At 45.3% G+C, this 72,089-nt stretch overlaps 2 protein-coding genes and 2 long non-coding RNA genes across 8 annotated transcripts; 3 read left to right on the top strand and 1 right to left on the bottom strand.

The window, feature by feature from the left end:
• The first annotated feature begins 40,172 nt into the window (after window positions 1-40,172).
• LOC123190363 (uncharacterized) lies at window positions 40,173-43,747 on the top strand. 3 transcript variants are annotated; one of them, XR_006496303.1, is made up of 5 exons: window positions 40,173-40,429; window positions 40,529-41,265; window positions 41,767-41,948; window positions 42,074-42,610; window positions 43,245-43,747. It is a non-coding gene; the product is annotated as an uncharacterized lncRNA (long non-coding RNA). The 3 variants fall into 3 exon arrangements; XR_006496304.1 differs by having other exon boundaries at window positions 40,173-41,265; window positions 42,361-42,407; window positions 42,512-42,610; XR_006496302.1 differs by having other exon boundaries at window positions 40,173-41,265.
• A 1,736-nt stretch (window positions 43,748-45,483) lies between these two features.
• LOC123186031 (uncharacterized) lies at window positions 45,484-50,014 on the top strand. The gene is made up of 10 exons (XM_044597827.1): window positions 45,484-45,686; window positions 45,756-46,067; window positions 46,171-46,290; window positions 46,643-46,732; window positions 46,826-46,851; window positions 46,940-46,981; window positions 47,118-47,189; window positions 47,938-48,024; window positions 48,100-48,117; window positions 48,318-50,014. Exons 1-10 carry the CDS (start codon window positions 45,559-45,561, stop codon window positions 48,380-48,382), a joined length of 960 nt encoding a protein of 319 aa, XP_044453762.1. The 5' UTR covers window positions 45,484-45,558; the 3' UTR covers window positions 48,383-50,014.
• A 2,735-nt stretch (window positions 50,015-52,749) lies between these two features.
• On the top strand, window positions 52,750-57,792 carry LOC123186030 (uncharacterized). Of its 3 annotated transcripts, none has more exons than XR_006493547.1 (6): window positions 52,750-52,923; window positions 52,995-53,057; window positions 53,722-53,808; window positions 53,880-55,857; window positions 55,968-56,697; window positions 57,219-57,792. It is a non-coding gene; the product is annotated as an uncharacterized lncRNA (long non-coding RNA). The 3 variants fall into 3 exon arrangements; XR_006493546.1 differs by adding an exon at window positions 53,207-53,269 and having other exon boundaries at window positions 55,968-57,792; XR_006493545.1 differs by having other exon boundaries at window positions 55,968-57,792.
• Window positions 57,793-58,151: 359 nt separating this feature from the next.
• LOC123186029 (uncharacterized) lies at window positions 58,152-60,642 on the bottom strand. The gene is made up of 4 exons (XM_044597825.1): window positions 59,693-60,642; window positions 59,411-59,605; window positions 58,997-59,276; window positions 58,152-58,384 (listed from the first exon to the last, which is right to left on the bottom strand). The coding sequence occupies exons 1-4, from the start codon at window positions 60,422-60,424 to the stop codon at window positions 58,347-58,349; spliced, it is 1,245 nt and encodes a 414-aa protein (XP_044453760.1). The 5' UTR covers window positions 60,425-60,642; the 3' UTR covers window positions 58,152-58,346.
• Window positions 60,643-72,089: the final 11,447 nt, after the last annotated feature.

Below are 72,089 nucleotides of genomic sequence, written 5' to 3'. Positions count from 1 at the left end.
TGTCCTAGTTTGGTGCCAATAGAAGGAAGGAAGACAGTACAATTGGATGGATTTAAGAATACTAGGAAGTTGGAAGTTGAAATAATGATCAGTTGCCCGATGAGAAGTTCAAGGACTACAAGTGATGAGATGGGCCATAACCCACAGGCCTCAGGACCTGCCAAGAAGCAAGCACATTCTTGCTGAAGGAAAAACCCTGGAAGAAGTTCGATTTTATCGATAGACGATCTTATAGGAGTAACGCAAAACCTGAGAGTTGTAAAGGAACGATAGATGTTTGTCTGGCTTGCAGAATCTATGGATATATCCGAACTTGGTTCGTCGACAAGAGAAATTCTGCAATGCTTGTGAGGATGATTGAGTGTTAGAATGCGAGATTCGCTAAACCATATACAGGGTAATGATTTGGGTGCGGGATGGATTGATCACCATACTAACTTACTCTTATTATTCGCCTTGCTATATGGGATGGTAAATCTGAGAGACTTACCTATATTAGAGAGACGACAATCACAACCCTGTTTAAACCTTATAATGGTATAGCAATTTTCCCTTGTACAAGGCAGCTTTTGCCAACCGTAGGTTATACGGTGAGGATCAACCCAGACCCATTCCCTGCAGGAGAAACCAAAATTGGATGACCGCCATGAGATATCGATAGTTGTTTAGTACTGGCGACAGACCCGTCAGCTAAGAAGACCCAATCTCGGAATAACCTTACCAAGAGGAAATGAGAGAAGAATTGAGGAAAAGGTTATGCCACTACCGGAAGAGCCCAGAGAAAGAATCATCCTTACGATCTGAGAAGACCGGCCCTGTCAAGAATAAGGATGGAGTATATGAGTATTGATGACCCCGGTGATGATTGATGGATTTTGAGGAGACCCCAAACCTAACCTATTTCTTGCTAGCCGCTTCGAATCTCGAGGACGAGATTCATTTTAAGGGTGGTAGCTTTGTAACATCCCAAAATTCTAAATTTTGGAATGTTATAATAAATAGATAGACTTTCCCAAATTTTTTGATTATTGTGTGATTGATTGAGTGAAATTCGAAACTTTTTGAAAGTTAAATGAGAGGGAATAAAAGGACTTTCCCAAATTTTCACCTTTTGCATTTTTATCTCCGTGAATTCAAATTCTTTTCAAACACGAAACCCTAGAGAGAAGATAACATGACTTCTACCATTTTTTAAATGAAAAGGGGTGTTGAGAATATTTGAATTTCATTTGAAAATATTTCTAGCTCTGAAACTTTAAGCAACTCAATGATTTTCATGAGAGAAGATAAAATGACTTCTTCGAAACATATGAAATATGAGTTGGGAGTTTCAAAGAAACTCAAATTTAAAATCCATTCGAAATAATTAAGTTTCAATTTGGTTATTTGAGTTTTATTCAAATTATTTTTCTCCAAAAACAAAATACATGGAAAATAGGGTAACATGATTCCCTACAATAGAAAATTGGAGAAAAATTTATTTGAAATCATTTTGGTATTTTTTAAAATGATTTTTATTGGATTTTATTAGACCAGTAGCACTCTTTGAATTATCTGGATTTGTGTGGATTTTATTTGGCATTATAAAAATGTCCATGTTGTAGAAAATCTTTTTCTGCAAATTTTGGTATATTATATGCCTATATGAAATTTTTATTTATTTATTTTATTTATTTTTCTGTTGTCTGGAAAATTCTTAAAAAAAAACCTTTCCGCCGAGTGGGCCGGCCCAGCCAACCGGGCCAGGCCGCAGCCCAGCGCCCCGCCGCCTCCGCCTCCGTCTTCGAGCGGGACTCCGCTCGGAGCACCGCCGCGCCACCGTGGGAGCTCGGGACTCCTCCCGAGGTTCGCCGCCCCCCTATTTAAGCCGCACCCGGGCCCCCCCTGGACCCCGATCCGTCGCCGCCCTCTCTCTCCCGCGCTGCCGCCGCCACAGATCGCCACCGCCGCCGCAGCTCCGCAGCTCCACCTCCCCGCCCCGCGCCCCGCCGCCGCCCTGCCGCTCCTTGCCCCGCGCCACTCGCCGCCTCCCGCAGCCACGAGCCACACGCCAGAGCCGCCGCCCGCCTTGCCCGCGCGCCGCCGCGCCGGAGCGCACTGCCCTCGCCGGAGTTTGCTACCGCCGCCGACCGACGCGAGAAAAGCCGCCGAAAAATGCCCCGTCGTTGAACCGCCAAGAACCGGGGTAAAAACCGCCGCCGACCGGTCCGATCCAAATCGGTTTTTTTAATAAACCGTTTTTATTATTATTTAGCGGACGTTCTCTGTTAAGATCTCTTATCGAGCGATTTTCGTCTTGTATGCCTCTGTAGCGAGCGTTCGCTCGATAGAATTTTTTTCTTCCTTTTCTTTTATTTTAGCCAAGGACCCGTATGTAATTAGTTTCTTCACAGTTTAGCCCCTGACCTTCAATCTATCACAACTTTTTACTTGTTTATCCAAATCCAACGAAACCAACGCCCACGTCTTCATTATGATCTCCTCTATCCAGTAATCCAACTCAAACATGTTTCTGAAAAGTTGAAAATTTTGAATTAGATCAGATTTTAATTCAAACTTCGTTTGATCATAACTTGAGTTTCGTAGCTCCGTTTGAGTTGATTCTTTTTGCAAATCGAAGCTCTTGACCTAAGCTTTCTGATAAGGCCAAATTCACATAATTTTGGTACTGTTAGAAATTGTTTTATGTTACAAGAGTTATTTGCTTGTTTTTGATGTTTTCCGAATCGTCTTCTTCGTTCTTTCTGATCTTTTGAGTGATTGCTTATGTGTGGTTACTATTGCTTGCTTACGATAGATTGACCGGAGTGTGACGAGTAGATCTATCAAGAGTTTTGAGTGCGAATCATCTTCATCAACATTGCAGGCAAGTTCACACATTGATCATATCCCCTTTCATACCCAGTTTTTATGCATTAGTTTCACCCTCAAACATTGCATGAGTAGGATTGATAACATGAGGGTATTGGGAAGTAGTTAATGAGGTAGGAACCTATTGCCCTGCATTCAAACCTTGGGAGTTACTATTACGTTATGCTTATAGTGTCATGCTATGCTCGTAGACGTGGATTGGGTTTTGAGTGAAATCCATGACAGATGTGAGATTGTTAATTAATGGTTTACTTAAGGTGGCAACTTAAATACACATCCGGGTGGATTGAGGCACCTGGGTATTCCAGGATTGCCTGTCTAGGCACCTGGGTAGACCAGGATTGCCTGTTTTTTATGGACCGCCACCCAGGCTCAAAGGGGTCATGAGATTATTCATACTAGAAACTTCCGTGTGCAGCCACAGGCTATTATGGGCTCTAGCATAGTTGATTAAGTCGCGCGAACTCTTACAGGGTAGACTAGCAGATGTAGGGGAAAGTAGGTGTAAAGGTCTATCCATCGTAAGGTGCTAGCGCTTCTGAAAGACTATGTCTCGGTCATCCGTTTCTCAAACACCATGTAGTGCGAGAAATCCAACGGGGGAGATCGAGTCTTGTGGGGAAAAGTGCGCAAACCTCTGCAGAGTGTATAAACTAATCATGATTAGCCGTGTCCCCGGTTATGGACATCTTGAGTATCTAGTACTTGGATTATCATGTGAATCTCATCATGTTACTTTAATTAATATTGTTGGGTTTTAATGATGATACTTAATTCGGATTGTGAATGTTGTCAACCATTCTCAATGTTTAACAACCACCATGATAGTTAAATAAAATTTATTCCTTTGTAGTAGGGAAAAATTGGCTTTATACAAAACTATAACCATAGAGCTTTTCCACCAGCCAAATATGCATGTAGTGATAGCCTTTATTCATCATTCTCTATGGTGTGAGTTTGCCGGTACATTCAATGTACTGACCCTTTGTGGCTGCAACGTCTCATGTTGCAGGATTATCTTACGACGAGTAAGTGATACGTTAGGGTTACAATTTCTACACTCAACTTTGCCGTTGGTGTTGATGGGAATCCACAACCTTGTTACTTCCGCTATTTGGATTGAGGTAATAGTATTTACGTTACTTTATACATGTGATTTACCTCTGTTATAAATCATCGAGTACTGTGTGTGTCAGTATACCGATCCAGGGATGACACTTAAGCACAGAGACTTGATCCATTCGGGTCGGGTCGCTACAACAACACAAAACTCAACAGAAATCTCGTGAGCTCCGTTAGCAAAAGAAAACAAAAGACCACTTCAAGGTACTGTAATGAACTCATTCTTTATTTATATTGGTGTTAAACCTACTGTATTCCAACTTCTCTATGGATTATAAACTATTTTACTATCCATAGATTCATCAAAATAAGCAAACAACACACGAAAAACAGAATCTGTCAAAAGCAGAATAGTCTGTAGTAATCTTTAACTAATGCAAACTTCTGGAACTCCAAAAAATCAGCCAAAATAGGAAGACCTAGGCAATTTGTTTATTGATCATAAGCAATTGGAATCAGTATTTTATCACGTTGTGGTGATTTTCAACAATTGTTTTCGTGAATAGAAAGTTTCTGGAAATTACGGCAAGATCAAATAACTATCATCCAAGAAGATCCTATAGGTTTAACTTGGCACAAACACTAATTAAAAGATAAAACCACATCTAAACAGAAGGTAGATGGATTATTTATTACTAAGCAGCAAGGAAAAATATTGTGTTGTCTCCCAACAAGCGCTTTTCTTTAAAGCCTTTTTTAGCTAGGCATTGAGATTTCAATGATGCTCACAAGAAAGACAAGAATTGAGGCACAAAGAGAGCATCATAAAACATGTGACAAACACACTTAAGTCTAACATACTTCCTATGATAGGCATATTATAGGCAAAGAAATTATTGTAACAAGCAAAAACTAGCATATGCAAGGAAGCGGAAAGGAACAATAGCAATCTCAACATAATGAGAGGTAATTTAGTAACATGAAAATTTCGATAACCATACTTTCCTCTCTCATAATAATTACATGTAGGATCATAAGAAAATTCAACAATATAGCTATCACATAACATATTCTCAACACGATCCACATGCATGCGAAGTTGACACTCTTCCAAAATAGTGGGATTATCATTAACTAAAGTCATGATTTCTCCAAGCCCACTTTTATCAAAAATTTCATAAGATTGAATGTTATCCAAATATGTGGGATCTAAAGTTGACACTCTTCCAAAACCACTTTCAATATTATTGCAAACACTATTATCAATCTTATATTCATCATGGGGCTTAAATAAATTTTCAAGATCATAAGAAGAATCTCCCCAATCATGACTATTGGACATAGCAAAACTAGCATGCCCAAGCTTAAGGTTTTGCATATTATTACAATAATTTACATCAATAGAATTTATAATAAAATCATTGCAATCATGCTTTTTATTCAAAGATCTATCGTGAATCACTTCATAAAGCACTTCATCACAATTTTCAGATTTATGGATTTCAGGCAAAACCTTATAAAGATAATCTAGTGCATCCAAACCACTAGGAATTGGTTCATAATTGGATCTCTTAAAAAGATTGGCAAGCGGATGAGGATCCATAGATATTAGCTTCTCTTTTTAGGAATAAATACTCAACTATTTCAACCAAACGAGCAAACGAGCCAAGTAAGACATCAAGGCAAACGAAAAGACAAACGGAAAAAGGGGGAATAAAACGGCAAGGGTGAAGTGGGGGAGGGGAAAACGAGAGGCAAATGGCAAATAATGTAATGCGAGAGATAAGGGATTGTGATGGGTACTTGGTATGTTGACTTTTGCATAGACTCCCCGACAACGGCGCCAGAAATTCTTCTTGCTACCTCTTGAGCTTGCGTTGGATTTCCCCGAAGAGGACAGGATGATGCACCAAAGTAGCGTAAGTATTTCCCTCAGTTTTTGAGAACCAAGGTATCAATCCAGTAGGAGGCTACGCGCGAGTCCCTCGTACCTACACAAAAACAATAGCTCAATGCAACCAACGCGATTAGGGGTTATCAATCCCTTCACGGTCACTTACGAGAGTGAGATTTGATAGAGATGATAGATAATATTTTTGGTATTTTTGATATAAAGATGCAAAGTAAAATAAAAGGCAAAGTAAAAAGCAAAGCAATAATAAAGTGATGGAAGATTGATATGATGAGAATAGACCCGGGGGCCATAGGTTTCACTAGTGGCTTCTCTCAAGAGCATAAGTATTTCTACGGTGGGTGAACAAATTACTGTTGAGCAATTGACAGAATTGAGCATAGTTATGAGAATATCTAGGTATGATCATGTATATAGGCATCACGTCCGACACAAGTAGACCGACTCCTGCCTGCATCTACTACTATTACTCCACTCATCGACCGCTATCCAGCATGCATCTAGAGTATTAAGTTAATGAAAACAGTGTAACGCCTTAAGCAAGATGACATGATGTAGAGGGATAAATTCATGCAATATGATAAAAACCCCATCTTGTTATCCTCGATGGAAACAATACAATACGTGCCTTGTTGCCCCTTCTGTCACTGGGTAAGGACACCACAAGATTGAACCCAAAGCTAAGCACTTCTCCCATTGCAAGAAAAACCAATCTAGTAGGCCAAACCAAACTAATAATTCGAAGAGACTTGCAAAGATAACCAATCATACATAAAAGAATTCAGAGAAGATTCAAATATTGTTCATAGATAATCTTGATCATAAACCCACAATTCATCGGTCTCAACAAACACACCGCAAAAAGAAGATTACATCGAATAGATCTCCACAAGAGAGGGGGAGAACATTGTATTGAGATCCAAAAAGAGAAAGAAGCCATCTAGCTACTAACTATGGACCCGAAGGTCTGAGGTAAACTACTCACACTTCACCGGAGAGGCTATGGTGATGATGTAGAAGCCCTCCGTGATGGATGCCCCCTCCGGCGGAGCTCCGGAACAGGCCCCAAGATGGGATTGTTAGAATATGTATAGGGTAGTTTCATTCAAATTGTAATCTGTCTCTATCTCATTTCTTTCCTCTCCTCGTTAACCTCCTGTACCGAACCGAACCAACTTGATATTGATCTCTTCATCTCTTCTTGTACTCCAAGGCATTACCAATATATATAAACATGCGGCCCGAGAGAAAGGGTTCAATGCTTCCAACCCAATTTACATGGTATCGGAGCATCTTCCTCTCAGATCGAAGATCGCATCTAGCTACCTTCCCGCGGCCAAGATCATGTCTTCCTCCGCAGACCTATCTTCCACCATGAGCGTGCTTTCCTCCTCCATGGCCTCCACCTTCGCCTCATCATCTAGCAGCAGCTCTATCCCTCTCGGACCGCCCCCACAGGAGAAGCTAACAAGGGGAAACTTCCTCTTATGGAAGAACGTCGTGCTCCCACAAATCCGAGGCACACAGATGGAGCATCACCTTGATGGGAAGAGCTAGGAATCACCGGCTACCATCAACATCACTAGAGATGGAAAAGACGAACAGGTCGTCAACTTCGCCCGAACCCTCTAGTACACGCATCAGTAGCAACTCCAGGGGTATCTGATGGGATCTCTGTCCCGTGAGATCCTTGCTCAAGTTGCCACCCTTTAGACGCCAGCTGTCGGGGATATACCCCGCGGTGTAAACCGGCTGGAAGTTAACTCGGCCAGGACTTGGCGGTTTATCTGAAGACCCCGCTGACACTTGGCGAGTCACCGGCGACCCGCCCTGACCTGGCGGTTTACAAGCAACACACCTGGTCATTATGACTCACTAGTAATCCGGCGTGCGGGACAGACAGATGACAAGGCCCAAGACCCAGAAGGCCGGTTCACGTCTAATGGTGGGCCGGTTTAAGAGGAAGGCAGGAGGAATATTATCTTACAAGGATTTAAGACCTGGACTTGTATCCGGTTTGTATTGGAGATAGACTAGTCCTAATCCTAATAGGACTCTACATATAACCCGCCCCTCCTACATATATAAGGAGGGGCAGGGCTCCCCAAAGGGGGACAAAAGATTCACAAGTTCCACGAGTTGGACAAGCTAGGTTTAGACAATAGCTCTCAAGATAGAGCACTCTTGTAACCGTGATCATTATCATCATCAATATCAATGAAGCAGGACGTAGGCTTTTACCTCCACCGTGAGGGGCCGAACCTGGGTAAAACCTCGCGTCTCTCGTCCCACTCAACCCCTCTCAAGCTACCACATAGATGCGCTGGCCTCGCGACTAAGTCCTGACACTAAGGACATCTGTCGTGACAATTCCACGACAGTTGGCGCCCACCGTGGGGCCTGCGCATGATGGTGGTGAGTTCTTGGAGGGATCCTCCCAGGAGATCGAGAATTTCATAATTTACCGGATGAAAGTCGGTTTCAGAAGGATCTATGTCGTTGACGAGCAGTCAAAACAACATGTTCAGATTCGATCTAGATGAGTCAAGGTTCTGCAAGTTGCCAAACCAAGACAAATCGCCCTGCCAATGGTCACGTTGGACAATGGAAAGTGTGGTCAGCAATTAACAATGGAACCTACTTAGAAGGGTCTATGTCAAAGTCATATTCGTTAATCCGGATTTACAGTCGATGAGATTTGAAGGATACGAGGGTTTGGCGTTTTATCTGCGCATCGCCGGGGCAACGCGATCTGTCGAATCCGAGTTGGAGATCAATACTACCGAACGCTGGGTTAGGTCAGTAAAAACATGCCTGCAGAGACAAGGGTCAAACCTGAGGCGGTTTCATAAATTGAGCTGCTAAAAGTTGCTGCTACTGTTGCACGAAGGAGGACTACTTCTAAATAAACAAGTTATGCTACTGTTGCTTAAAGGCAATGCTACGTGGCTGCTATTCACATCAAGTGATCCATCTAGTACTTGAGTACTGCATATGTTAAAGCTTAGATTTTGAGGAGATATTATTGGTAGAGACCGCTTCACGTGAGCATGCATGTTTGGACAAAGGACTACCGCATCGGCCTTGCCTCCACTCCTGCCGCACGTTGTCACAGTCTTGAGTCGCCCGCCTGGGTGGCTGGCCTTACCCTGCCACTCGCCTGTGGCTACAGTTCCAATAGACGGCCTCTTCTGCTGCTCTGGGCTGCCAGCCCGCTTCGCCGGGTCAATTCTGCAGCAGCTATGAGCCGTCCTCGGGTTAAAGTCAATCTGCCGGCCCGCCGGTTTCGTACCGTTCCTGAAGCGGCCCCGCGGCGGGTTGCTGTCTGTTTCAGCCACCGCTACAGCCTTCACGACCGAGCGTCTCGCCGCTATCGTAATCCGCCTCACTGCTCCACGTCTCCGCCCTGCTGCCACTGTTGTAACCATGGATGCAACCCGGGGTACCCACGATAAGCTGGCCTACCGGCATTGGACAATACTACGAGGTGCTATCCTTCCTGCATATTTTATCAGCACAAATAATGTTTTTTCCAAGAACAATTACTCTGGTCTTTGCTATTTTTGGGCAGGATCATTATTTGTTACAAAAGGTGTCGCAAAGGGACGCACGCCAAGATTATTGCACTAGGGCTGGTCTGTGCCATGCTGCTGGATGGCTGCATGGGTAAGTCGCCGTCCCCCGCTTTATCAACACACGGGACTAACTCGCCCATCCGTACCGGCTTACAACGCCGGGGCCAGCTCATCCGTCTGTATCGGCTTACAACGCTGCAGCCGGTTCATCCGTTTGTTCCTGCGGGTGACTCATCTGTGGTTGATTTTAGCTTCACCGCGGTGGATAAATTCCGGCCTAACATATCAGGTGACATCTATCTAAATCTATTTTTGACATATATTGTTTTTGTAAAAAGAACAATTACGTTGGTTTTGCATATTTTTATATGCAGGACAATTATTCGCCACAACATTGGTGTTACACCATGCATATGGAGCGCACACTGGCGTCATTACATACTGGCTTTTGACCATTCCGCACTGCTCAACGGACGCGCGCAAACCGCCTGTGGTCCGGTTTACATCAACACGCGGCCGGTTCTCCATCTATGCCGGTTTACAATGCCCGCAGGCGACTCCCCGTCCGCGCCGGTTCACAATACCCGCAGGCGACTCTCAGTCCGTGCCGGTTTACAACTCCCGCGGCCGACTCTCCCATCCGCGCCGACTTACTACGCCGCGGCCGACTCATCTGGCTGTGCCGTCCTTGAAGCTGCGGCCGTCTTTGTCATCCGTCTCTCGCGGCCTGGTCTACATCAACATACCGGGCCGCACCTGTCTGCATGAGCTGTTTATTGGGAGCACAAGTCGCCGCCACTACAGTTTTGATTAACTTCAAATCGCCAGTTGGAAGGAACCATTGGCCGAGTTGCTGACACAACTCATATGGGATCATTTACAACCCGCAGTCACCTCAACCTTCTGTGGATTCACATCGCGCCGGGTCACATCGCGCTATCAACATCAATGATATACAAATTATGCCGGTTTATATCACGGTCAAATATGGAGAATCTCAAGCCAACTCCTCGAGTCACCTTGAGACTTGGGGACTACAATGATATGACTTAGCAAAGCGTTGCCGGTTTTCAGTGAAGTCAAGAACCCCAATACGTTGGAGGGAAAGATAACCCGGTCCCGGATTCACATCGTGCTGTCAGAAGATTTCCGGATTAGAAAGTATATGACAGTTACAAAATCCCGGCTCAATAAAGAAGTTTCAGGTCATCAGAAAAGGATTCCGGTTTACAATCCAGTACTAGGGAAATTTGTTCTCCGACAAAGCTCTGAAGCTCTCAAATCCGGTTTAAGAATTTCCGGTTCAAAAAGGAATTAACTTCTCGCAAGTTCGAGTTTAAAGGCCGTTAGAAAATTTCCGGCTGAAAATGAAGATTCCGGTTTAAAATCCGGTTCAAGGGAAAGATGTCTCCCACAAAGCTTTGAAGCTCTCAATATCCGGTTCAAGATCCCGGTTCAAGAAGAATTTATCTCTTGCAAAAAAGTTAAAAAGTGCCAAAGAGGACTTGCTGCCATGAAGCGCGGTTCGAACATGGGTATCCCACCTTACTGGCCTGACATATTATAGATCACTTGGGGGCTTCTGCTTCATAAAGCGGGGTCTCTGTTCTTTTACATCATGTGTGGTTACACGGAGTTGTTCTAAAGCGGCCTCCGGTTTACCCCTTGAGTTTGCTTTTTAAAAGCATTGTGTTATATCACTTGGAGGATTGGTCGTGTCCGAACCAATACCATACCTCTTGATAGGCGAGAGCCACCAGATCACTTGGGGACTTGGTCACGTCTGAACCACTCATGCCTTTTGATCGGCCTAAGGCCACAGAATCACTTGGGGGCTTGGTCGAACCCGAACCATGACCATGCCACTTGATCGGCATAAATGCCACGGTTTCATTTGGGGACCTGGCTGACTAGAACCATAGTTACACCTAACGGGAGCTTGGTCGTGTTCGGCCATGGTAACACCATCTGATCAGCTCAAATAAACCTTTTTTTGCAACGGTTTTGTCGTTGCTTTTGCTTCACACTTTTCTTTGAAGGTTTTTTTTTGCTTTTCATTGTGTTTTTTAAACCGGCAAAGTTTTTTAACCAATCAATTGACGGAACACAGTTCACGTCAATCCGGAGACTATTTGCCCGGTTTGATCCTTGTTGTTAACATCCTCTTATGGAGTAACATGGTGTTTATCACAACCCGACACGGTTTTATTATAAACCGGCACAATATGGAAGGAGTTATCAGTACTCAAGATTTGGGTTATCACCCTTACTACAAAAAGTTGGTAAAACCAACGATGTGATTCAATGTCACAGGTATGATATATTTCATATTTGATTATTCTTAAGTACAACCTTGGTTATAAACCCGGGTTATATGTTGGGTATTATGACCCGTCCGGCGGTAAACCGCTAGGACACTTTAAACTTGTTGTATGCAGAAACAGGTTTGTTAAACCGGCCTGGCTTTGGACAACAAGTCGCCAGTATATATTTGGATTGCGCCATTGGAATCATGCGCTTATAAATCATTAGGTTATATTATTCAAATAGCCAAACTTGGCTGAAATTTCATTATGATGTTGAATTAATAAGGTTTTCATACCGGATTATATTATCTTGAATAGCCAACATGGCTGGATTTTTATTATTAAGGTTTTCAAAAGTCGCTATAGCGCAATATCTACTCTTTTATCAAAGGATATGATTTATTCTACAATGGAAGGAATAGTCCCGAGTCGCTGCAGGCTTACAACCCGGCACTTGGGGGCTACATTATTCAAATTGAGATTACATGCAAGTCTCATGTTGCTGCAAGCATGCACCATGACACTTGGGGGCTAATGCAAAGTCATTTTTACTAGTTTTACTGAAGACCCGACTCATCATATTATAATGAGCCGGCCCTTGGGGGCTACCAATTGCTCCTGTCAAAAATTCAAGGTACACAAGCTTTCGTCCATAATATTGAAGAATCCATTGCTCAGTTGGTAAAGCACAAAGCTCTTAACCTTGTGGACGTGGGTTCAAGCCCTACGATGGAAGCTACATTATAATATGTTATTTTCATTAAAGTATATATATCAAGTCCCGGTTCAGTATTATCTTACTAAGCCGGCCCTTGGGGGCCACACGTTGCTGTTCAAAGTTTACAAGATTATACTTACAAAGTCCCTGCTCATTATTGCATAATGACCCGGCCCTTGGGGGCTACACTGGTTGAAGTTTTTATGAGCATCAAGTAATTACAAGTCCCAGGTTGCTGCAAGCATGACAACCCGGCACTTGGGGGCTACATATATGGAGTATTCAGTTTTGAGATGAACAAACCGGATTTCTTCAAGGTTGAAACACTTATTGGAGCAAGTCTTAAGTTATCACTATGTTCTCCTCATAAGACTTGAGGGCTACAGGTATTATGCATATAAAGGAGGAATATCTTCATTTTATCAGTTTTGAGCAAATCAGGAAGATCAATTACATAACCCGGTGTTGACAACAATTATGACCTGGTGCCATCAATATTTATAAACCGGCCATTTTGGTAATATTAAACCGGCAAGTTTTACATCTTCAAACCGGCTGAATATCAGATAACTATTTTCAGACCTATATTTCTTAAACTGGCAGAGCTAAGTCAAAGGAGTTATTCTTCACAATATTTCTCGGTGACAAGCCAATGTCGGCAAATTGATTATGAAGCTGGTCTGTTGACCCGGATTTCCCAGAAGGAGGAAATAACAAGGACTTAAGGATGATCAGGTACCGGTTTACAAAAATTCTTAACCCGGAGCATAACCTGTCAAATCTGTTCTTGTGTTTATTTTGCAGCATAAGTTTACCATGAATAAATCCAAGCTAAACTTGGGGGCTAATGTCGGGGATATACCCCGCGGTGTAAACCGGCCGGAAGTTAACCCGGCCAGGACTTGGCGGTTTATCTGAAGACCCCGCTGACACTTGGCGAGTCACCGGCGACCCGCCCTGACCTGGCGGTTTACAAGCAACCCACCTGGTCATTATGACTCACTAGTAATCCGGCGTGCGGGACAGACAGATGACAAGGCCCAAGACCCAGAAGGCCGGTTCACGTCTAATGGTGGGCCGGTTTAAGAGGAAGGCAGGAGGAATATTATCTTACAAGGATTTAAGACCTGGACTTGTATCCAGTTTGTATTGGAGATAGACTAGTCCTAATCCTAATAGGACTCTACATATAACCCGCCCCTCCAACATATATAAGGAGGGGCAGGGCTCCCCAAAGGGGGACAAAAGATTCACAAGTTCCACGAGTTGGACAAGCTAGGTTTAGACAATAGCTCTCAAGATAGAGCACTCTTGTAACCGTGATCATTATCATCATCAATATCAATGAAGCAGGATGTAGGCTTTTACCTCCACTGTGAGGGGCCGAACCTGGGTAAAACCTCGCGTCTCTCGTCCCACTCAACCCCTCTCAAGCTACCACATAGATGCGCTGGCCTCGCGACTAAGTCCTGACACTAAGGACATCTGCCGTGACAATTCCACGACACCAGCAGAGGTCTGGAACGCCATCAACGCCATGTTCGCCACCCAGAGCCAGAGTCAGGCCATCAACACCCGCATCGAGCTCACGAACTTGAAGAAAGGTAACATGTCCATGGCAGAATATCTTGGCAAAATTAAAACCCTTACAGATGAAGTTGCATGCTGCACCGGAGTTCCTCTTCTCGATCCAGAGATAGTCTCCAAGATCATGGCGGGCCTCGATCTTGACTACAATCTACTTGTGTCCGCTCCGTCTGCTAGGGTTGAGCCGGTCTCGATTCAGGAGTTGTACAGCCAGCTCTTGAGCTTTGATGCTTGCCTCACCCTCCTCCACGGCACCAACATCAGGCAATCCTCCGTCAACTCGGCGGCTCGTGGGCGTGGCCGTGGGAGCGGTCACCAGGACAGAACCACAGCTCCAACGGCGACGGCCGCGGCCGCGACAACTACCAGGGCGAGGGTGCTTGTTCTGGTGGTGGCAACAACTCCGGAGGCGGCGGCTTCAACAACAACATGGGAGGTGGCGGCTTCAACAACAACAACAGTCGCCGCTCCTCCTCAAATCGCCGCCCTCGTTGTCAGCTGTGCAAAAAGTCAGGCCATGAGGTCATGGACTGTTGGCACAAGTATGATGAAGACTTCGTCCCCGACGCCCGTCATGTTGCTGCAGCCATACGTGAAGAAGGAGGAGGAGGAGACCGCGTCTGGTACGTGGACTCGGGTGCAACAGATCATGTCACCAGCGAGTTAGAACAACTTGCACTTCGTGAGAGATACCACGGTGGCGACCAAATTCACACTGCGACAAGTGGTGGAGGTATGGATATTTGTCACATTGGACAAGCTTACATTAATTCCCCCAACCTTAAACGTGATCTAGTTCTTAAAGACGTTCTTCATGTCCCACAAGCTGATAAAAACCTTGCATCCATGTCTCGTCTAGCCACTGATAATAACGTCTTCTTTGAAACTCACCCTCGTTACTTTTTTATAAAGGACCAGGCAACGAGGGAACTTCTTCATCACGGTAGATGCATTGGAGGGCTCTACCCCATCACATCCGGAGCTTTCAGTCACAACCGGCGTCAAGTTTATTCCGCCACTAAACCCTCCTTGGAGAGGTGGCATCAAAGATTAGGACACCCATCATCAATCATAGTTAAGCAAGTAGTCAATAAAGACAAACTTTCTTTGTCACATAGTCAAAATAGTGAGTGAGTTTGTGAAGCTTGTCAGTGTGCCAAGAGCCACCAACTTCCTTATCCCAAGTCAAATAGTGTGTCTCATGCTCCTTTAGAGCTTATTTTCAGTGATGTATGGGGTCATGCAAGAGATTCTTTTGGAAGAAATAAATACTATGTTAGTTTTATTGATGATTATAGCAAGTTCACTTGGATTTATTTACTCAAGTATAAATCTGAGGTTTTTTCTATCTTCCAAGAATTTCAGAAACTGGTTGAAAGATACTTTAATAGAAAAATTCTCACAGTCCAAAGTGACTGGGGAGGGGAGTACAAAAATCTCAACTCTTTCTTCCGTAGCATAGGGATTCAACACCATGTGTCTTACCCTCATGCTCATCAACAGAATGGTTCTGCCAAGCGCAAACACCGTCACATTGTTGAGGTTGGCCTCTCCCTACTTGCTCATGCGTCTATGCCTCTAAAATATTGGGATGAAGCATTTATTACAGCAACATATCTCATTAATCGTCTACCAAGTAAAGTCATTGGCAACTCTACTCCTTTGGAACGTCTCTACCATAAAAAACCAGACTACAATTCCCTCAAAACCTTTGGGTGTGCTTGCTACCCCAACTTACGTCCGTATAATCATCACAAACTTGAATTCAGTTCTACTCAATGTGTTTTTCTAGGCTATAGTAATCTACACAAAGGATACAAGTGCCTAGAATTTCCACCGGACGTATCTATATTTCTAGAGGTGTAGTTTTTGATGAAACTCTCTTTCCATTTGCCAAGCTTCACCCCAATGCAGGCGCTCTTCTTCGTGCCGAAATAGCACTTCTTCCGGATCTTGACACTCTATCTGATCACAGGGGTGAATTATCTGAAGCTGACCATGTGAACAAATCCACATAAAATTGCAGCTCTAATGATATTTGTACAGATGCAGCTCATGATTTTATGTGTCCAGAAACAGCCAAAACAAGTGCTGCTGATCACGAGGAGGATTCTGGCGGCGGCAGGCGATCTGGCGCGCGATCCCAGGCGGATCCTGGCGCCAGCGCCAGCGCAATCATTGGCGCACGATCCGAGGAGGATCCTGCCCGCCTGCATGCGGAGACGACGCGTGACCCGGTGGCCGATAGCGACCGCGCGGAGCCCACCAGCGCAGGCAGGGCCGGGGGCGAATCCCCGCTTGCCACGAGCCCACGGTCCGCGGGAGTGGCCGACCAGCCGCCCGACCGGGCGACCGCGGCTGGGTCCAGCCCACGGGCCCCGATGCACACGTCCACCCGTGTGGAATCTTCAGGCGACACGCGGCCCGCTGTTGCTGGTGGAACAATCCCGAGGACGATCCTGCCTACAGAAGATCTGGCATGCGATCCCGCGGCTGCTTGGCGTGTGCAGGATGCTGGATCTTCTGTGGTGGCCTCCTCTGCTGCACAAGTTGTTCCTCGACGCCACACACGGTCACAATCAGGTATTACTAAGGAAAAGGAATACAAAGATGGCACCATTAGGTATGATAAAAAAACGTGCTTTTCTCACTACTACTGGTGAACCAGTTAATCTTGTTGATGCCCTTGCTCACAAAGATTGGAAAGAGGCTATGGATAGTGAGTATGATGCACTTATGAAAAATAAAACATGGCATCTAGTACCATCAAAAAGTGGAATGAATGTTATTGATTGTAAATGGGTGTACAAGATAAAAAGGAAGTCAGATGGAAGTATAGACAGGTACAAGGCTAGATTAGTTGCTAAAGGTTTTAAGCAAAGGTTTGGGATTGACTATGATGCTACTTTTAGTTCAGTTGTTAAATCAGCCACCATTCGACTTGTCTTGTCTATTGCTGTTTCCAGAGGTTGGAGCTTAAGACAGCTAGATGTTCAGAACGCGTTTCTTCATGGTGTTCTTGAGGAAGAGGTGTTCATGCGGCAGCCACCAGGTTATGAAAACAAAGGTACACCAAACTATGTTTGTAAATTGGATAAAGCTCTATATGATTTAAAACATGCGCCAAGAGCTTGGTATTCACGATTGAGCATGCAACTACAACAACTTGGATTTGTACCATCCAAGGCAGACACATCCTCGTTCTTTTACAATAAAGGAAATGTCACTATTTTTGTGCTAGTTTATGTTGATGATATTATTGTTGCTAGCTCGAGTTCAAGTGCCACCACTTGTTTGCTTAAGGATCTTAAGTTGGAATTTTCCCTCAAGGACTTGGGAGATCTTCATTATTTTCTTGGTATTGAGGTCAAACAGATAAGAGATGGTATACTTCTGACACAGGAAAAATACACAGCTGACATACTCAGGAGAGTAGGCTTGGAAAAATGTAAACCTGTGAGTACACCTATCTCAACTTCTGAAAAAACTTTCTGTTGAAAGTGGAGAGACACTTGGGTCAGAGGATGCAACAAATTACAGGAGTGTTGTGGGTGCATTGCAATATTTGACACTTACACGCCCTGACATTTCTTATGCTGTCAACAAGGTATGTCAGTATTTACATGCTCCTAGCACTACTCATTGGACTGCAGTTAAGAGAATTTTGAGGTACCTTAAGTTTTCAGAGGGACTTGGACTTCAAATTACCAAGTCTTCTTCTATGCTTGTTACTGCCTACTTTGATGCAGACTGGGCATGATGTATTGATGATAGGAGGTCAACTGGTGGATTTGTTGTATTTCTGGGATCCAATCTTGTGTCATGGAGTGCAAGAAAGCAGGCTACAGTCTCTAGATCAAGTACTGAGGCTGAATACAAAGCTTTGGCAAATGCCACAGCTGAAGTAATGTGGATACAGACACTGCTTTATGAACTTGGAATTAAGACTCCAAAAGCAGCCAAATTATGGTGTGATAATATTGGTGCAACATATCTGTCAGCCAATCCTATTTTTCATGCACGCACAAAGCATATTGAAGTTGATTTTCACTTTGTCAGAGAAAGAGTAGCTAGAAAGCTCCTCGAAATTCAGTTCATTCCTACTGGAGATCAACTTGCTGATGGATTCACAAAGCCTCTCACTATGAGGAGGTTAGATGAGTTCAAGTACAATCTCAACCTTGGTCGAAGTTCATGAGGTTTAGATTGAGGGGGAGTGTTAGAATATGTATAGGGTAGTTTCATTCAAATTGTAATCTATCTCTATATCTTTTCTTTCCTCTCCTTGTTAACCTCCTCTACCGAACCAAACCAACTTGAGATCGATCTCTTGATCCCTTCTTGTACTCCAAGGCATTGCCAATATATATAAACATGCGGCCCGAGACAAAGGGTTCAACGCTTCCAACCCAATTTATAGGGATCTCGTGGGTACAGAAGGTTGCGGCGGTGGAATTAGGTTTTTGGCTCTGTTTCTGATCGTTTGGGGGTACGTAGGTATATATAGGAGGAAGGAGTACGTCGGTGGAGCTTCGAGGGGCCCACGAGGCAGGGGCGCGCCCTCCACCCTCGTGACCGCCTCGTGGCTTTCTTGACGGAGGGTCCAAGTCTCCTGGATCTTATCTGATGAGAAAATCACGTTCCCGAAGGTTTCATTCCGTTTGGACTCCGTTTGATATTCTGTTTCTTCGAAACACTGAAATAGGCAAAAAACAGTAATTTTGGGCTGGGCCTCCGGTTAATAGGTTAGTCCCAAAAGTAATATAAAAGTGGAAAATAAAGCCCAATATAGTCCAAAACAGTAGATAATATAGCATGGAGCAATCAAAATTATAGATACGTTGGAGACATATCAAGACTTCATATCTCTCAAGTCGGGTATTTGCTTGAAATATTAACTTCAACTCCTGGAACATCTCATATGGTCCATGACGTTCAAAACGTCTTTGAAGCCCTGATTCTAAGCTGTTAAGCATGGTGCACTAAACTATCAAGTAGTCATCATATTGAGCTAGCCAAACGTTCATAACGTCTGCATCTGCTCCTGCAATAGGTCTATCACCTAGCAGTGCATCAAGGACATAATTCTTCTGTGTAGCAATGAGGATAATTCTCAGATCACGGATCCAATCCGCATCATTGCTACTAACATCTTTCAACTCAGTTTTCTCTAGGAACATATCAAAATAAAACAGGGGAGCTAAACATGAGCTATTGATCTACAACATAGATATGCTAATACTACCAGGACTAAGTTCATGATAAATTAAAGTTCAATTAATCATATTACTTAAGAACTCCCACTTAGATAGACATCCCTCTAATCCTCTAAGTGATCACGTGATCCAAATCAACTAAACCATGTCCGATCATCACGTGAGATGGAGTAGTTTAAATGGTGAACATCACTATGTTGATCATATCTACTATATGATTCACGCTCTACCTTTCGGTCTCAGTGTTCCGAGGCCATACCTGTTTATGCTAGGCTCGTCAAGTTTAACCCGAGTATTCTGCGTGTGCAAAACTGGCTTGCACCCGTTGTAGATGGACGCAGAGCTTATCACACCCGATCATCACGTTGTTGGGGAACGTTGCAGAAAACAAAAATTTTCCTACGATTTCACCAAGATCCATCTAGGAGTTCATCTAGCAACGAGTGATCGGATTGCATCTACATACCTTTGTAGATCACGCGCGGAAGCGTTCAAAGAACAGGGATGAGGAAGGCGTACTCGACGTGATCCAAATCACCGGAGATCCTAGCGCCGAACGGACGGCACCTCCGCGTTCAACACACGTACGGTCAGCGTAACGTCTCCTTCTTCTTGATCTAGCAAGGGGGAAGGAGAGGTTGAGGAAGATAGCTCCAACAGCAGCACGACGGCGTGGTGGTGACGGAGCTGCAGTACTCCGGCAGGGCTTCGCCAAGCACTATGGAGGAGGAGGATGTGTTGGAGAGGGAGAGGGAGGCACCAAAGGCGTGGATTGAGAGGCCCTCCTTCCCCCACTATATATAGGGAGCCTAGGGGGGGCGCCGGCCCTAGGAGATCCAATCTCCTAGGGGGGCGGCGGCCAAGGGAGGAGTTCCTCCTCCCCAAGGCACCTCGGAGGTGCCTTCCCCCTTTTGGACTCTTCCCCTTTTTTTATCTCTTGGCGCATGGGCCCCTTGGGGCTGGTGCCCTTGGCCCATGCAGGCCAAGGCGCACACCCCTACAGCCCATGTGGCCCCCCGGGATAGGTGGCCCCACCCGGTGGACCCCCGGGACCCTTCCGGTGGTCCCGGTACAATACCGGTGACCCCGAAACTTGTCCCGATGCCCGAAATAGCACTTCCTATATATAATTCTTTACCTCCGGACCATTCCGGAACTCCTCGTGACGTCCGGGATCTCATTCGGGAATCCGAACAACATTTGGGTTACTGCATATACATATCCCTATAACCCTAGCGTCACCGAACCTTAAGTGTGTAGACCCTACGGGTTCGGGAGACATGTAGACATGACCGAGATCGCTCTCCGGTCAATAACCAACAGCGGGATCTGGATACCCATGTTGGCTCCCACATGCTCCTCGATGATCTCATCGGATGAACCACGATGTCGAGGATTCACGTAACCCCATATACAATTCCCTTTGTCAATCGGTATGCTACTTGCCCGAGATCCGATCGTCGGTATCCCAATACCTCGTTTAATCTCGTTACCGGCAAGTCACTTTACTCGTACCGTAATGCATGATCCCGTGACCAGACACTTGGTCACTTTGAGCTCATTATGATGATGCATTACTGAGTGGGCCCAGTGATACCTCTCCGTCATATGGAGTGACAAATCCCAGTCTTGATCCATGTCAACCCAACAGACACTTTCGGAGATACCCGTAGTATACCTTTATAGTCACCCAGTTACGTTGTGACGTTTGGTATACCCAAAGCACTCCTACGGTATCCTGGAGTTACACGATCTCATGGTCTAAGGAAAGGATACTTGACATTGGAAAACTCTAGCAAACGAACTATACGATCTTATGCTATGTTTAGGATTGGGTCTTGTCCATCACATCATTCTCCTAATGATGTGATCTCGTTATCAATGACATCCAATGTCCATAGTCAGGAAACCATGACTATCTGTTGATCAACGAGCTAGTCAACTAGAGGCTTACTAGGGACATGTTGGTGTCTATTATTCACACATGTATTACGATTTCCGGATAACACAATTATAGCATGAATAAAAACAATTATCATGAACAAGGAAATATAATAATGATCCTTTTATTATTGCCTCTAGGGCATATTTCCAACAGTCTCCCACTTGCACTAGAGTCAATAATCTAGTTACATTGTGATGAATCGAACACCCATGGAATTCTGGTGTTGATCATGTTTTGCTCTAGGAAGAGGTTTAGTCAACGGTTCTGCTACATTCAGGTCCGTATGTACTTTACAAATATCTATGTCTCCATCTTGAACATTTTCACGAATGGAGTTGAAGCGACACTTGATGTGCCTTGTCTTCTTGTGAAACCTGGGCTCCTTGGCAAGTGCAATAGCTCCAGTGTTGTCACAGAAGAGTTTGATTGGCCCCGACGCATTGGGTATGACTCCTAGGTCGGTGATGAACTCCTTCACCCAAATTGCTTCATGCGCTGCCTCCGAGGCTGCCATGTACTCCGCTGCACATGTAGATCTCGCCACGACGCTTTGCTTGCAACTGCACCAGCTTACTGCCCCACCATTCAAAATATACACGTATCTGGTTTGTGACTTTGAGTCATCCAGATCTGTGTCGAAGCTAGCGTCGACGTAACCCTTTACGACGAGCTCTTCGTCACCTCCATAGACGAGAAACATTTCCTTAGTCCTTTTCAGGTACTTCAAGATATTCTTGACCGCTGTCTAGTGTTCCTTGCCGGGATTACTTTGGTACCTACCTACCAAACTTACGGCAAGGTTTACATCAGGTCTGGTACACAGCATGGCATACATAATAGAACCTATGGTTGAGGCATAGGGGATGACACTCATCTCTTCTATATCTTCTGCCGTGGTCGGACATTGAGTTGAGCTCAATTTCACACCTTGCAACACAGGCAAGAACCCCTTCTTAGACTGATCCATATTGAACTTCTTCAATATCTTATCAAGGTATGTGCTTTGTGAAAGACCTATGAGGCGTCTTGATCTATCTCTATAGATCTTGATGCCTAATATATAAGCAGCTTCTCCAAGGTCCTTCATTGAAAAACTCTTATTCAAGTAGGCCTTAATGCTGTCCAAGAGTTCTATATCATTTCCCATCAAAAGTATGTCATCTACATATAATATGAGAAATGCTACAGAGCTCCCACTCACTTTCTTGTAAATGCAGGCTTCTCCATAAGTCTGTGTAAACCCAAACGCTTTGATCATCTCATCAAAGCGAATGTTCCAACTCCGAGATGCTTGCACCAGCCCATAAATCGAGTGTTGGAGCTTGCACACCTTGTTAGCATTCTTAGGATCGACAAAACCTTTCGGCTGCATCATATACAATTCTTCCTTAAGGAAACCATTAAGGAATGTCGTTTTGACGTCCATTTGCCATATCTCATAATCATAGAATGCGGCAATTGCTAACATGATTCGGACGGACTTTAGCTTCGCTACCGGTGAGAAAGTCTCATTGTAGTCAACCCCTTGAACTTGTCGATAACCCTTAGCGACAAGGCGAGCTTTATAGATGGTCACATTACCATCCGCGTCTGTCTTCTTCTTAAAGATCCATTTATTTTCTATGGCCCGCCGCTCAACGGGCAAGTCAATCAAAGTCCATACTTCGTTTTCATACATGGATCCTATCTTGGATTTCATGGCTTCTAGCCATTTGTCGAAATTCAGGCCCGCCATCGCTTCTTCATAGTTCGAAGGTTCACCATTGTCTAACAACATGATTTCCAAGACAGGGTTGCCGTACCACTCTGGTGCGGAACATGTCCTTGTGGACCTACGAAGTTCAGTAGCAACTTGATCTGAAGTTTCATGATCATCATCATTAACTTCCTCTCTAGTCGGTGCAGGCACCTCAGGAACATTTTCTTGAGTTGCGCCATTTTCCGGTTCAAGAGGTAATACTTCATCAAGTTCTACTTTCCTCCCACTTACTTCTTTCGAGAGAAACTCTTTCTCTAGAAAGGACCCATTCTTGGCAACAAAGATCTTGCCTTCGGATCTGAGGTAGAAGGTATACCCAATAGTTTCTTTAGGGTATCCTATGAAGATGCATTTTTCCGATTTGGGTTCGAGCTTTTCAGGTTGAAGTTTCTTGACATAAGCATCGCATCCCCAAACTTTTAGAAACGACATCTTAGGTTTCTTCCCAAACCATAATTCATACGGTGTCGTCTCAACGGATTTCGACGGAGCCCTATTTAAAGTGAATGCGGCAGTCTCTAAAGCATACCCCCAAAAAGATAGCGGTAAATCGGCAAGAGACATCATAGATCGCACCATATCTAATAGAGTGCGATTACGACGTTCGGACACACCATTACGCTGAGGTGTTCCAGGCGGCGTGAGCTGTGAAACTATTCCACATTTTCTTAAGTGTGTGCCAAACTCATGACTCAAGTATTCTCCTCCACGATCTGATCACAGGAACTTGATTTTCCTGTCATGTTGATTCTCAACCTCACTCTGAAATTCCTTGAACTTTTCAAAGGTCTCAGACTTGTGTTTCATTAAGTAGACATACCCATATCTACTCAAGTCATCAGTGAGGGTGAGAACATAACGATAGCCACCGCGAGCCTCAACACTCATTGGACCGCATACATCAGTATGTATGATTTCCAATAAGTTGGTTGCTCGCTCCATTGTTCCTGAGAACGAAGTCTTGGTCATTTTACCCATGAGGCATGGTTTGCACGTGTCAAATGATTCATAATCAAGAGACTCTAAAAGTCCATCAGCATGGAGCTTCTTCATGCGTTTGACACCTATGTGACCAAGGCGGTAGTGCCACAAGTATGTGGGACTATCATTATCAATCTTACATCTTTTGGTATTCACACTATGAATATGTGTAGCATTACGCTCGAGATTCATTAAGAATAAACCATTCACCATCGGAGCATGACCATAAAACATATTTCTCATATAAATAGAACAACCATTATTCTCGGATTTAAATGAGTAGCCATCTCGAATTAAACGAGATCCTGATACAATGTTCATGCTCAAACTTGGCACTAAATAACAATTATTGAGGTTCAAAACTAATCCCGTAGGTAAATGTAGAGGTAGCGTGCCGACGGCGATCACATCGACCTTGGAACCATTCCCGACGCGCATCGTCACCTCGTCCTTCGCCAGTCTCCGCTTATTCCGCAGCTCCTGCTTTGAGTTACAAATGTGAGCAACTGCACCGGTATCAAATACCCAGGAGCTACTAGAAGTACTGGTAAGGTACACATCAATTACATGTATATCACATATACCTTTCGTTTTGCCGGCCTTCTTGTCTGCTAAGTATTTGGGGCAGTTCCGCTTCCAGTGACCACTTTCCTTGCAATAAAAGCACTCAGTCTCGGGCTTGGGTCCATTCTTTGGCTTCTTCCCGGCAGCTTGCTTGCCGGGCGCGGTAACTCCCTTGCCGTCTTTCTTGAAGGTTTTCTTACCCTTGCCTTTCTTGAACTTAGTGGTTTTATTCACCATCAACACTTGATGTTCCTTTTTGACTTCTACCTCTGCTGATTTCAGCATTGCAAATACTTCAGGAATGGTCTTTTCCATCCCCTGCATATTGAAGTTCATCACAAAGCTCTTGTAGCTCGGTGGAAGCGACTGAAGGATTCTGTCAATGACTGCGTCATCCGGGAGATTAACTCCCAGCTGAGTCAAGCGGTTATGCAACCCAGACATAGTGAGTATGTGCTCACTGACAGAACTGTTTTCCTCCATCTTACAGCTGAAGAACTTATCGGAGACTTGATATCTCTCGACCCGGGCATGAGCTTGGAAAACCATTTTCAGCTCTTCGAACATCTCATATGCTCCGTGTCTCTCAAAACGCTTTTGGAGCCCCGGCTCTAAGCTGTAAAGCATGCCGCACTGAACGAGGGAGTAGTCATCGGTACATGCCTGCCAAGCATTCATAATGTCTTGTTCTGCAGGGAGAACAGGTGCGTCACCCAGCGGTGCTTGTAGGACATAATCTTTCTTGGCAGCTATGAGGATGATCCTCAGGTTCTGGACCCAGTCCGTGTAGTTGCTGCCATCGTCTTTCAGCTTGGTTTTCTCTAGGAACGCGTTGAAGTTGAGGACTACGTTGGCCATTTGATCTACAAGACATATTGTAAAAATTTAGACTAAGTTCATGATAATTAAGTTCATCTAATCAAATTATTTAATGAACTCCCACTTAGATAGACATCCCTCCTGTAATCTAAGTATAACATGATCCGAGTTAACTAGGTCGTGTCCGATCATCACGTGAGACGGACTAGTCAACATCAGTGAACATCTTCATGTTGATCGTATCTTCTATACGACTCATGCTCGACCTTTCGGTCTTCTGTGTTCCGAGGCCATGTCTGTACATGCTAGGCTCGTCAAGTCAACCTAAGTGTTTGCATGTGTAAATCTGTCTTACACCCGTTGTATGTGAACGTTGGAATCTATCACACCCGATCATCACGTGGTGCTTCGAAACAACGAACTGTCGCAACGGTGCACAGTTAGGGGGAACACTTTCTTGAAATTATTATGAGGGATCATCTTATTTACTACCGTCGTTCTAAGCAAACAAGATGCAAAAACATGATAAACATCACATGCAATCAAATAATAATAGTGACATGATATGGCCAATATCACATAGCTCCTTTGATCTCCATCTTGGGGCTCCATGATCATCTTGTCTCCGGCATGACACCATGATCTCCATCATCATGATCTCCATCATCGTGTCTCCATGAAGTTGCTCGCCAACTATTATTTCTACTACTATGGCTAACGCGTTTAGCAATAAAGTAAAGTAATTTACATGGCGTTTCTCAATGACACGCAGGTCATACAAAAAATAAAGACAACTCCTATGGCTCCTGCCGGTTGTCATACTCATCGACATGCAAGTCGTGATTCCTATTACAATAGCATGAACATCTCATACATCACATATATATCATTCATCATTCATCACAACTTTGGCCATATCATATCACAAAGCACTTGCTGCAAAAACAAGTTAGACATCCTCTAATTGTTGTCGCAAGTTTTACGTGGCTGAAATAGGGTTCTAGCAAGAACGTTTTCTTACCTACGTGAAAGCCACAACGTGATTTGTCAACTTCTATTTACCCTTCATAAGGACCCTTTTCATCGAATCGGCTCCAACTAAAGTGGGAGAGACAGACACCCGCCAGCCACCTTATGCAACTTGTGCATGTTAGTCGGTCGAACCGGTCTCACGTAAGCGTACGTGTAAGGTTGGTCCGGGCCGCTTCATCCCACAATACCGTTGAAGCAAGATAAGACTAGTAGCGGCAAGAAAGTTGACAACATCAACGCCCACAACAAATTGTGTTCTACTCGTGCATAGAGAACTACGCATAGACCTAGCTCATGATGCCACTGTTGGGGAACGTTGCAGAAAACAAAAAATTTCCTACGGTTTCACCAAGATCCATCTAGGAGTTCATCTAGCAATGAGTGATCGGATTGCATCTACATACCTTTGTAGATCACGCGCGGAAGCGTTCAAAGAACGGGGATGAGGAAGGCGTACTCGACGTGATCCAAATCACCGGAGATCCTAGCGCCGAACGGACGGCACCTCCGCGTTCAACACACGTACGGTCAGCGTAACGTCTCCTTCTTCTTGATCCAGCAAGGGGGAAGGAGAGGTTGAGGAAGATGGCTCCAACAGTAGCACGACGGCGTGGTGGTGATGGAGCTGCAGTACTCCGGCAGGGCTTCGCCAAGCACTATGAAGGAGGAGGATGTGTTGGAGAGGGAGAGGGAGGCACCAAAGGCGTGGATTAAGAGGCCCTCCTTCCCCCACTATATATAGGGAGCCTAGGGGAGGGCGCCGGCCCTAGGAGATCCAATCTCCTAGGGGGGCGGCGGCCAAGGGAGGAGTCCCTCCTCCCCAAGGCACCTCGGAGGTGCCTTCCCCCTTTGGGACTCTTCCCCTTTTTTTATCTCTTGGCGCATGGGACCCTTGGGGCTGGTGCCCTTGGCCCATGCAGGCCAAGGCGCACACCCCTACAGCCCATGTGCCCCCCCCGGGATAGGTGGCCCCACCCGGTGGACCCCCGGGACCCTTCCGGTGGTCCCGGTACAATACCGGTGACCCCGAAACTTGTCCCGATGCCCGAAATAGCACTTCCTATATATAATTCTTTACCTCCGGACCATTCCGGAACTCCTCGTGACGTCCGGGATCTCATCCGGGACTCCGAACAACATTCGGGTTACTGCATATACATATCCCTATAACCCTAGCGTCACTGAACCTTAAGTGTGTAGACCCTACGGGTTCGGGAGACATGTAGACATGACCGAGATCGCTCTCCGGTCAATAACCAACAGCGGGATCTAGATACCCATGTTGGCTCCCACATGCTCCTCGATGATCTCATCGGATGAACCACGATGTCGAGGATTCACGTAACCCCATATACAATTCCCTTTGTCAATCGATATGCTACTTGCCCGAGATCCGATCGTCGGTATCCCAATACCTCGTTCAATCTCGTTACCGGCAAGTCACTTTACTCGTACCGTAATGCATGATCCCGTGACCAGACACTTGGTCACTTTGAGCTCATTATGATGATGCATTACTGAGTGGGCCCAGTGATACCTCTCCGTCATATGGAGTGACAAACCCCAGTCTTGATCCATGTCAACCCAACAGACACTTTAGGAGATACCCGTAGTATACCTTTATAGTCACCCAGTTACGTTGTGACATTTGGTATACCCAAAGCACTCCTACGGTATCCTGGAGTTACACGATCTCATGGTCTAAGGAAAGGATACTTGACATTGGAAAACTCTAGCAAACGAACTATACGATCTTATGCTATGTTTAGGATTGGGTCTTGTCCATCACATCATTCTTCTAATGATGTGATCTCGTTATCAATGACATCCAATGTCCATAGTCAGGAAACCATGACTATCTGTTGATCAACGAGCTAGTCAACTAGAGGCTTACTAGGGACATGTTGGTGTCTATTATTCACACATGTATTACGATTTCCGGATAACACAATTATAGCATGAATAAAGACAATTATCATGAACAAGGAAATATAATAATAATCCTTTTATTATTTCCTCTAGGGCATATTTCCAACACACGTGGTGTCTGGGCACGACGAACTTTGGCAACGGTGCATACTCAGGGAGAACACTTTTATCTTGAAATTTAGTGAGAGATCATCTTATAATGCTACCGTCAATCAAAGCAAGATAAGATGCATAAAAGATAAACATCACATGCAATCAATATAAGTGATATGATATGGCCATCATCATCTTGTGCTTGTGATCTTCATCTCCGAAGCGCCGTCATGATCACCATTGTCACCGGCGCGACATCTTGATCTCCATCGTAGCATCATTGTCGTCTCGCCAATCTTATGCTTCTACGACTATCGCTACCGCTTAGTGAGAAAGTAAAGCATTACAGCGCGATTGCATTGCATACAATAAAGCGACAACCATATGGCTCCTGCCAGTTGCCGATAATTTGGTGACAAAACATGATCATCTCATACAATAAAATTTAGCATCATGTCTTGACCATATCACATCACAACATGCCCTGCAAAAACAAGTTAGACGTCCTCTACTTTGTTGTTGCAAGCTTTACGTGGTTGCTACGGGCTTAGCAAGAACCGTTCTTACCTACACATCAAAGCCACAACGATAGTTTGTCAAGTTGGTGCTGTTTTAACCTTCGCAAGGACCGGGCGTAGCCACACTCGGTTCAACTAAAGTTGGAGAAACTGACACCCGCCAGCCACCTGTGTGCAAAGCACGTCGGTAGAACCAGTCTCCCGTAAGCGTACGCGTAATGTCGGTCCGGGCCGCTTCATCCAACAATACCGCCGAACCAAAGTATGACATGCTGGTAAGCAGTATGACTTATATCGCCCACAACTCATTTGTGTTCTACTCGTGCATATGACATCTACGCATAAAACCAGGCTCGGATGCCACTGTTGGGGAACGTAGTAATTTCAAAAAAATTCCTACGCACACGCAAGATCATGGTGATGCATAGCAACGAGAGGGGAGAGTGTTGTCTACGTACCCTCATAGACCGAAAGCGGAAGCGTTAGCACAAGGCGGTTGATGTAGTCGTACATCTTCACGATCTGACCGATCAAGTACCGAACGTACGACACCTCCGAGTTCAGCACACGTTCAGCCTGATGACGTCCCTCGAACTCCGATGCAGCCGAGTGTTGAGGGAGAGTTTCGTCAGCATGACGGCGTGGTGACGATATTGATGTTCTACTAACGCAGAGCTTCGCCTAAGCACCCCTACAGTATTATCGAGGTGGACTATGGTGGAGGGGGGCACCGCACACGGCTAAAAGATCAAACGATCAATTGTTGTGTCTTTGGGGTGCCCCCTGCCCCCGTATATAAAGGAGCAAGGGGGGAGGGTGCGGCCGGCCTAGAGAGGGGCACACCAGGAGGAGTCCTACTCCTACCAGGAGTAGGACTCGCCCCCTTTTCCTTGTTGGACTAGGAGAGAGAGGGGAAAGAGGTGGAGGAGAAGAAGGAAGGGGGGGGCGCGGCCCCCCTCTCCTTGTCCTATTCCGACTAGGGGGGAGGGGCGCGCGGCCCTTGCCCTGGCCGCCTCTCCTCTCTTCAACCAAGGCCCACTAAGGCCCATTAAGTCCCCAGGGGGTTCCGGTAACCTCCCGGTACTCCGGTAAAAACCCGATTTCACCCAGGACACTTTCGATATCCAAACATAGGCTTCCAATATATCAATCTTCATGTCTCGACCATTTCGAGACTCCTCGTCATGTCCGTGATCACATCTGGGACTCCGAACAACCTTCGGCACATCAAAACATATAAACTCATAATATAACTGTCATCGAAACGTTAAGCATGCGGACCCTACGGGTTCGAGAACTATGTAGACATGACCGAGACATGTCTCTGGTCAATAACCAATAGCGGAACCTGGATGCTCATATTGGCTCCCACATATTCTACGAAGATCTTTATCAGTCAGACCGCATAACAACATACGTTGTTCCCTTTGTCATCGGTATGTTACTTGCCCGAGATTCGATCGTCGGTATCTCAATACCTAGTTCAATCTCGTTACCGGCAAGTCTCTTTACTCGTTCCGTAATACATCATCCCGCAACTAACTCATTAGTTGCAATGCTTGCAAGGCTCAAGTGATGTGCATTACCGAGATGGCCCAGAGATACCTCTCCGACAATCGGAGTGACAAATCCTAATCTCAAAATACGCCAACCCAACAAGTACCTTCGGAGACACCTGTAGAGCACCTTTATAATCACCCAGTTACGTTGTGACGTTTGGTAGTACACAAAGTGTTCCTCCGGTAAACAGGAGTTGCATAATCTTATAGTCATAGGAACATGTATAAGTCATGAAGAAAGCAATAGCAACATACTAAACGATCGTGTGCTAAGCTAACGGAATGGGTCATGCCAATCACATCATTCTCCTAATGATGTGATCCTGTTAATCAAATGACAACTCATGTCTATGACTATGAAACATAACCATCTTTGATTAACGAGCTAGTCAAGTAGAGGCATACTAGTGACACTCTGTTTGTCTATGTATTCACACATGTATTATGTTTCCGATTAATACAATTCTAGCATGAATAATAAACATTTATCATGATATAAGGAAATAAATAATAACTTTATTATTGCCTCTAGGGCATATTTCCTTCACCGAGATGATTGCTGGATTGGCTGTTGGAGGCCTAAGGACTTCATTTTATTTTTCTTTTTCTTAGGGGCTTTTATGCAAATTATCTAGGACATCAATCCTATTTTAGTTTCTTTAGAAGATATCGTATCAGTTTGTATTTGTGCTTAGAAGGGTTGGGTGTGCTTTACTACGCTGTTAGTGTTGTTGAGCTTTCGTAAAAAAATAGTCCCCCTGTTTCAAAATATAAGGTACATTAAATTTTTGAATAGACAAACATATTTAAGTTTGACCAAATTTATAGAAAAATATATCAATGTCCATGATATCAAATTGATATCATTAGATTAATCATGGAATGGGTTTTCATATTTTATTTATTTAGAATTGTGGATGTTTGATATTTTTGGCTTTGAACTGACCATGTTTAATAATGTACAAGCAAACATGCCCGTGCGTTCCAACGGGGAAAAATAGCCCCCACACGCCCTTGCCCACTGAACATGCCTAAAGGCCTCACCCTTATGCCCATAACATAACAAATATGACTAATACCTCGCCCTCAGGTCCACATCCTTCATTTGAATATGACATCAGACCCATGTTTCTGCTTGTCCTCTTTGTGGTCCTCGACGCCAGTGGTCGCGGTACCAGTTGTCACTAACCAATGTTGGATAGGTCCAATAGTTGGATCGTTGAGCGTCCTTCGTGTCCGACGAGATCAAGAGCGTCGAACATAGATTCTTTTTTTATATCCGGCTAATATAATAGGGAAAAGCACTACATCTAATATATGTCTGTGTTATCATCCAAATTGAGTAGTTTGTGTTAGATAGACTGTGAATCCTTAGTTGGACTCATGCATTATGACGGGTGTCACTGAGCCGAGCGAGGCTAGTCGTACGTGAAGACGCGATGGAGAAAAAAGTTCGTTCAATATCCCCAGTTTAATAAATTGAACTAAAACAATGCATGTGTGGGCATTTTATTTTCTTAACCCTCATAATAATGTTATTAAAAAGTATATTTTTTATGATTAAATTCCTTTTACCGGTATTTTATCGGCGCTTCCAATACATTTTTTTGAGGGGGTAACCAAGCTTTATTCATTAAACGCCACAAAAAGTGGAATACATCTCTGGTCGTGGGGTTGGCCCGATCAAATGTGTCGCCCCGGACCTAAAGGAAATGCATGCTTGGCTAATCTATGTGCCTCTACATTAATGGCACGACCTTCGAAAGTAAATTTACAATTAAAAGAAAGAACTCTGCTATGAATCTCAGAGATAATGGCGCCATTACTTCCACGACTATTGTTGTTAATTGCTCCGACTACACCTTTGGAATCTGATGCAACAACTAGGTTGTGGATGTTAAGATCCTGGGCCAAAGTCAGCCCCTCCCGACATGCTATACTTTCCAAAATTCCAGGGTCGTCCACTCCTGCGATCACGAGAGCCGAGCTCCCCATGTAAGCTCTTGTTTCATCCCAGCAAACAGCTGCAACCGATCCTCCAAGTCCCTTGCGGCAAGCGGCATCAACATGAACTTGCCTGCCTTGGGCCGGTTTCGCTGGGCCACAACGCAGACTGAGGCCAAGCAAGACACCTGAGACATTCATAAAAACAAAAACACTAAGGAATAAAAAAAGCTAAGCATTTTTCTTTCACCTGGGGGTGTGGCCCTTGTGCTAGATGGATGAAAAATCCTATGCAATGGATAGGCAGAAAATTCAGAGAACCACACCTTGCTTTATTAGTAGGTACAGATTAAAAAGTGTTAGATACAATACTTCTCAGTTTTTAAATTCATACTTTTTTAAAAAATTGTCTTTTTAGAAAATATTCTCAAATTCAGAAAAACATTCGCTATAGTACCTCCTAGTTTTGAAAAAATGTTTAGGTTAAAAAAAGTGTTCTTTGTGAAAATATGTTCGAGTTTAAATTTTTTGTTTATAAATTTGCTAAAATATCCGTGTTCTAAAATATATCTAGTTTTTCCAAAAAAATGTTTTTTTTGCTCTTAGTATCTGGCGCGACTGTTTGCTAATTTAGGTTATCGCGCTACAACTTACACACGGTGTTATGGTTAGTCCAGTGGCTTGCATTCTGACGAGCGCGAGCGCCAGGGTTTGAGTCCTCACGGCCCTTAATTTATTTGTCTTAGACTTTTTTTTACTGGGGTGAGTTGTTGGTACAGTAACCACTAGTGCGATTTTTTTGGCCGAAACAAATTGGGACGAACGAAAAACGACTCGTCCGATGGACGAAAACTACTCTGGGTCCCACCGTAAACCAAAAAATTTGAAGAAACAATCCTCTCTTTAATATTAGGCAGGGATTTAGCATAAGTCTGGTTATAATGGGGAATAACTTAGACTAGTAACATGCATATGTTACTAGGCTATGTTACTACCTTCATAATGGGTAGTAACATATAGATGGTAACATGCAAGTCTTCATTAATTGAGGTATACATATTATGTTATCACAAGCATCTCTCTACTTATTAACTCCATGCCACATAAGCAAATTTGCTTTGGATTATGTTATGTTATTATCTAAGTTACTCCCACTATGACTAGCCTAATATATATTTCTTTATCTTTACCTACTAATAAACCAGCGATTGCGTCTGGTCGTACGTCATTGGAAATTTTGCAGAAAAGTCCCTCTTTTTCTTCAAATTCAACCCGCAATCCTTTTATGAGTGACTCCCTCAGATAACGTTTCGTTTTTGCAGAAACGACCATGTAGTTTAGTATATTCAAGCCGCAGTCCCCACGATCCCCTTCCTGTTCCCCACGCACGAGCGCGCGTCACCGCCACCGCCGGTCGCCCGTTCTCGACTGGATCTGGACCCTCCCTGCCGGGATCCACGTGCCCAGCCACCTGCGCCGTCCCATGCGCCATCGCACGCCGGAGGACCTGCGCCTTGCCTTCCTCGCCATCGAGCACAAAGGCGCTCGATCCAGACGACGCCACCGTTGACCGCTCCTCTGCCTCGCCGCCTCCGCCGTCCCCATGTGTCTCCTGGACATGGAGAGAGAGCACGGGAGGGAAGGAGGAAGGAAGAGGGAGGCGTGGCCGTGGTTGGTTCTCCGGCGGCGCTGGATCGGTGCATGGGCGCAGAGCTCCTGCTCGGGGCGCGAAGATCTAGGGATCCTCCCGAATGTGTAGAAAAAGTAACAGTAGGGCGAGCCACGCGAGCCGTTGGATCCTCCTGAATGCTTGTATCCACGCCGTCCATTAACTGAAGAACTCGTACTCTTCGTCAGGCCTGACAATGCCCCTCCCTGAAAGCGATCTTGACCTCAAGGAGCTGCTGGTTGCTGGAACCAGCCTTGGACTGTTTGCTTGAAGAAGCCGGGGAAGGTGCGTTTGATGAAATCGGCGTCTTCCCATGATGCATCATCAGGGGGCAAGTTGGCCCATTGTACCAGCCACTGAACAACAACGACGTTGTTGCGAGGAATCTGGCGCGTCTCCAGGACCAGTACGGGTTCAGTTTGGATTGTGCCATCAGAGGTGATCAAGGGTAAATCTGCACATGGTACTGCCCTTGGCCCGATATGCTTTTTGAGTTGGCTGATGTGGAAAACAGGATGGATGCCCACACCTTCGGGTAGAAGCAATTTGTAGGCTACTTGTCCAATACGAGCAAGAACTCTGAACGGGCCGTAGTATTTGCTTTGTAATTTGATGTGAGAACGGATACCAAATGCATTGAGCCTGTAGGGCTGCATTTTGAGGTAGACCATGTTGCCTACTTCCAAACTCCTGTCTACACGCTTGCGGTCAGCATATTTTTTCATTCGAGCTTGAGCAGCAGCCAAATTGGACTTGAGTTGTTGCAGGAAAGCTTGTCTGTCAGTTAGAAATTCCACTGCCTCAGGTGTGATGGCATCAGGCAAACTATACTCACTGATTGCTGGTGGTGGGTAGCCGTACATTGCTTCAAATGGTGTCTTTTGAAGAGAGGAGTGGAAAGAGGTGTTGTACCAGTATTCAGCAAGACCCAAATGTTTGATCCAGCGCTTTGGATGGCTTGATGTCATGCAGCGTAGGTAATTCTCGATGCATTGGTTCACTCGTTCAGTCTGTCCGTCAGACTGGGGATGGTACGATGTACTGTACCGCAGCTCAATTCCCATTGCTTTGAAGATATCTTGCCAGAGTGTGCTTGTGAAGATTCTATCGCGATCAGATACAATTGCCAGTGGTGGTCCATGGAGTTTGATTACATTATCCAGGAAGGCTTGGGCCACGGTTTGCACTGTGAATGGGTGGGCCAGAGGAATGAAATGGGCAAATTTGGACAGCCTGTCAACAACCACAAATATGACATCCATGCCATCAGATTTAGGCAGGCCCTCGACAAAATCCATGCTTAAGTGGGTCCACACCATATCAGGTATGTGAAGAGGGTCTAGGAACCCAGGGTATGGGCAGTTTTCACCTTTGTTTTTCTGACAAACTGGGCATTGAGCCACAAATGAATCCACATCTTGTTTGAGGCCTGGCCAATAGAATATTCTTTTAATTCTCTGGTAGGATGCTTTCCTTCCAGAATGACCTCCAATGGCAGAGGAGTGCAGGGCTTTGAGGAGTTTGTTCCTTAGTGTGCTATCCTTGCCTACATATATTCTTCCCTTATGTCTGATAACTCCTCCATGGAGTTTGTTTTTGTTGACAGTGTGATCAGCAGCTAACAATAGTTGTTCGAGGAGGGTTTTGCAGTGAGGATCTTGTAAGTAAGAGGCCTCCACTTGTTTGATCCACTCAGGAGTGACAATGGAAATTGCTAGGAGAGAATGTTTCCTGGAGAGGATATCTGCAGCAATATTTTCTTTCCCTTTTCTATATTCCAGCTGGAAATTATACTCTAACAATTTGACCATGAGTTTATGCTGAATACTGCTTGTGACTTTCTGATCCGTCATGAATTGCAAGCTCTGGTGATCAGTCCTTATAATCAGCTTGTGTCCAAGGAGGTAATGTCTCCAACGTTTAAGAGCTTCAATAATTGCTAGGGCCTCTTTCTCATATGTTGAGAGAGTGGTGTTTCTTGGGCATAAGGTGGAACTGTAGTAAGCCAGGGGTTGGCTGTTCTGCATGAGTACAGCACCTAGCCCAGTGCCAGAAGCATCAGTCTCAAGAATGAATGGGAGGGAAAAATTAGGGAGCGCAAGTACTGGAGCAGTAGTGAGAGCAGATTTCAACTGTGTAAAGGCAATATCTTGATTTTGAGACCAATGAAAACTGTCTTTCTTGAGCATATCATGTAGGGGTCTTGCTATTGGTCCAAAGTTCTTGACAAACCTTCGATAATACCCACATAGGCCAAGAAATCCCCTGAGTTGTGTTACTGTGGTTGGAGTGGGCCAGTCTGTTACAGCTTGTATCTTGGTAGGATCTGTTGCTACTCCAGAGCTGTTGATGATGTGGCCTAGGTACTCCACTTGAGGGACAGCAAAGTGGCATTTGGACAGTTTGACTTTGAGCTGATGTTCTTTCAAAAGGTCCATGACAATTTGCAGGTGGGAGACATGTTCTGCAAGTGTTTTGCTAAAGACTAGTATATCATCAAAGAACACTAGTATAAACTTCCTGACATATCTGCCAAAGATGTTGTTCATGAGAGCTTGAAAGGTGCCAGGTGCATTGGAAAGGCCAAAAGGCATGACTAAAAACTCGTAGTGGCCAAAAGAAGTTCTGAAGGCAGTCTTTGGTATGTCTTCTTCTTTCATTCTCACTTGATGATAGCCTGACCTTAAGTCCAATTTGGAAAAGACTGTTGCTCCATGTAGTTCATCAAGAAGATCTTCTATTACCGGTATAGGAAACTTGTTTTTGACAGTGGCTGCATTCAATTTTCTGTAATCAATGCAGAGTCTCCATGAGCCATCTTTTTTTCTGACAAGGATTGCAGGAGAAGCAAAGGGGCTCTGGCTGGGTCTTATAACTCTGTTTTTGAGTAACAGATGGATCTGATGCTCCAGCTCATCTCTCTGAGTGTGGGGTACTCTATATGGTCTTGTGTTAGGAGGGTCAGTTCCAGGTGCCAAGGGGATCTCATGGTCACACTCCCTCTTAGGAGGAAGGCCTGCAGGCTCTGTGAAGATATCAGGGTATTTCTCCAATACTTCTTGTACTTCTGGAGGAATAGGATCACTTGTTTTTGTGGTAGGAGAAGTGTCTTGTGCTAGACTGATCATGTAAGCAGGAGCTCCACTGAGCAGAAGCCTATTTAGTGATAAATGATCAATTTCAGTTGCTGCAGACATTGGACCACAAGCGGGAATAGTTACTGGTGTAACTCCATCTTTAAGCAAAGTGAGTTTTCTTGGGTTATAATGGAAGGAAACTGGCCCATGCTTTGCTAGCCAGTCTGATCCTAGAACGACATCATGTCCTGGTAGGTCTAGAATTCTGAAGGAGTGCTGGAACTGTTCTGAATTAGCAGAGAAAGTTGTGGCCGGTATATAGGATCCAGACCATAATTTGCCTCCCCCTGCTACAGTGACAGGTCTTGTACTATCTTTGATAATATTGCAATCAGTTTGGAGTGCAAATTGCAAGCTCATGAAGGTGGCATTACTGCCAGAATCTACTAAAGCAACAGCCTGTCTACCCCCAATAGAGATTAATATTGAGAGGGAATTAACACTATCAGTTTCCAGGGCTTGGAGAGAAATTCTCATGCATTGTTCTTCTGTTGCTGGTTGATCCTCTTCTTCAGTTTCCTCCAACTCCTCTTGTGGTATTGGCTGTTCAGTAGGGTCTTCCCCTGTGAGTACATTTAGTACTGTTGCTTGCTTACATTTATGCCCATGGAACCAGGCATCCCCACATCGCCAACACTTCCCAGGTTCCCTAGCTCTTTGTGTGGTGAGTGGTTGCTTGAAATCATTAGTCTTGTCCTGGACTATGGGTGTTTGTTTGTAGTAACTAGTAGCAGGTCTGCTAGAAGTACTAAATGTTGTGGCTTTTTTCTTTTCCATTGCTCCTTGTTCCAAATCCACAGCAAGCCAATAAGCGTCAGTCAGTGATGCTGGTTTCAATGGTCGAAGTTGATACTTCAGAGTAGATTTGAGGCCATTGACATAGCATTTGACGAACCATTGTTCAGAGATCATGGGGTTTTCCTCCTGTACGTCTGCCATGAGATCTTCAAACTGCTGGGTGTACTCCACAACAGATAAAGTGTGCTGTTTGAGAGTGTTGAAGCGTTCAGTGAGATCATAGGAACTGGATGGAGAAAATCTGTGTAGAATTTCTTCACAAAACTGTGCCCATGTCAATCTTTTCTTAAGGAGACCAGACCTACGGAGCCACACATCAGCTGGTCCAGTAATGTATAATTGTGCCAGTCCCACTCTGTATTCTGGGGGAGCACCAGCCATCTGGAAGTATTTGTCACACTGGCGTATCCATCCTGCTGGGTTCACACCTTCAAAGCGAGGGAATTCTATCTTTGGTCCTTTTGTGATGGATTTGAGAAATTGAGTGCGCATCTCATTTTCGTACTGACCATAAAAATCTTCCCATTGTGTACGCACCAATGGTGGTTGGAAATTGTGGAACGCCGGAGTATGAGCAGTACGGGAAGGAGCAGTAGGTGTGAAATGCCCGGCCTGTACGTCTTGAATTTGACCTTGTGCATACCCCGGTGGAGCCGAGCGTCTGTTGATGTTGATCGCTGGCAAGGTAGGAGGTACTTGTGTTGCTAGCAAGCGAGTCTTTTCTTGTTCAGTAGCTAATTGCTTTCGTAGTTCTGCTGTGGATGGCCTGACTTGTTCCTGTTGTTGCTTTGCTTTGTTAGGATCCTCTTGTTCAGGTGTTGGGGTTGTGGTCTGGGGATTGGATGCAGATGCGCCTGGTGTTCTGAAGGACTTGAGGATGTCAGACATCGCAGCGAGCTGGGAGTTCAACGCCGACACAGCTTGTTGTACGCCGTCCATCACCTGTGCCATCGCATCTTGTTTCAGAGTAACAGCATGGACATCCTTGCGCAGGCCCTCAACATCTTCACGCAGCTCTGTTGCTTCCTCTCTGGTCTGCACAACTTCAGCTTTCATCGCAAGCAGATCAGCGACTTCGGCCTCGTCCAGACTCGGCTTCGATCTACCCATGGTGACTGATGGATTCGGAGAGGAATTTTACTGCCGGAGCACCGGTAACCCGAACCGAAAAATCAGTCCACCGCCGCCCGCACAGCACCACTCGCTGTCGTCTTGGGATTTGACACTTGAGCAGTGTGCTCAAGCAACCAGACGAACGCCACGAGTTGCCGCCGAATTAGTCTACCGCCACCAACGCCGCCGGTCCACTCCGCTGCCTGCGCCGCCCAAAATCGCCGCCGCCGTCGCCGCCAAAGAAGGGAGGGAAGGGAGGGAGAGTCACCGCTGCCGCCTTCAGAAGGGGGGGAAGGGAGGGCAACTCACGGGAACCCCGCCGATTCGCCGCACCGCCGAGGAAGAACCTTGCTCATGATACCAATTGTCATGGCCCGATCTCGATTTGTGCTAGGGTTCGTCGCGAGCCAAGAGGAAAAATGGGGAAAGTGCAAGTATATGCTGGTATATTCTCTAAAGGAGGGATTGTATATATGTTTTGAGCAAGCTCATACAATTCAACGATGCCGCTTACAGGCAAGCGGTGGAGCTTAAAATAGCCCAGCGACAGGGAAGGAAAAGTAACAGTACAACAAAGGGGAAAGCTGTAGAAAAAGTAACAGTAGGGCGAGCCACGCGAGCCGTTGGATCCTCCCGAATGCTTGTATCCACGCCGTCCGTTAACTGAAGAACTCGTACTCTTCGTCAGGCCTGACAGGGACTCGGGTGCGAGGCTGCGGGTCTTGCTCTGAGACATCAGCTAGATCCGCAGGTCTTGCTCCCCAAAATCCATCCCTTCTCTTCTTTTGTCCAATCTGGATTGTTAATTCCGTCAAGAGGTGTGAGTCATCGTTTTACTGGATGCTCTCTCGATCATTTCTTCATATGCATTTTGTGGGTAGCAAAATGTTCTCTTTGTATGGATTTGAAAAAGGACCAAATCTTACAAAATACTTCTTAAATAGGATGTGCGATTTTGATAGTATTTTCTATGCATTTTGAGAAAATTTATGTTATATAGCATGCTTTATTAATTCTTTTAGCTCAAGATAGCTCCCTTGGTGATTCTTTTCAATGAAGGACTTGCTCTCCAGCATGTGGTTTGGTATTTCTTGACTGCAAGTATTCAGCAGCCACAACTGAACTGAAGATCAGCAAGTATTTAAGCAACACATATGTTTGGTTTGCATGTGTTATAACCAGATCAACGAAGTTTCTGCACATCATGAGTAAGAGGTGAAGAAATCATGTTTGCAAATGGCCATCGATTAAACTGCAGTATTTTCCATGAACTGTGGTAACTCTTGCCTAGAAAAACTGCATGAGAAAAAGTCTTGCTTCAGGTGAATTTTTGCGTTATCATCTTTTGTACAGGTTGAAACTATCAAGTGTTAACTTTTGTGGTTTGTTAACAAGACTGTTCATCATATCCACTTGTGCAGGTACCATAGCCAGAGTCACTTATTCGGCATGGTTTTATACTGGAATTAACCACATAACTAATTTTGTTTTACCACCTTGACGCCTTCAGTTACATAGAGCTTCTGTCAATGCCCAACCGATAATGAACAAGTACAATTTTATAGATGGTTCAAGTGAAGTTGTGCAAAGTGAATCAATTCTGCAAGATACCATGCCATACATTTTTCCTTGGTAGCATTAACATGTATAGATCATTTTATTGTGTACAACAAAGTCAACAATACATGTTTGTATAACCATGGCTTTGGTCAATTTCTGCCATCGAGCTTCTGCGAAAATGTGACCAGGAACTAATTATGTCGTAATTCAGTATAGAACCTGACACTAAATAATACTCCCTTCGTTCACTAATGTAAGACCTTTTAGCTTTTTCTTGATCGGTTTCTCTTCTTCAGTTGTTGGCTGCCCGTGCAACAATTTTTCTTGAACCAAGTACTTTGCACTATATTTTGAACTTTCTAATTTTGTTCCGTGACATGTTTTTGCAGCCTTCCATTCAAAATTAGATCTGGAGGCCTTCGGATAGCAATAAATTTTACCTTTGTTTGTTCATGCTTCATGAATTTGTTTTCCAACTGATTATTTGTTGTTGCAAATTTCAGATTTTGACAGGTTTGGGTCCATCTATAACATGCTTGACCGGGCGATCACGTGGCTATCGAGCACTCTTATTTTCTGGTCATAAGCTCTTACTAAGGTCTGGTCTCCCACAGCTCCCCTGCACAAAAACATTTAACCAATTTTTTTGTGTGTGCAATCGTTTGAGTTTTTTTTCTTTAGTGGTAAAAAAGAAGTGCAAGTGTTAGGTCAACATAGTATAGAAGGGAAAGTGTCCGCTCGCTCCCTACGGTTCCAAGCACAATTCCAGATTGTTGGCAAAAAAGTAGAGTTCCAGTTGCATGCTCAAGTGTGTGATTGTTGTTATTCATGTAGACAAAGGAACTGATAGTGAAGATTCAATTGCTCGGAGAGCAAATCATGAACCGCGAGCAGAATATTCTCTAACTGAAATATATTTTGTGGTTTGTGTGTGTATCCTGGCCACTTGATTATTGAGTAATGCCGTTTGTCTTCCCATTAGATTTCTCATATTAAGCTACTAATTAATTTTGATAATTCCTTTTATTTTACAACGCTATTGCATATGTTTTCCTATGGAAAATAAACTAGAGTGAATTAACGATTTGTGTTTATTTAGATGTTGTCGGTCGGGTGTCCTCTACTACTGAAGTTTTACCACGATCTGGTGGTGCTTGAGAGCAGAGACGACATACTTTCATCAGCAGTGGCCAAACCCCCACCGCCGCCGGTGCTGTACACCCCTGTACCCCTCGACATCCAGTGCCTCGCGTCTGCCCAACATGAAAACCTCCTCAATAGGTACATCTCTGAATTTTGCCCTTGCTAGAGAAAGTCGAGCATTGTTTTGCCGTAGCTATAATTTGAGTTTAGAAAGTATACTACTCTCTTTTTGACGTCAATTTTTTCAATTGATTTTGCTCCAGGATAGTGCCCTTTATGTGCATGAACTAATGGGTGTGTTCACAACATAGAGCAGCTTCTCCATCCAGTCTCATGTCTTTCTCTTTAGCAGGGATCAGTGAGTACTACCGAGCAAAAAAGTCCTTCTCTTCGTCATATTTCTTCCTTTTCCTTACTACTTTTGTGGCTCCAAATCTCTTGATGGCTCTATGTCTGTTCTTTTTGTTGACATGGATTTTACCCTGAAAGTTTTTCTTCTGATCTACAATGTTCTGCCATCTAAATTTTTCTGTATATTATGAATGAGTAGACACTGGTGCAGAAGCCCAATTGGATGAAATTACGGACTACAGAGAGGTGTAATTATTAATTAATTCATTTCTTTAAAAGATATGCAACTAGCAGAGTTTCTTACTTCTATGATTTGGATTATGACCGAATTGAAGAACTTATGTGGACAGCCCGGCAGATTTCAGTGGCAAGACTTTTGTACAATTACAGTGGCAGATTTCAGAAATTTGTAGAGCACATGATTTACAAGAACAAGATATTCTGTCAAGGTCTGTACTTTTTATCCATTGCACTAATCTTTTGCTTTGAGTGATTGGCTAAAAAAAGTACTTCCTTTGGAATAATCTATCGTGCACTCACAAGTATAATCTCTCCATTTCCTTATTTTTTGTTCTTCCGTCAGTAGCTACTATTTGCCGGTGGGTAAATCACTCATGGTATTTTAATGAGGTTCATTCTAGCTGTTTGCTCACGAGAACAGAAACATTTTATCTGTTGGCTAAATGAAAGTACATTCTTTGAATTTGCCACTTTTCCTGCACTCGCAAGTATAATCTCTCCATTTCCTGGATTTTTTATTCTTCCATCAGTAGTATTTCTTTTAGCTACTTTCTGCCATAGCATAAATTGCTCATGCTATTTTAGTAAGATTCACTCCTGCTCTATGCTCACTAGAACGGAAAAAATATATATTATCTGCTTATTTTAGCATCGCATGTCGCTCACAGTATTCATGGTCACAGATAAAACAGTAATAAACTGCCCTTCTCTGTCAAAACTTACGGAGTACAAAGTTGTCATGTCTGATCAGCAAATGATTTGCGCTTCTTTGGCACATATATATCACGGTACAGTATATGATTTTCAAAGTTCTTAATTTTAAATTTTCCTTTTCTGGCATAGCCATGGATATCAACAATCAGTCAAGCAAAGAAATATTCATGGGAGATATACAGGGATCCACAAGAATGTGCACCGTGTAGCACTACCCTTTTGTCATTGAGCCACTATCACATTTTGGCCAGCAATCAGTTCAAGCAGTTCTCGGCGCCTTTAGTCAGAAGCTGGAATTTACAACTAAACGAACATCAAGCAACAGAAGAAAGGGTGGTCATCTCTTTTTCTTGGCACCAAGATGCCATACAAGCATTGAGACATCGGAAACACATAAGAAGTTTGTATATAAATGATTAGCCTTTTAGAAGTATATGGCGTTGCTTAAACTATGTTTCTTTTGGCAACACCATATGAAATGGAGAAAGTTTTAGGTTTAGGATAAAATTGTTCTAGATTTTGAGAAAATTGTTACAGATCCATGAGAAAAATGTCCCAACTTTAGGAAATTAACTATCCATATTTTCGGTTATTGGTTAATAAGCTGGCCACAATAGTTTTTTTATTTCTAAGCAAGCTGGTCACAATAGTTAACCCAATATATTCCTGGTCTTTATGTTTCTCAGACTACATATGCCTCACATTAATACCGGACAATAAGTACACCATCGTGTGTGGAGAGCACCTGCAACCGCGGCGGTGGGAATAAAATAGCAAAGCCGCAAACCAAACAATGCACATATCCAGGTTTCTTCCCTCCTTGGCGTCCCTTGCGTCGCCCCCGCCCTGGGCGTCTCGGGGGCCTCCAACCCTAGGCACCGCCGCTGCCCTCTCCTTCTCCCCTCCTCGCGCCGCCGCCGGGTGACGCCGCCGGGTGAAACCCGCGTGGCAGACGGCGGCGGCGGGGGGACTCCCTCTCCCGCCTCCCCTTCTTTCGCGGGCGGCGGATCTAGGCGGCAGGCGGCGGTGTCCTGCGGCGGCAGGCCTCGGCGAGCGGTGGCGGGGCACGGGGCACGCGGTGGCGGCTGTGCGCGGGGCTGACTCCGGGGCGGCGGCGCGGGCTTGGATCCATCGCGGACCTGACCTGTGGGCGCGGCCTCGGCCTCCCCTGCTCGGCCGGCGGGTCTCGGTGGGGGGCTTCCCCGTGCTGAGATCTGCCAAGCGGGATCATCCAGATCCCGGCAAGGACGGCGGCGACCCGTGCATGAGAGATGGAGGTCTTCGATCAGATCTGGGTGAAAACCTGCTATTGGCTATTGCCAAGGCCGGCGATGGCGACGATGTCTGCGCCGTTCCCTTCCTGAAGGCATCGTCGTGGAGATGTTCAAGGCCACTCTCTGCTATCTCCGGGGGAAACCCTAAATCAGTAGATCGGATGACGGCGGCTCTCTGGTGTCGTTTTCCCCCATGGGGGCGTCATTCTTGGAGGTGCACACGTACTCGAGGGACTAGAGGACGGCGACTCTGGTGGAGCGGTGCTTCATCTTTCCCATTGAAGGTGGCGGATCTCGGCGGCGTGGTGCTGTTGAGACTCGGCGTCTGATGCGCGGAGATGGACTCGCGCATGAGGAGGTTGCTATCTGGCGTCATGGTGACGTCGATGGCTGAGTGGCCAGACAAGGTAGAAGCCTCAATATGACCTGAAGACGGACTTGTGGAAGATGGCGGCGACGACACACGAGTGTGTCTGACCGGATTGTGTCCCAGACCCGGTACGTGGCTCGGCTGGGGCTTCCGAATATGTTTCGGCTGCCGGCTTTTGATGTTAGGCCTAGGTGAGTGATTTGGGTAGTGGCCCAGCTAGCACCCCTTCATCATTTTGGATAGGAGTAGCGGCATGTGTTGCCAAGATGGTGGATTCAGACACATTGTTGTAATACATTGTAAGGTCCTCGAGAATAATCAATAAAGTGGCTGTATGCATCTCCCAGTTGCAGAGGCCGGGGATCATCCTGCTTTTCTAAAAAAAAAACAATGCACATATTTCTTAGCCATTTTGCAAAGATGGTCTGGCCCAAAGCATAATTCTTGATGTTGAGAATAGTTGATGTGGGTCATAAATCAAACAATTAGTCGTGTAATAGGCTATGCTTACAGGGTGTGATGAATTTTTTTCTCCCGGTGCAACGTACGGGTATTTTTGCTAGTATAATATTTATCTCACAAGAAAACAAAAGGTTGCGATGGTTCAAACCAGGAAAAGTGCGGCTAGGTGGTCCCCGTGTGGTCGGGTAGCGCGGAACGTTTGGGGTGGTGGTAAAAGGCTGGGGTGGGGTGGGAAGGGAGGCTGGGGATCCGGCACCCACCCAGTAGTCTCTTCGTACAGTATATACCAGTGCCACATATTACGTCGTTCCCGAATTCCGTCACTGCATCCGGCACGATGGAGCGGATCGACGCCCTGAAGGCCCGCAGGGGCAAGCTCGCCGACGATCCCTGCCTGAGGCGGCTCCGTAACCGGCGGCTCATCGTCTCCCTCTATCTCCAGGGATTCCAGCCCGCCCACGACTGGTACGCCCGCCCGCCCGCCCGCCGTTCCCTCGTCTCCGTGCCCATCTAACGGACCCCGTGCGAACGCAGGATGCTCCGCGAGACGGATTTGTTCATGAGCGGCCGGCATCTGCAGCAGCTGGTGGCCTGCGGCCAGTGGAGGCAAGCCCTCGACTACATCCGGCGCTTCCTGCCGCCGGCCATAGGGGGCGTCGAGGCCCGCACCCTCTCTCTCTTCCTCCACGCCTTCTGGGCCGTGGACAACGCCGCCGCCTGCTCGATGGGCGCCCCCGTCACCACCGCCGTGTACAACCACGACGTCCGCATCCTGACCACCATGTGCGCTAGCAACGTCAAGCTCTCTTCCATCCTCAACAAGATACACCACTCGCCCAAATTCAGGTACGCACCGCTATCAATTTTCCTACCTACCTGATGTAATATTTTCAAGAGATTGTTCTACGTGATGTTGTCCTTGAGCATCACATTGAATCCTGTCTTGCAGGGCATCCCTGGACTGGAAACTGGTAAGGGAGAAGGCATCGCTGATTGCTGATGACTTGGCGCTTGATTCTCCAGAGTTGAGACGCAGGTTGCTACTGCCCCGCGACTTGCTTCCCATCGGGTATTCATTCATTCAGCCAACCTTGCTGTTTACTTCTTTCTGGCCAGCTTCCCAAATTATCCGGTTTAATTTTTCCCAAATGCTAATAACTTAATTAACCGGTTTAATATATACTCCCTCTGTTCCTAAATATAAGTCTTTTTAAAGATTCCAATGTGGACTACATACGGTGCGAAATGAGTGAATCTACACTCTAAGATAGGATTATATACATCCGTATGTAGTCTTTATTGAAATCTCTAAAAAGACTTATATTTAGGAACGGAGGGAGTATATATTTGTCCAAGTTGTACTATCTATTGACTGTATGTCAATGATCTGATCATCCCATAATGATCTTTTAATTTGCTAGTCCCTGTCATCGAAGGCACCACTTGAAGAAACAAGCCCTGCGGCCAGCATCATCTGCTATTGCCAAGTGGTATCTCAACAGGAAGAAGAGGTATGCACATATGTGCAGCTACATTAATTATCATGATATGAAGTCTCCCCTATTTTTCACATGATATTCACACATATTCCTTGCCTTTTGCAGCCTGCCTTCTTTAACCCCAGTTATCGGTATGAACATCTTGGCATGAAAGCAACCTTGCTCTCTTAACCTCTGCATATGTCTGGCAGCTAATGTTCGCTATGTTTGTAATGACAGGTTTGAACTCTGAGGGACAAAACCGGGTGGTGGATCTTATTGGTAATTAAAACTAGTCTCTGACCATCTGTTTCCAGTTTGTAAAGAACATATCTGATGATATACATTTTTCTGCTGTTCCTTTGTTTCTGAAACTCACTTCGATTATGTGCTGATAAACTCACGTGATAATATTTAGAGGAGTGTTTAAAAGCTGGTACAGTTATGGAGCTCGATCAAGGGCACCTACTTCAGTCAAGTGCGATGGCAGGTAATTAATTCACAGTTGTGACCAGCTTTCCATCTCTCCTTCCATTTGAACTTCAGTCGCACTTTTCATATGGGTTTTTGGGATGCCCCGTCCCACTTTGATTCCTTATATCTCTCTTGATTTACTAGTAGTTTGCCGCACTTCCATCTTTGTTACAGACCACTTAGCTGCTCTTACTGGACGGATTTTATCAAATTGCTCGGCTAGGTTTATGATTGGGTTATTCCATCGATGTGGCTCATACACCATGTAGTACTTCTCATGCTACATTCCCCCCCCCCCCCCCCCCCGCCCCGGTTTGCCCTAAGGCATTGTTTGACCCTCTGTTTTTCATCTTAATAAGCCGCGTTTAAGAATGTAGGGTGGAAACAACTTTCCCCTGTGTTCCCTATTATATTATTCTTCTGTTGGTTGCTTACATTTTGTACATGTTATATGTACATGGTAATTCATAAAAGGCATCAAGTTGGGTGTTGTTCTTTGCACATTATCAATGCCTGGCTACCTGCTGTCATTTCTAACTGCTCAACTCGAATAATCTAGGAAAATGTACGTCTTTAGAAATGCACAAATGCACCGTTGACAATAGTATGCCATTGATTGATGGCATGTTATGTGTAAAAGATCTACACTAGAAACATCTTCCCGTTGAAGTTTTCTGTTGCCATTTTAACTTAACGTCACCTATTGTATTTTTGCCTGGGTACCTGATGCCTCTTCTATGTTCTAACTACCAAACTGGCTGCAGGTGCTTTTATTACTCCATTCTCACAGACCATGTTTGGTACGACAGGTCCTACTAAAATCAGTGAAACTTCATTCGTGACAAATGCAGGTAAATTAGTTGAACACTGAGTGCTTGGCTTTGGCTACCTGCCACCAGTTCTAATAACTACAAAACTCTTTTCAGGTGCTCCAACTTTCACAGGTCTGCCTAATTATCTCTGTTAGTACCCATCAGTTGCAAATTCGGATTAAGTATTTTAAATTCGTTGAACACATGCATTCGTTTTCAAACCTAGACAAATCTACATCTTTTAAGGTTGATGATCCCTAGTATGGTTCATTGTTAGAGAACACCAAATAAACTAATGAAGGGGCTATAAGCATCATTTTAACATTTCACAGGTGATTCAGTCTCACGGCCTGCTAAAATCCCTTGGATCATATCTTCCACAAATGCAGGTAAATGAACTGAACACTCTCAACCGTTTTCATACCATATAGAAAGTCCATCTGCGCATATTGATACCTGAAATTCTTAGTTGTCGCCTGGCAGAGAAACTCCAGCACCGATAGTAATATTCCGCCTGCCATGTTTTATAACTCAGCAGGTTGATATATATATCTGTTCTCGTCATACCTCTTGGTTTCTATGGCAAACTATTTCCCAAAACCGCGGAATTTTCCGCCTCTTGCATTTATCAGCTGCTTTCTTTTTTCTACTTGTTTTATGCCCACAATAGTTGCAGGATTGCACTGGCATCTTGTAACGCCCCGAGACCGATGCTCGAGAAGACTTCCGGCTATTCCGAGTTTCGCCGTGTGCTTTATTTGCTTTTGTGCATTTCATCATGTCATCATGTGCATGGTGTGATTTCTCATACATATTATGTTGTTGCATGTTCCATGCATGAATCTCGCATCACCCACCTTTTCCTTCCCTCTACTTCCTTCTTTTGACAAGTGCCATTTTCCCCTTCTCCTTTAATGTTCACCTTCTCCCAAATAGTCAAACTTATTGCCCTAAACCCCACCGCCAAATTTCACCTCTTTTGGGAATGTTTTGGTTAGGTTTTAAAATGGCTCAAGTTTGAATTTAGTTCAAACTTGAATTATTTTTCTTCCTCTAAAAATTGCCAAACCAATTTATTCAAATTCTGCATATTCTCAAGACTCCAGGGATATTTTCTTTTCTGAAATATTCCACCTCTAGCACCTCTTTCTTTTCTCCTAAATTCTGGTTGAAGAATTAAGGAAAAGAAAAGAGAGATGGAGAAGCCAGCCCAACTGGGCCTCCCAGCTACCGCAGCTCGGCCCAGCCACCCGCGCAGCCAGACCGGCCCAAGGCCTAGGCCCAGCAGCGCCCCCCTCTAACCCTAGTTTCCCGATCCCCTCATCTCTCCCTCCCTTCGTCCTCTTCCAGCGCCGCCAGTCACCCATCGTCCGATCCCATCGCCTCTCCTGCTCGATCCCATCGCTCTCCCGCGACCCCGAGCTCCCTGCAGTCCGAGCGCCACGAGGAGGAGCCCCTTGAGCACCGGCCGCCGTCGCCAGTCTTCGCCGTGCCCCTGCTGCCTTCCTTCCCCGCGCCTCCTCCTCGCCAACTCCCTGTCGCCGAGCGTCGAGGAGAGGAGCCCCTCGAGCACCGGCCGCGCGCCGCGCGCCCAACCTCCTCTTCGCCCGCCTCCTCGTCTGTCCGTCGCCGCCGCGGCGCGGGCCCCGCCTGACGGATCCCCGAGCAGTCTTCCGGCGCCGCGCCTCCCCGTCACCCGCGTCTCCTCGCGCTGGCCCTGGCCAGCCGGCCACCGGAGCCTCGCCGACGCCCCGTCCTCGCCTCTCCACACGCTCGCCAGGTCCCCGTGCCGAGCCGGCCCTACAGCCCCGTCCCCGGCCTCCGACGACTCGCCGCGCCCGCCAAGTTCCTGCGTGAGCCTCCTCTGCTCGCTCGCGTGGGCCGCAGCGGCTGCAAGGCCGGTCGTAGTCAGCCAGCCTCGCCTCTGCTCCGAAACCAGGATCGTCAAGGTCATCTTCGAGAATTTTCGCCAAGTACCACGACATTCGGAGCCCCTTGGAAACGTCAAGTTCGACTACAAAACGTCAAACGTGTACCACTACCGCCGCCCGAACTTCTACGAACGGTGTACCACGACGAACATGTACGGCTACATGATGACCCGCCAAGACCTCGAACCACTACCATCGCGAGAACAACTACTTCCACTACCGTCGCCACGTGAACAACTACTTCCTCTACCGACGCCGTGTACAACTACTTTCGACGACGTCCCGTGAACGCCTACTTCCTCTACACCGCTCCGAATGCGAACCGTCTCGTTTGAACGCTTCGAAGGTATAACCCGAAACGACCGCCGTGGACCGAATGCACGTTGTATGAGATGCCCGTGTTTGCACCATGTCCGAATTGTCATTGCAAGTTCCTCCTCGTTTCCATGCCACAATCCCGTGGGAACCCGGTAGCCGGGAGCACCCCACCATCTTGCATGACTCGCTCACGCTCACTTCCTTTTGTACCGGTATCTCCGTGAGCTACCGGAACCGATATGTTGCCGTGGCACCATTTTTGTTTCGCCGCCGTGGCACCTTTTCCCTTCCGCCATGGCGACTAATGCTTCTTATCATGCTCATGTCAACATTTTCATAAAAATTGCATAAAACTTGCATATGTCATCCGCATCATGATAACAACAATTAAAATGTTTAAAATTGTTGTTTGCTTTAAATTGCTAAATAACATGGGGATTTTCCGGAATTGTTGTTTGTTGTTTCCGGCCTCATTTAAACTTGCCTAGATAGGTAGTTTTCTTTTGCTTCACCCTCTTGCCATGTTTAACAACACTTAATATTGTTGGGTACATAACGAGATCAAACTAAATAACTTGTTGTGGTGCTTCGTCAATATGCAACTCGTTGCATATTGATCTCCACTTAATTTGTAGAACTGCTTGTGCACTTTGCCATGCCATGCTTCATTAAACCGGACATGCATCATACTCGTTTGTGCATCATGCCATGTTGATGTGTTGGTTATTTACTATGTTGTGTGCTTCTTTTCCGGTGATTGCTTCTTCGGGTTGGTTCCGATAACGTCGCGTTTGTGAGGATCCGTTCAACTACGTCCGTTTGTCTTCTTCATGGACTCTTTCTTCTTCCTTGCGGGATTTCAGGCAAGATGATCATACCCTCGAAATCACTACTATCTTTGCTATGCTAGTTTGCTCGCTCTTTTGCTATGCCAATGCTACGATGCCTACCATTTGCTTGTCAGCCTCCCAAATTGCCATGTCAAACCTCTAACCCACCATGTCCTAGCAAACCGTTGATTGGCTATGTTACCGCTTTGCTCAGCCCCTCTTATAGCGTTGTTAGTTGCAGGTGAAGATCGAAGTTTGTTCCTTGTTGGAACATGGAGATGTTGTTCCTTGTTGGAACATGTTTACTTGTTGGGATATCACAATATATCTTACTTAATTAATGCATCTATATACTTGGTAAAGGGTGGAAGGCTCGGCCTTATGCCTGGTGTTTTGTTCCACTCTTGCCGCCCTAGTTTCCGTCATATCGGTGTTATGTTCCCGGATTTTGCGTCCCTTACGCGGTTGGGCTATAATGGGAACCCCTTGACAGTTCGCCTTAAGTAAAGCTTCTCCAGCAATGCCCAACATTGGTTTTACCATTTGCCACCTAGCCTTTTCTTTTCCCTTGGGAGTCGCGCTCCTGAGGGTCATCATTATTTTACCCCCCCGGGCCAGTGCTCCTCTGAGTGTTGGTCCAACTGTCAGCTACCGGTGACCACCAGGGGCAACTCTGGGTTGGCCTACCCGTACCTAAGACAATCTGAGTGTGCCCTGAGAAAGAGATATGTGCAGCTCCTATCGGGATTTGTCGGCACATTCGGGCGGTGTTGCTGGTTTAGTTTTACCCTGTCGAAATGTCTTGTTGTACCGGGATACCGAGTCTGATCGGAATGTCTCGGGTGGAGGTCTATTCCTTCGTTGACCGTGAGAGCTTGTGATGGGCTAAGTTGGGACACCCCTGCAGGGATTTGAACTTTCGAAAGCCGTGCCCGCGGTTATGGGCAGATGGGAATTTGTTAACGTCCGGTTGTAGAAAACCCGAAGTTGACCTTAATTAAAATACATCAACCGTGTGTGTAACCGTGATGGTCTCTTTCCGCGGAGTCCGGGAAGTGAACACGGTGTTGGAGTTATGCTTGACGTAGGTAGTCCAGGATCACTTCTTGATCATACCTTTATCGACCGTGCTTTGCCTTCTCTTCTCGCTCTCATTTGCGTATGTTAGCCACCATATATGCTAGTCGCTTGCTGCAGCTCCACCTCATTACTCCATCCTTCCTATAAGCTTAAATAGTCTTGATCTCGCGGGTGCGAGATTGCTGAGTCCCTGTGGCTCACAGATACTTCCAAAACCAGTTTGCAGGTGCCTATGTTACCGTGCAGATGACGCAACCAAGCTCAGGAGGAGCTCGATGAAGATCTTGTCCTTTATGTTGTTTCGTGTTAGTTGATCAGTAGTGGAGCCCAGTTGGGGTCGATCGGGGACCTTTGTCGCATTTGGGGTTCTTCTTTTATTTTGGTTCCGTAGTCGGACCTTGATTGTATCTGGATGATGTAATGCTTGATTCATGTAATTGTGTGAAGTGGCGATTGTAAGCCAACTATGTATCTCTTTCCCTTATGTATTACATGGGTTGTGTGAAGATTACCTCACTTGCGACATTGCTTTCAATGCGGTTATGCCTCTAAGTCGTGCTTCGACACGTGGGAGATATAGCCGCATCGAGGGCGTTACACATCTAGAAGCTGATAAACATACACACCACAAATCATATAATACACCTAGTTGGTTACATGCACATGCTCATTTTTGTGGGCTTGTTATGCAGGTGCCTTTAGCACTCCATCTTCGCAGACAATGCTTCATACGACAGGTTCAACTAAAAACATTTAGACTTCATCAGTGACAAGTGCAGGTAAATAGTTGAACACTGAGTCCTTGGCTTTGGCTACCTACTATCTGTTTTAACTGCAAAACTCCTTTCAGGTGCTCCAACTTTCACAGGTTTGCCTAATTATCTTAATTGGAACCCATCAGTTGCAAATTCAGGTTAAGTATTTTTAAATTCGTTGAACAGCTGCATTCGTTTTCAAACCTAGATAAATCTTTTCTGGAGAATGGTTCATCATAGAGAACATGAGGAACTAATCAAGGGTCTATACTATATGCATAATATCTAACTGTCAAACTCTTCACAGGTGATTCAGTCTCACAGCCTGCTAAAATTAAAATCCCTTGGATCATATCTGCCACAAATGCATGTAAATTAACTGAACACTCAACCGTTTTCGTAAGCATGAGCTACGTCTACACATATTGATACCTGAAATTGTTTGTCAGAGAAATTCCATTACCGATAATAGTGTTCTACCCATATTGATTTCTCCTGTCCTCATACCACTTGGTTGCTTCGGCAAGCTATTTCGAAACTGTGGTGGATATCCTTTTCTGACTCTTGCATTTGTTGGCTGCTTTCTTTCTTCTACCTGTTTTATGCCTATAACAGTTGCATGATTTCACTTGCACAGTGGGTTGCCTGTACATGTAAATTTTTACGGTTATAGGTCTTCGCTAAAAACTCCAGGATCTCACTAAAAAATGTTGGTCTGAGTTTAGGCTCTTGATTTCCAATCTGCACTAGCCCTTCCCTCGCATTTCAAAATGTTTTGACTGTCAAGAGGACATTATAAGTAAATTACCCTACCTGTTGCAGGATCTTTTAGTACTCCATCCTCACAGACCATGCTTGATACGACAGGTTCTACTAAAAACATCGAGACTTCATCAGTGACAAGTGCCGGTAAATAGTTGAACTCCGAGTCCTTGGCTTTGGCTACCTACTATCTGTTCTAACTGCAAAACTCCTTTCAGGTGCTCCAACTTTCACAGGTTTGCCTAATTATCTTCATTGGAACCCATCAGTTACAAATTCAGGTTAAGTATTTTTAAATTTGTTGAACATCTACATTCGTTTTCAAACCTAGATAAATATTTTCTGGAGAATGGTTCATCATAGAGAACATAGAGAACTAATCAAGGGGCTATATGCATAATATCTAACTGTTAAACTCTTCACAGGTGATTCAGTCTCATAGCCTGTTAAAATTAAAATCCCTTGGATCATATCTGCCACAAATGCACGTAAATTAACTGAACTCTCAGCCGTTTTCCTAAGCATGTAAGAAGCTCCATCTACACATATTGATACCTGAAATTGTTTCAGAGAAATTCCATTACCGATAATAGTGTTCTATCCATATTGATTTCTCATGTCCTCATACCACTTGGTTGCTTCGGCAAGCTATTTCGAAACTGTGGTGGATATCCTTTTATGCCTCTTGCATTTGTTGGCTGCTTTCTTTCTTCTACCTGTTCTATGCCTATAACAGTTGCATGATTTCACTTGCACAGTGGGTTGCCTGTACATGTTCATTTTTACGGTTATAGGTCTTCGCTAAGAACTCCAGGATCTCACTAAAAAATGTTAGTCTGAGTTTAGAGTCTTGATTTCCAATCTACACTAGCCCTTCCCCCGCATTTTTAAATGTTTTGACTGTTAAGAGGACATTATGCGTAAAAGGTGAATAAATGAATGTTAATACTAATACTTATTTGGGTGATTCTAAAGGGTTTTAATACTTGGGCAGACCCAGTCGATCTAAGAAAGAGGCTGACAACTGCTGAGGAAGATGATCCCGGTAAAAAAAGGCAACGGACAAATAAATTGGTAATGCTTGGTATAACTCGCTTTCTGCTCAGTCACGCATCCTATATACTTAAGAAGTTCACCCCCACTACTTGATTTATCTCAACATGCAGCATAGACACCTCATCATCCAGTCACATCCAGCCACGTCACACCTCATGCAGTCCCATTCAAGCCCACCTCCTTAGGCCTCATAAAATATTACAAGGAAAAATGAAAATCTTTGGGATTTCTTCAAAACGTACGCGCCAATACAGTTCAGCGAGACGAACGCTGCTTCGTTTCCCATAAAAGCGCATACGCCATAATGGTTCCGTTTCCAAAGTAATAGCTGAACAAGCGCTCCCTTAGAAAAAAGGCCCTCTGCCTCTCTCCCACATAGCCACATAAAACGTCAGTTTTCCCCTGCCAACAGATAGCTCACAATCGTGGAAAAAACTAAGCCAACCTTTTCCCCTAGCTATGAAGATCCAGCGATGGGCAGGCGATCTCCGCGTGAAGTCCAGTCATCTCGCACGACCATCGATCTACTTCACCTGCAACTCCTCTCTACGCAGGCCAGACCACAGTTTCGTTGCCGGCCGCCCAGATCGTCGCTGAGGGCACAGCCGAATCGGCCTAATCGGGTCGTTATTATGCTCCTAATCTACCGGGCACGCCGGATGGTCTACCTCGCCACCGTCTCTTGGCAGCTGGGACGTGAGCCGGGTTGTTTTATGTTGCCGGCAACCTAGAATCACAGATCGTTAATTAAGGCACAACCGATGAGGCCTCTGCGATGCTCGATGGCCGCCGTCGGGTACCACAAGCATCGCGGAGTTCGCCTCAATCAGCAAAGAAGACTGTCACAGCGGCTCCTGCTCTGTGGCTGGTACATCAGCTTATCAGTGAGCATTGTAGCACTTAGTTTCACGTTAGATGAGGAATACCATTGTTACGTACTTCTATACCATGGTTGACATACTTCTTTGTTGTACGATCATTTATATTCTGCATTTATGATCAATTCCTACTTCCCAGTCTCCATCGTGCATTCCGCACGCGTCATCTGTGTCTCCGAGCACCAGGCTTCCGACACTCCGCTATGATCTCCACATGATCCCGCATGGGCTTCACGGAGTTGTAGTTTCACTCAGATATAAGGTAATGCATACCTTTTTATATTATACGGTGAGATTTGGATTTTGTCCATTGGTCGCACACAAGTGTTTTGATTACTAATATATGTCGTTGTTTTTCTCATGCCTTTTCAGCAATAGTATTGATGTCTATTCACCATCAAAAAAAAGTATTGATGTCTATTTGCAAGATGCCTGCCAAGGAGCTGCCAAAATTATCAACCTGGGCATGTTCTATGTATTAGTGATGCCTCTTTTAATTGCATTTGGCTAGGTTTTGTTTTGGTGCCAGACAGAACTTTGTTCACCCCAATTAAGCCTTTCAGTTTACTATCTTTGTTGCATGTTATGTTGCATTATACTCACTAAGGTGCAATTCCTTCCCTCTGAATTTGGAACTATCATGTTATCGGCAGCTTTAGTATAAAGGTTTGCATTCTGCTCCATCCAACACTTTCCTGTAAAAGTGCTCCTCCATGTAGGTCACTATATAACAACTGAAATTTTAAGCATTGACTGGTATGTATTTGTAGAGACTATGATAGATATAGAAGCATCAAAATTTAATATATGCCCATCTTCATTCTGCTGAAGTTTTACCTACTATTTTTCTTTGCCTATTAACCGATTCATGAAATAATTCACTGAGGTGGCCAAATACATTACTTTCATAAAATACATATGTGTTTTCTTTTTCTCTGTTATTAATTGTTTGACATATTATTGTTAATTGTACAAACTAATCTTGATTTTTCAGTTGCCGGCACTTTTTTTTTCTTGCCATTTGAATCTTGCCCATTTGGATCGTGTCTAATGTGGCAAAGGTCACACATTCAATATTTGTTTGTGAGACTCCATTACTAAGGTGAGACATTTCCCACTTATCAGTTCGAGATATTGTCTGCAGTTTTAGTGTTCAATTCAGCTGCTCGACACTTTAGGATACCTCATCCTTCACACCCAAAACAAGCTTCGGTTAGTTTTACCATAAAAAATGTTGTGTCATTAAGTGTTGTTATTCACAATTCTCTTTTGTAAAGCATAGTAACAAACTTAAAGGTTGTCATTTTGTGGTTAATGCATTTCCAAATTTGTTTTGGTGGTTAATTTTATTGATTCAAAGTTTCTAATTGGGCAAATCCTAATTAGTTCTTAATTTCTTACACATGGGATTCATTTTTCCTACTCTGCAATCCATCACGTATGTAGCAAATGGTTTAGTGGATATCACATATTTTTATGTCAGTCAATATTATATATATATAATTTTTGTCTATACTCCTTTAAATATTCATCTACTAATTCCCGCAGCAACGCGCGGGGTAGCATCTAGTTTCCTAAGAAGTACCTACAATATTAACTGGCGGAGTACTTGTTGGAATGCAGGAGCTAGAGTCTGAAACTGAAGCTGGTACTTGCGCCATCAACTTGATAGCCTGATTGAGTCGGGCCTTACTCACTGTGCTCCTTCAAGTTGATTAGTTGCAATTGTGTTGGAGGATACCATTAAGGAGGTTTTTGGATTAGAGAGTGGATACTGTACCTTGCTGCGAACGGTCCTGTGACGGCGGTGAGCTGGGGTGGCAGAGAACGGTCCAGCGACGACGGCGATGGCTACCAAGCGACAGGGCCGCACCAAATAGGCGGAGGATTAGGCACACATCCGGTGACTCGCCGACCATCGGAGACGGGAAGAGCCGGCTCGAGCCTGGCGGCAGTGGGTTCTTTTGGGAGAGAGCAGAGGAGCACTCGAGATTTCTCCCCGAAACAAACACCTCCTAGGTATAAATCTTATTAATGGTTCATTCCTGGAATCGATCCCTTCTTTGTTTGGTCAATTCTTGATCAGCAAAGGAGTGCACTCCCATATAAACATAAGCAGGATCACACACACACACCATTGATGTTGGTGTTTTGGTACATCAGCATGTTTGATTATATACACATATGAAAATGAAATGCCAGCAAACAGTACTCGTAAATGTGTGAGTCTGTTCAAGATTGTATGACTAAAGCTTGTGATCCATCGGATGGATTTCAGTAGTTCAGAAAACAGAGGGAACCGAAAGCAACTCTCAAGATCAGAGCGTGAATAGATCAGAAAGCTAATTTGGTTCATATATAAAAAAAATAATGAGCTGCAGAGTGAACGTCTACTGCTGCACAATCTACTTATTGTGAAAACACACAATGCATCGTCAAAATGAAACAGCGACAAGCAATTGAAACCATAGGCAAGCTTAACTTTTCATTAGCTTGGAGTGCATGACTGACATAGGTTGAGTACATCAACTTTGATAGCTGAATGCCTGAATGGCCCGGGAACCATTTAGGAGTTACCTACGAGTGCATCACTTACGGCCATATATAAAGCTACCGTACACTGAAAAACAACACCTAAGATAGTCGGTTGAAGCAACAAAGCAAAATTTTACGACCAGGTAACAGAGTTGGTTGTTCTAGAAAGGATAATCATGTCGACGATCACCACAGATCCAGGCGTAACCATGACAATCATGCTGAGGGTGAGTCTTGGCTGCCGAGCATTAACCCTGCAGAGGATGCAAATTGAAAAACTATGGTAAGCATCGTAATGTGCTGGAAATGTACAATCATTGTATGAGTAAATTTGTTGCCGTTGGAGGATAAAACATACCGCAATACATAGTAAAGGCAGAGAAAAAAACAAAGAACTCCTCAAACAGAATTTAACCTAGAAACTCTTTATGACAGTGTAATACAGATGGGACAACTAACTTTATGCAACCTAGAAACTATCTTTTTTGCTACGCACTGAATACATATGCAAAATACAAGGGCATAATCAGCAATTTTCATACAGAAGATTGCATAAAAAGGGCAACTTAGGTAAGTAAGCCTGCATAAAAACATTCCAACTGTTTATCACCCACTACACCATTAAGCTTCTATTTGATACAGATATGAGGGTTTGCCCATACAAACTCACTGGTAAGCATATTTAGCTAATAACCGGGATGCATATGCATCAGATAGTTGGCCTATCAATGCCACATTTGAACCACACTAGAGAGTCTGCATGACATGAAAAAATTGACGACTTGACTTTACTATGAAACTTTACAAGGATTAGTACCTTGTTGCATCTACAAAGCATCCTAATTAGGCGTGTACAACATACTCACCAGAGCTAAGATAAACATAGAGTTCCACAGAAGAATAAGCCTTGAAAATGTTGTATATGTTTGTGCATCCATCATCACTTGATGAGGCCCCATCTGACAGCTTCACAATCATTTTTTTGAGCATTGGCGCACATTTGAGTATCAGTTTCAAGAAATCAATCTCATGACCGTCTCCTCCACAGCCACTGATCTCCACTTCTTCGGTTCCAGTCAAGGAGATAGTTTGGGATCTCCACCCCATGGACTCACATGGACAATGAGGTGAGCATCCTTCTTTCACCTAAAACCAAATATAATATATATGTGATTTTTTTTGCGGGAAAAATATTATATGTGATTTTTTTGTGAGAAAAACAGTATATGTGATTAATACACAATGTATCATTAGGGTATGTAATCAGAGCAGAAAATTACCGATGACCTCTGTAGGATGACCTTAAGCTTCTGCATAGCACTACAAATTCTATTCATCCCTAGGACATGAAACGCGAGCGCTCCAAACACATGTCCATTTGTTTCAAGATGTAGCTCCAAAACGGAAAACTCGGCAATCATATGCTTTTCTATCTCGTGCATAAATGTCTCCTCTTCACAGACAAAAATAGAATTCTGGAAAAACAATTTGGTACGATATGTGTCATTCACAAATTTAGTTTAGTCATAGCTTGCTATAAGTTGAGTGGGAGAAGGACGTACGGCGCTGGCATGAATCTGCAGCGAAGGCAGCTGTCCTGGTGTCTGAGCCGTCTGCAGAGTCACCTGCTCGAGTCGCCAAACACCGAACACGATAGACACCTCGAAGTAGCAGCATCTCCACGAGACCATCTCCACCATTGGTGCCAAGACGGAGATGCTGACCTTCTCCATTGCCGAAAAAGACACGGTCAATTGCCTAAGCACGGGGGCAACGATGTTGACACCATCCATCCAGTCGGTTTGGTGCAGGACAAGCTCCTGCAGCGACGCCGAGCTGACCGCAAGCATGGCGCTCACAGCGAGGTTGTCGTTGTCGGAATAAACGTCACTTAGGCAGAGCGTGCGCAAGCGCGGGGAGCAGGAGAGCAAGGCGTCAATGTCGACGGTGCATGCCCACAGGTGCAGCTCCTCGAGTGCGGGGAACTCGACGCCGGTTGGCACGCGGACGGGGTGAAGGGTCCAGCAGGATGGGGGTGGCGCGGTGGAAGCAAGGCAGGTCGACGATGAGCGGACCATCGAGTAAGTTCGTGGGGAGCTCAAACTCGAACTCCTCCGGCTCGAGCCGCGCGGCTGCGCGGAGCAACGAGTTGACGCTGGCAGCGTTGACCAGGTGCTCCTCGGGGATCGGCCATGGCAGCCGCTCGTTGGGGAAGCAGATTTCGATGAGCGAAACCACGGGCAGGGGTCGAGGTAAGCGGCCGAGCACCACTTCGAGCGAGTGGAACGGGACATCGCTGAAGACGATCTGGCCGAGGTGGGCCCAGAGGCTGCGGCACCGGCGGGAGAGGACCCTGGTGCGCGCGGCGGCGCTGATGCAGGGTAGGCTGGCGAGTACAAGGAGGAGGAGGTCGTCGGGGAGGGCACTGATGAGATCCGGTACGTCGCCTTGGGCTAGCAGCCGGGGGGAACACCGACGAGGTCCCCACCTCAGATGCATCGAAGCTCCGGAAAACCCCACCGTTTCCCTCCCACCGATTAGCCACTACTACCTGTCAAAAAAAACAATATTAGCTACCAATGGAGGAAATGGACCATGAACAGTGGTGTTAGGTACTAGTTCTCTCTCTTTCGATTACGCACACCAGGTCTCAAATACGACTTGGAAAGAAGAAAGAAACAGAAAGTAAAGCAGTCGTGCCGTTTTTATCCAAAGATGCTTCACTCCTTCGGCGCCCTGCTTTTTATAGCGTTAACTCATTTTGAGCCCACGAACCTGCTAGCTAACTGGCGATTCCGAGTTGGACGTTTGATGACGCGCCCTTCCCCTTGATTGGTCCATGTGGCACCTTCGGTTGCCATGGCAACATTTTTCATTGATGTCGTTGCATCTTCAATTGATGGTGCTGGTTTTCAGCCGTGTCGTTTTTAATTCATGGATGCTTCACTCGTTCCACGCCTTGCTTTCTATGAAATTAACCTATATGGACCCACAAACTTGCGAGCTGGCTGGCGAATCTGAGTTGGACGTTCGATGACGCGCTCTTCCCCTTTGATTGGTTCATGTGACACCTTCGGCTGCCATGGCAGCAGCTTTCCTTATGCTGTTGCATCTTCAATTGGTGGCACCGGTTTCCAGTCATGTCGTTTCTAATCCAAGGATGCTTCACTCGTTCCACGCCTTGCTTTTTATGGCATTAACCTATTATGGGCCCACAAACTTGCGAGCTGGCTGGCAAACCTGAGTTGGACGTTCGATGACGCGCTCTTCCCTTTTGATTGGTCCATGTAAAACCTTCGGCTGCCATGGCAGCAGCTTTCCTTATGTCGTTGCATCTTCAATTGGTGGCACTGGTTTCCAGCCGTGCCATTTCTAATCCAAGGATGCTTCACTCGTTCCACGCGTTGCTTTTTATGGCATTAACCCATTATGGGCCCACAAACTTGCGAGCTGGCTGGCGAATCTGAGTTGGACGTTCAATGACACACTCTTCCCCTTTGATTGGTCCATGTGACACCTTCGGCTGCCATGGCAGCAGCTCTCCTTATGTCATTGCATCTTCAATTGGTGGCACTGGTTTCCAGCCGTGCCGTTTCTAATCCAAGGATGCTTCACTCGTTCCACGCCTTGCTTTTTATGGCATTAACCCATTCTGGGCCCACGAACTTGTGAGCTGACTAGCGAATCTGAGTTGGATGTTCGATGACACGCTCTTCCCCTTTGATTGGTCCATGTGACACCTTCGCTGCATGGCAACAGTTTTCCTTATGTCGTTGCATCTTCAATTGGTGGCGCCGGTTTCTAGCCGTGGCGTTTCTGATCCAAGGATACTTCACTCCTTCAGCCCTTGCGATCTTTATGGTGTTACCTCATGCTGGGCCCGTGAACAAGCTAGCTGGCGAACCCAAGTTGGACTTCGATGACGCTCCCTTCCCCTTGATTGGTCCATGTAGCACCTTTGGTTGCCACGGCAACACTTTTCCTTGATGTTGTTGCATCTTCAATTGGTGACGCTGGTTTCCAGCCATGTCGTTTCTGATCCAAGGATGCTTCACTCCTTTGGCGCCTTGCTCTTTATGGCGTGAACTCATTCTGGGCCCACGAACCTGCGAGCTAGCTGGTGAATTCAAGTTGGATGTTCGATGGCGCACCCTTCCCCTTGATTGGTCGATGTGGCACCTTCGACTGCCATGGCAACACTTTTCCTTGATGTCGTTTCATCTTCAATTGATGTCGCAACACTTCGTGTAGCGGCTGTAATTGGGACACTAGCAACCCCTTGTCCTTGAGATTCGGCTTGACCCCAAGTCGCTGAAGTAAAAACGATTTCTCTTAGTTGGATTGCATCTTTCCTCGTAGTGTCGAGGACATCAGGGTAAGACTAGCGAACCAGTAAACGTTCCCTATGGCCAGTGCATGTCTAGCGCAAATGGGTGGAGATGACCTCGATAGGTACCAGAGGGTCAGCAGAAGGAGTGGGTAGTTCAGGAGTGATTGATGTACCCGGTGTCAATGCTTGGTGCAACTAGGAGATGTGAACACCGGTGAAACTTGCAACCTTACGAGAGTTACAGTTCATAGGACACTAGGTTAGTGGCACGAAGAACCGTGAGGGTCCATAATACTTAAATGAGAGCTTCTGATTGGCAAGCCTTTCCACCGAAGTATGCAATGCGGTTGCAATTTGATGTATATTGCATCCCCTATTTTGAATGTACGTTCTGTGTGTTTCTTGTCAGCCTGGGTCTTCGTGATATTGCGAGCTTGATGCAGATATTGTTGGAATACTTAATGCATAAGTTTTCTTTCCTCGAGCCACTCTCTCAGAGCTGGGATTTTGCACGTACATGGTACTTCGATACCCTAGTGGTGTGGTTCATGATGATACAGAGCCATGAAAGGTGTCATCTGCAATGTTGAACGGTAGTTGGAATTATACGAAAACTCCGGCCGGGTCTCCTTGATGTGAGTTGCGGTGTATCACCCCGGCGATGATGGTGCACGGTGACGTGTTCATGTGCGAACACATGCATCAAGTGATCTCAAATCCAAAATATTCAATCCAACATAAAGAAACCTTAAAGAGCAAGAATCAATTCACCATGAAAATAGGAGAGAAAGGTGAACATCATAAGATCCAACTATATTGATAATCCTCGTGATAAATCAAGATCGTGTCAAATCAAGAACACGAGAGAGAGAGAGAGATCAAACACATAACTACTGGTATAAACCATCATCCCCAATGATGAACTACGCACGCATCACCATGGAGGCAGCAAGAATGATGAAGGTGGCCTCCCTAATGAGGCAGCCAGAATGATGAAGATGGCCTCCCCAATGGTTTCCTCCTACGGCAGAGTGTCGAAGAAGGCCTTTAGATGAGATCACTTCGGAACAGAGGTTTGCGGCGGCGGAGTAAAATTTCTAGGTTTCTTTCTGGAGGTTTATCAATTGATAAGAATTTCTAGTGTCCGAACCACGTCAAAAGAGTGTTGGGAGACCCACAAGTCAAGGGGCGCACCCACCCCCTGGGGTGCACCCTAGTGACTTGTAGCCCCCTCGGCCCTCCTCTGGTTGCCCCGAAGCTTCTAGGGTCCTTCTGGGTTCATAAAAAATCCCTTAAATTTTCATCGCGCTTGGACCTTCCTAGGTATGGTTTTTCTGTGAAACAAAAAACATGCAAAAAACAAGGATTGGCACTGGACACTAAATTAATAGGTTAGTCCAAAAAATAATATAAATGGCATATAAAGCATACAAAATTGATAATATAATTGCATTTAATAAAAAATATAGATACGTCAGAGACATATCATGTCTTTGGTAGTGCTCTGCCTCCAAAAGGATCGATCAGCTGTCATGATCCCATGAAGCGTCGCTTAGGTCTGAGCTTGGGCACTGTGATCCACCTCGATCTCCACTTCCTGAGGTGGTTGTAGATGTGGGTCGAGGTGACCTCATGTCCAAAAAACTCGAACACCTGCTTTGCAATAGCGTTCAAGTGCACCTTCTTGAAGCCCTTGCGAGTCCTCACCCTACTAGCTATGATTTCACACATCTTGTTAGGCACAAATGTCAACAGGAAAAACTTCCATATAATGGAGTCCACCCACCCTCCTTTTTATCCTTTGCGGCTACCTTTTGAGAAGCAACGTGAGCTGCAACATTGGGCTGAGCCGGCACAAATGCGTAAGCCACAAATGATGGAATCGTAGCCGACACCTCGAAAACATCTGAATCAGGAGACATCTGATCGATGGGAGGCTAGGAGTCCTCGGCATATGCGGCTATGGGACACAACAAGGGTCTGACTAAACTCTTGCGTGCTCATGTCCTACAAGCGTAAGCATGAGCAATAGCGGAGCATGCTATACATCGATAATACGAACTAGCACTAAATATGGACAGTATAAACGAACACTACATGTAGACAGTATGAACGAGCACTATCACATGTACAGACGGGTGGTCTAGTTCAACATGGCACCTCAAATCATAGCAAGGAGTTCAATAAACTAGCACACATATTTACGAGCGTGGCATTGTAGCGGACGAGCACGCCTGGTCACTTTATCTGTACGGCGAGGACATGTGTGGAGATTCGAGTGGTTTTAATGTCTGAGGGCGGTACGATGGATTTGGTGATGGACTCGCGATAATACGTTGTGGGGCATTTGGGGTAAACGGTAAGGCGGCCAACGGCAATGAGACCCGGCAAGGACCTGGGTGGATGGGACATAACGTGGCCAAGAGATCGTGTCGGTCGTGGCCAAACGGACATGAGCGGGCGAGGGTGTTTTGTTTTATGTCCAGAACTGTCGTCTTCCTTCCTGAAGGTAGCAATGTTTTCATGCAAACCGTGGAACAATTTGTGAATTGTGATGACACACTCGCCCAAAGTGACAACGCCATCGAAAGCGGCGATTCTTTTTTTGAAATGGAACACTTGTAGTCCATTACGACACGGCCAAATCGCTGGTCACTGCACTGATTACATCTTCAGGGTAGCTTGTGAACCATTCACAGTGTTCATCATGAGCTAAACCTGCACCCATAGAAGCCAACACATGTGTTGGCTTGTTACAAGATCTTGGAATATAGACTACAGAGGGCTCTATAAAAAGAGTGCTAAGCTTGAACTTAATATCGCTGAACATGATTCCTAAGGGCGCCGGGTCATAGGCAGTAGATGTCACAGCTTGTTTGAGCACAAGACAGTCTGTTTCAAAAACAACACGTCCAACACCCAAACGATCAGCCAGAGAGATGGCCTGTAGAAGGTCATAAGTTTCAGCATGAAGAGCATCCGAGCAGTCATGTTTCCCGCCAGCTGCTGCAAACCGGACATCCGGCGTTTCATCTCTATAGAGAATACCCCAGCCACCTGCTCCTGTTTGTTCACAAAAGGATGCATCCATGTTGATCTTGACCATATCATTCGATGGTTTCTCCCATCTACATTCCTGCACTATTTCTGGTTTGGGTTTCGGTATCAGGAATTCAAACCATTCATCAACATGATGCTTGACAGTATACCTGGGTGCCTCATACCCAGCAGGCGTCCTGGTTGGGACCTCAAACGATATCATCAACATGGTGTTTTTTCTCCCCTGAGCCGCCAGGAAGACAACGCGGGGGACCGAGCTCGATGGGTGTTGTATGCTATCAGACGATATCATCTTGATTATAAACCAGCCAAACAGTCTCACACTTAAATACTGAGAATACCAACTTGATGTGGGCTCCTTTGCATGCAGTTTTTGAATGCGTATAACGACGCAGGGCCGTACTGTAGGGTTGCATGCATGGGTTGCCTATTCTCTCTTCTCTCACAAACAAATCCATCTATTTATTTCATCTTTGCTAACTTAAATCGGTCAAATCTATCTTTTGAACCAACATTCTGATTTGAAAAAAAGAAAGATTTCAACTCATATCGCAGGCCTTTAAAACAAGGCTGATTTTGGATACATTTTAAATGGGTTTAAATATCATGAAACATATTTCACAAAAATCACATATATTTCAATTCCATATTTTTAAATAAAATATTTCACTCTTTTGAAATAAACCATTACACATTTCCAAATAACCAGTTCCACAAGTTGACAATTCAGTTTCATATTATTTTCATTTTCAGAACCAACATTTCACTTTTTGCTGGCTTTTTTCACGGAAAAACATATTTATTTCAGTTCCACACTTTTGGAATAAACTATTACATATTTTCAAATAATCAGTTTCACAAGTTGACAATTCAGTTTTATATTGTTTTCATTTTCAGAACCCACATTTCATCGGCCTGATTCACAAAAATCGCATCTATTTCAATTAAACATTATTCACATTTCACTCTTTTGAAATAAACTGTTACACATTTTGAAATAATGAGTTTTACAAGTTGACATTTCAGTTTTATATTGTTTTCATTTTCAGAACCCACATTTCACCGGCCTGATTCACAAAAATCGCATCTATTTCAATTAAACATTATTGGAATAACACATTTCACTCTTTTGAAATAAACTGTTACACATTTTGAAATAATCAGTTTCACAAGTTGACATTTCAGTTTCATATTTTGGTTAAATCGTTCCAGTGAAATAGGTTGTTTCACATGTTTCTAATGAAAGTAGGATTGTATCACATTTTTATAGTGAAATATGTTTGTTTCGCATATGAAATGTGAAACGTCAAAATTTAAACGTGTGTGAAATGTATGCAAAATTGGTCTTGTTCTAAAGGCCTTGGCCCCCGGAGTCCAAATATATAAATTATTTTATAATGAGCTTATATTTTTAAAAGATATGAGCGATTTAAATTGTCAAAGATAAAATAAAGTCTATTAATTTATTTGGGAGGGAGATGGAGCAGAGATGTGTGAATAACGTACTTCATGTTAGGATTAATTAATTAGTTTAATTAATGGAAATCTCTGTTTAGCAAACCGACGTGCGGTTTTCTCTCCCAATGGGTCACGTCCTATTGTAACGGACACGCCCGTCGATCCCATCTCTCGTAACGTCGAGTCTCTGTGATGCGCCCCTTCCAGGGGTATATATTTGTACATCATCGCAATCAATGGATATCAATGATTACTATTCATTCTTTACACGTTATCACGCACTTCTCTCCAGCAAGAGCGACAGGCCAGAACTCGTCGGAGAAAGACTCGGAATGGTGAGGATGTCGTCCCTCGCCTCCCTTCTCCTTGGTCTTCTCTGGGAAGAAGGTCGCCGCCACTTCCTTGCCGAGCAACGCCGCCGGTTCGTCCGTCGTCGATGGGGGGCACCACCAGCAGTTTCTGGCCTCGGCATTAACCGCCGCCAGAACTTCGCTGGAGGACGCCGCCATCTCGCGGCCGCTAGACGACGCCGTTGCGCAACGCCGGTAAACCGATGCCTGGCCACGCCGGTTGACAACCGCCAGGGTCTTGACACAGGGCTTGTCGCCGGACTGAGTGCCCCTCCACCGCTGAACGCCGAGATGGGCGTGTCAGGACCTACAGTTGTCGCCGGCACACGTCTGCCGTCACCCATGCCAGCAGAGGAGGAGGAACGGCTGATAGTCGTCGACATACCTGCACGCGGCTACAGCCCAGCTCCGACGCACGTCGCCAACGCCGGGGGCGACGGCCTCGTCTTCATCCCGACTCCAGGACGCGTGATGGGCACCACGGGCGTGGTCACCACTGCCGGAGTAAGTGGCAGCGCCGGTCTAGGGCTTGAGATGGCCACCGCGGGGACTGGCCACACACCATGGGCATTTGGCCGCTCCCCTGCTCCTCCCAGCAAACAGGGCATCTTCCTCTTCGGGTCAGGAGGGACGCCCGCCACGGACGTCGCTGGCACAAGCGGCAGCGCGGGTACGCCCGACATCGGCGCGAGCCGCCGTCTCCTCTTCGGCCGCTCCATCGCCGCCATCGACCGTCGCCCTGGACGGCGTCCAGGAGCGTGGGATTCGGCGTCGCTCGGCCTCGCCAATAGACTCCAGAATGGAGTGGCATCCCTAACTATAGTCCCTCATCGGATGAGGAGGACTCCCTTCCTTCGCCGCCGGTGAGCACACAATGACAGGAACAATAGTGGGCGACGCCTCCTACGCGTGGAAATTTGGGGGCGGTCAGGGAGGAATCCCTAATCGTCGCCTTTTTATACGGGCTCAGGCGCCTCCTGTTTGTCGGGCCAATTAGGCCGAAAGGCCGGATGGGCTGCGACCCATGCCCCGTCGTAGCTGTACTTTAGCAGTGGGCTGTGCTACTGGTTTGGGTCTATTTGCTGTGACCCAAGACCATTTTTTCGTTTTTCTTTTTCTGTTTAGTTCTTTTGACTAGCAGTTTGAAGTTATGACTAGTTATTTAGTAATTTGTGTAAATTACTATATTGTATTGTTCAGTAATTAGTGTGTATTACTGTATTGTACAAGTACAATGTATGTCAATGTATATGTTCCGGCAATTTGGCAATTGCTATATGTTGATCAATATACATGCATTGTTTTATTTACAACACAATTAATTTTCTATGAGAGTAAATTAATAAGCATGATGATTGCATGCAGGATATGGTTGACATATCTAAAAAATTGTTGAACTTGCCGTCGATGGTACCAACTATTTGACATGGGCAATGGATGTCAAAATCAATTTGACGACCAAGGGACTCAATTACGCTATAACCACACCTGCCCAAGGGACTGCATCCATAAAAGACATAATAAGGTATTTAGCGTTGCACTTCATTCGACATCATCTTCACCATGACCTAATGACAGAGTATCTGATGGAGGAGAGCCCTCTGACACTCTGGAACTCCTTAAATGAGAGGTATGATCAACAAAGGGCAGTGATGTTGCCTGAAGCGCAATGGGAATGGGCGCTAGTCCGATTCCAAGACTTTAAGTCTATAGCTGCATACAATTCTGCTATTCATAAGATCAACTCCAAGTTAAGATTCTGTAATAGTGCAGTTTTCTGATGCTGATCTTATTGAAATGACGCTTTCTACTTTCCATCATTTTATGAGGATACTTGCTGAACAATATCGTCAACAAAAGTATAAGAAGTATTCTGAGTTGATTTACTCGCTGCTTCAGGCAGAGAAGCACAATGAGCTTCTTGAGAAGAACAATTTGGCTCATCCAACAGGAACGATGCCTCTGCCTGAATCACACTTCAACTCTAAGAATACTCAAAAGTTCAATGGTTCCAAAAAGAACCGTAGGACATTCAATGGAAAGTGGAAGCGTAATGAGAAGCAAAATAAGTATGGGGTCCAAAAAGGCAAAGGTCCTTTCAAGAAGAATGAAAGGGCTAGCAACACTGGTTTCTTCAGGTGTGGTTGTAAGGAACACATTGCAAAGAAGTGTGACACTTCGAAGCATTTGGTGGAATTGTACCAGCAGTCACTTGGAAAGGGCAAGAAGGCTCAGGGGAACCAGTATGAAGCACACTTTAGTGGAAATGAAAATGGTACCCCTGCGGTTGATGGTTCTCGAAATGATTCTCCGAACATGGACAACCAGGAGCAGAATCAGCAAGTGGAAGAACCAATACTAGATGTCGATGCCACGCTAGTGGAATTTGGTTCTACTAACGTATATGGAGACCAGATTTAGTCTCATTTGTCTAAGTATTGTAATGATGTTATTGTTGGGGAACGTTGCAGAAAATTAAAATTTTTCCTACGGTTTCACCAAGATCCATCTATGAGTTCATCTAAGCAACGAGTCTAGGGAGAGAGTTTGCATCTACATACCACTTGTAGATCGCGTGCGGAAGCTTGCAAGGTGATGATGTAGTCGTACTCGACGTGATCCAAATCGCCGATGACCAGCGCCGAACGGACGGCACCTCCGCGTTCAACACACGTACGGAACAGCCACGTCTCCTCTTCTTGATCCAGCAAGGGAGGAAGGAGAGGTTGAGGGAGATGGCACCAGCAGCAGCACGACGGCGTGGTGTTGATGGAGCTGCAGTACTCCGGCAGAGCTTCGCTAAGCACTATGGAGGTGGATGAGGTGTTGGGGAGGGAGAAGGAGGCAACCAAAGGCCGAGACGTTCAGGTATGAAGTCCCTCCTCTCCCCCACTATATATAGGGGTGCCAAGGGGGGGTGGCCGGCCCTAGGAGATCCAATCTCCTAGGGGGTGCGGCGGCCAAGGGGGGTTTTCCCTCCCCCCAAGGCACCTAGGAGGTGCCTTACCCTCCTAGGACTCTTGCCCCCCTTGAACCCTAGGCGCATGGGCCTATGTGGGGCTGGTGCCCTTGGCCCATTAGGCCAAGGCGCACCCCCCACAGCCCATGTGGCCCCCCGGGACAGGTGGACCCACCCGGTGGACCCCCGGGACCCTTCCGGTGGTCCCGGTACAATACCGATAACCCCGAAACTTGTCCCGATGCCCGAAACAGGACTTCCCATATATAAATCTTTACCTCCGGACCATTCCGGAACTCCTCGTGACGTCCGGGATCTCATCCGGGACTCCGAACAACATTCGGGTTACTGCATATACATATCCCTATAACCCTAGCGTAACTGAACCTTAAGTGTGTAGACCCTACGGGTTCGGGAGACATGCAGACATGACCGAGACTCTCTCAGTCAATAACCATCAGCGGGATCTGGATACCCATGATGGCTCCCACATGCTCCTCGATGTTGTCATCGGATGAACCACTATGTCGAGGATTCGATCAAACCCTGTATGCAATTCCCTTTGTCAATCGGTACGTTACTTGCCCGAGACTCGATCGTCGGTATCCCAATACCTTGTTCAGTCTCGTTACCGGCAAGTCACTTTACTCGTACCGTAATGCATGATCCCGTGTCCAACACCTTGGTCACATTGAGCTCAATATGATGATGCATTACCGAGTGGGCCCAGAGATACCTCTCCGTCATACGGAGTGACAAATCCCAGTCTCGATCCGTGTCAACCCAACAGCTACTTTCGGAGATACCTGTAATGTACCTTTATAGTCACCCAGTTACGTTGTGACGTTTGGTACACCCAAGGCATTCTTACGGTATCCGGGAGTTACACGATCTCATGGTCGAAGGAAGAGATACTTGACACTTGCAAAGCTCTAGCAAAACGAACTACACGATCTTTTATGCTATGCTTAGGATTGGGTCTTGTCCATCACATCATTCTCCTAATGATGTGATCCCGTTATCAATGACATCCAATGTCCATAGTCAGGAAACCATGACTATCTGTTGATCACAACGAGCTGGTCAACTAGAGGCTTACCAGGGACATTGTGTGGTCTAAGTATTCACACGTGTATTACGATTTCCGGATAATACAGTTATAGCATGAATAAAAGACAATTATCATGAACAATGAAATATAATAATACTTTTATTATTGCCTCTAGGGCATATTTCCAACAGTCTCCCACTTGCACTAGAGTCACCAATCTAGTTACATTGTGATGAATCGAACACCCATAGAGTTCTGGTGTTGATCATGTTTTGCACGCGAGAGAGGTTTAGTCAGCGGATCTGCGACATTCAGATCCGTGTGCACTTTGCAAATCTCTATGTCTCCATCTTGAACATTTTCACGGATGGAGTTGAAACGACGCTTGATGTGCCTGGTCTTCTTGTGAAACCTGGGCTCCTTTGCGAGGGCAATAGCTCCAGTGTTGTCACAGAAGAGTTTGATCGGCCCCGACGCATTGGGTATGACTCCTAGGTCGGTGATGAACTCCTTCACCCAAATCGCTTCATGTGCTGCCTCCGAGGCTGCCATGTACTCCGCTTCACACGTAGATCCCGCCACGACGCTCTGCTTGCAGCTGCACCAGCTTACTGCTCCACCATTCAACATATACACGTATCCGGTTTGTGACTTAGAGTCATCCGGATCTGAGTCGAAGCTAGCGTCGACGTAACCCTTTACGACGAGCTCTTCGTCTCCTCCATAAACGAGAAACATGTCCTTTGTCCTT

Source organism: Triticum aestivum, chromosome 2A (genome assembly GCF_018294505.1).
Source record: "Triticum aestivum cultivar Chinese Spring chromosome 2A, IWGSC CS RefSeq v2.1, whole genome shotgun sequence".
NCBI classification, from domain to species: Eukaryota; Viridiplantae; Streptophyta; class Magnoliopsida; order Poales; family Poaceae; genus Triticum; species Triticum aestivum.
This window is presented reverse-complemented; position numbering and strand designations above follow the sequence as displayed.

What these genes read in the sequence shown, in the direction of transcription:
- LOC123186031 (XM_044597827.1), top strand. Translation starts at nt 45,559, where the DNA reads ATGGAGCGGATCGACGCCCTGAAGGCCCGCAGGGGCAAGCTCGCCGAC. An exon ending in CACCACTCGCCCAAATTCAG is followed by an intron (nt 46,068 to 46,170) that starts GTACGCACCGCT and finishes CCTGTCTTGCAG; the next exon opens with GGCATCCCTGGACTGGAAAC. An exon ending in CGCGACTTGCTTCCCATCGG is followed by an intron (nt 46,291 to 46,642) that starts GTATTCATTCAT and finishes TTAATTTGCTAG; the next exon opens with TCCCTGTCATCGAAGGCACC.
- LOC123186029 (XM_044597825.1), bottom strand. Translation starts at nt 60,424, where the DNA reads ATGTCCCGTTCCACTCGCTCGAAGTGGTGCTCGGCCGCTTACCTCGAC. An exon ending in TCATCCTACAGAGGTCATCG is followed by an intron (nt 59,277 to 59,410) that starts GTAATTTTCTGC and finishes ATTTGGTTTTAG; the next exon opens with GTGAAAGAAGGATGCTCACC. An exon ending in CTATGTTTATCTTAGCTCTG is followed by an intron (nt 58,385 to 58,996) that starts GTGAGTATGTTG and finishes CATCCTCTGCAG; the next exon opens with GGTTAATGCTCGGCAGCCAA.